The sequence below is a fragment of the Oncorhynchus gorbuscha genome, linkage group LG23, assembly GCF_021184085.1.
Source record: "Oncorhynchus gorbuscha isolate QuinsamMale2020 ecotype Even-year linkage group LG23, OgorEven_v1.0, whole genome shotgun sequence".
NCBI classification, from domain to species: Eukaryota; Metazoa; Chordata; class Actinopteri; order Salmoniformes; family Salmonidae; genus Oncorhynchus; species Oncorhynchus gorbuscha.
This window is the reverse complement of record NC_060195.1, coordinates 15421516-15493604: the sequence shown is the minus strand read 5'-3', so window position 1 is coordinate 15493604 and position 72089 is coordinate 15421516. Positions and strand designations below refer to the sequence as shown.

The window sequence follows — 72089 nt, the reverse complement described above, 5'->3', positions numbered from 1 at the left end:
ATTGAGTAAATGGTTGAGAAAGAGAGAGCTACAGAGAAAGAAAACAGAGCGGAGAGAGAAGAGAGAGAGTGAAGAGGAAGATGAGTTAGAGAGAGAGAAGAGACAGAGTGATGAGGAAGATGAGTTAGAGAGAGAGAAGAGACAGAGTGATGAGGAAGATGAGATAGAGAGAGAAGAGAGAGCATGAAGAGGAAGATGAGTTAGAGAGAGAGAAGAGACAGAGTGATGAGGAAGATGAGATAGAAGAGACAGAGAGAGGAAGCATGAGAGAAGGAAGATGAAGATGAGAGAGAGAGAGAAGAGACAGAGTGATGAGGAAGATGAGTTAGAGAGAGAGAAGAGACAGAGTGATGAGGAAGATGAGATTAGAGAGAGAGAAGAGAGAGAGTGAAGAGGAAGATGAGTTAGAGAGAGAGAAGAGACAGAGTGATGAGGAAGATGAGATAGAGAGAGAGAAGAGAGAGAGTGAAGAGGAAGATGAGTTAGAGAGAGAAGTGAGAGAGTGAAGAGGAAGATGAGTTAGAGAGAGAGAAGAGAGAGAGTGAAGAGGAAGATGAGATAGAGAGAGAAGAGAGAGCATGTAGAGGAAGATGAGATAGAGAGAGAGAAGAGAGAGCATGAGAGGACAGAGAGAGAGATAATCAGTTACATTGCCCTTCATGGTTGTGAGGTCTAGTGGCAGAATACCTGACCACTATGACTGACACAAACTGAAGCAAAGCTTTGACTATGTACAGACTCAGTGAGCATAGCCTTGCCATTGAGAAAGGCAACCGTATGCAGACCTGGCTCTCAAGAGAAGACAGGCTATGTGCACACTGCCCACAAAATGAGGTGGAAACTGAGCTGCACTTCATAACCTCCTGCCAAATGTATGACTATATTAGAGGCACAGTGTGCCATCACAGCAGCAAGATTTGTGACCTGTTGCCACAAGAAAAGGGCAACCACTGGAGAACGAACACCATTGTAAATACAACCCATATTTATGTTGATTTATTTTCGCTTTTGTACTTAAACTAGAGAGAGAGAGAGAGAGAGAGAGAGAGAGAGAGAGAGAGAGAGAGAGAGAGAGAGAGAGAGAGAGAGCTGGCCCTGTCCCATGATCATCACCAGAGTTGTGGACTCGAGTCATAAATTTGCTGACTTTAGACTCAACTTGATATAAAATAAAATAACTTGAGACTTGACTTGGACTTGGTGCCTCAGGACTCGGGACTTGACTTTGACTTGAGACCGATGACTTGAAATTATCTGACCAGGTTTCGTAACTTTTTGTGGCACAGAGTCTCGGTGGATTACACTCCACGCAGCCAGAGACAGTAACCGCAGCATGTGTTGTAAGACTCATCACTAGTTAACACACCAACCGTCATAATTATGGCTAAACCCTGCCCAATTCTACAATTCCTCCTGTTAAAATAACCTTAACCTTAACCCTAACCTTAACCACACTGCCAACCTTAACCCTAACCTTAACCACACGGCTAACCTTATGCCTAACCCTAACCTTAACCACATGGCTAACCTTATGCCTAACCCTAACCTTAACCACACGGCTAACCTTAACCCTAACCTTAACCACACGGCTAACCTTAACCCTAACCTTAACCACACGGCTAACCTTATGCCTAACCCTAACCTTAACCATACTGCTAACCTTATGCCTAACCCTAATCTTAACCACACGGCTAACCTTATGCCTAATCTTAACCACACGACTAACCTTATGCCTAACCTTAACCACACGGCTAACCTTAACCCTAACCTTAACCACACGACTAACCTTATGCCTAACCTTAACCACACTGCTAACCTTAACCACACGGCTAACCTTATGCCTAACCTTAACCACACTGCTAACCTTAACCACACTGCTAACCTTAACCACACGGCTAACCTTATGCCTAACCTTAACCACACTGCTAACCTTAACCACACTGCTAACCTTAACCACACGGCTAACCTTATGCCTAACCTTAACCACACTGCTAACCTTAACCACACGGTTAACCTTATGCCTAACCCTGACCTTAACCACACTGCCAACCTTAACCCTAACCTTAACCACACGGCTAACCTTATGCCTAACCCTAACCTTAACCACACGGCTAACCTTAACCCTAACCTTAACCACACGGCTAACCTTAACCCTAACCTTAACCACACGGCTAACCTTATGCCTAACCCTAACCTTAACCACACGGCTAACCTTATGCCTAACCCTAACCTTAACCACACGGCTAACCTTAACCCTAACCTTAACCACACGGCTAACCTTAACCCTAACCTTAACCACACGGCTATCCTTAACCCTAACCTTAACCACACTGCCAACATTAACCCTAACCTTAACCACACGGCTAACCTTAACCCTAACCTTAACCACACTGCTAACCTTAACCACACGGCTAAACTTATACCTAACCCTAACCTTAAATTAAGTTGATTTTTTCCCAAATGTTTCTGTTGCTGCCAGTTTTGATGTTGTGACCGTGGAATCTGAGTTTATTGCTGTTATCTAGTGGAAACCCTGTCCCATAGAAGTTAGTGGAGGGGGAGGAGTTTCAGTACTTCCTCAGTGGTTCGGAGTCACGCTGCCCCTGACATACACACAGTCTTCTCACAAACATACTCTGTTCTCACACACTGTCACACACTCTTTCTCACACAGTGTCACACACTCTTTCTCACACACTGTCACACACCCTTTCACAGCTGAAATCACAGCTGTCCGTTGCTCTATCCAAACACAGGAACAGGGACAGGAGCAGAGTGACTGGGCTTTAGCCTGGCGGATGGGGAAGTTTCCCTCACTGGGCAGTGAACAGACTGAAGACACACTGGGACTACTATACTGGACTACTGTACCACTACCACCCTCATGAGGAATGAAGTGACAGGAGAGAACAGACAGCAGGACAGAGGTGAGACACTTTTCTCTCTAACTATCTGTCTGTATTCACTGAGTATGTTTGAGTTCCACTTTGTCTTGAACTTATGCTGTGTGTGTGTGTTAGTCCTACTCTCTCTCAATTCAACTTAATTCAGTTCAAAGGGCTTTATTGGCACGGGAAACATGTTTACATTGCCAAGCAAGTGAAATAGGTAATAAACAGTGAGATAAATCATAAAAAATGAACAGTAAAGATTCCTAAGGAATAGAGACATTTCAAATGTCATATTATGGCTTCATACAATTACAGTGGTCTATCTTCTCTCTTCTCTCTCTCTCTCTCTCTCTCTCTCTCTCTCTCTCTCTCTCTTTCTCTCTCTGTTTTTGTCTGTCTCTCTGTCTCTCTGTCTCTCTGACTCTCTGTCTCTCTGTCTCTCTGTCTCTCTCTCTCTCTCTCTCTCTCTCTCTCTGTCTCTCTCTCTCTCTCTCTCTCTCTCTCTCTCTCTCTCTCTCTCTCTCTCTCTCTCTCTCTCTCTCTCTCTCTCTCTCTCTCTCTCTCTCTCTCTCTCTCTCTCTCTCTCTCTCTCTCTCTCTCTTTCCCATCTGAGGACATAGCAAATAAAAGAGATCCATGGATAATGTGTGATCGTTAGACTATGATTTGCAGTAGATAAGTGTGTGTGTTTCTCTGTGTTAGCTACTATACTGTAGTGAGGGGATCTCTCAGCCGTAGTTCAGTCACAGGCACACAGGCGTGTGTTGTTCCAGAGGGTTAGGCTAAACATAGAGCCCCCTGTCTGTCTCATGTTACCCCTGTCCCTCACTTATATTCATTTCACACACGCTTACCCCACAGCCTTACAGTTGAACCCATAGCCCAGCTATATAGGTTTGAGGTTTATGAAGGTTCTTAGGCTTCATATTGGCATCAAAAGTTCTGTAACAATGATATTCTATTGATCTCGAATCCCAAATAGAATAATGGTGCTAACATGGAGGGCAGTTTAAAATAAATCTGTGTCAGTTTTTCTGACTCTGCTCTTCTCCATTGCTCCTCATTGACATCCATGAACTGTTAACCTCTTGAGTAGTTTAGAATGTTTACTGTTCTGCTGGCAGCAACGTTCCATTACAGAATGCCACGGAATGAGAATGAGCTAGTGTGTCATTGTGATGTCATTAAATTGAATGTATTAGAACATTCCGCAATGTACGGAAACACCTTACATAAATTCCGAAGCATTTCTGCAAACGTATCTTTGAATGTAACAACGTCTAGCTAGATCAACAGCAGCCAAGGTGTCTGGAGGGCATTGTGACTTAGTCTTCATTAGAATCAGATGATTAATTTGTTCTATTAAAATCCCCAGCACAGCATGATCCAGTCTGTGACATGATGATGCAGATATGGGTATAAATCCTCTGTTGGACAACAGTTTGTCATTTCAACATGCTTTGCTCCAGCCTGTGTAATGAGGAGCTCAGGAGCCTGCCTTCCAGGGGCCTCTCTATTCCCTATAGTGTAGTGCACTACTTTTCGTCAGGGCCGATAGGGCTTTTGACCAGATAGAGCTCTGGTCTAAAGTAGTGCACTACATAGGGAATAGGGTACCATTTGGGAGTCAACCTGCTCTATTAGATTTCTCTGTAATGTGTCTGTCGGTGTCTGGAAACAGAGTGTTGTTTCTCCTGTAAAGAGCCTCAGGCTGTTTACAGCTGTCTGACTCACAAGACACACTGATTCAATCAGGACATGGCCTTCGTCCTAAATTGCACCTTATTCCCTATATAGTGCACTACTTTTGACCAGGACCCATAAGGCTCTGGTCAAAAGTAGTGTACTACATAGGGAATAGGGAGCTGTTTGGGACTCAACCGTGGATGCCTCAATGGAGTGACCGGTGTTGTTTCTAGAGAAGGAGCATCTTCATCCTCGTTTTCTTCACTTTAGCATGGAAATACTGGATGACAGAGAGAGGGAGAGAGAAGTAGAAAGTAGTTAATGAGGGTTTGATTAGTTATGCCCTACCTACCCCATCCCTTATCCTGCATTGTTAAAATACCATCAAAACACCATCATGATGTACTGAAACCATGAAAAGTAGTGCACCTAAGCTGTCTTTGAATGTAAACCCCAATGTGTGTTGATACATACAGTAGAATGTGGTTTAAAACAGAGTAGAAGTACTCCGAAACAGTACTGTGGCAGACATTTGAATGAATCACAAGGAACATTGGTGTTTTTAAGAGAGAGTTGCGAACTTGTGAAAACACCTTTTGAGGGTTTCGGATCATGTAAAAGGTAACATCAAATCACACAAATTCTTTTTATTTTTCTCTGTCATACATTCATTTCCAGTGACACATTTTTATAAATGTATTGAGATGAATAGACAGAGCTGTCATATTTGTCAACAGTTTGCTGAAATATGTTCAAATGTTGAAGAGGACACTGGAAATGGAAAACTTTTCCCAGGGTAGGCAATGGCAGTAATTAATACTACATCTGCCAGGCTCATTGTGAGGTTATAAATTATGTTACGTTCAAAATGTTTAGGGTTAAGTAAGGTAACATATAGCAGAGATAACATGTTCAACTTATGGCAGAGATAACATGCCCAACTTATAGCAGAGATAACATGTTCAACTTATAGCAGAGATAACATGTTCAACTTATGGCAGAGATAACATGCCCAACTTATAGCAGAGATAACATGTTCAACTTATAGCAGAGATAACATGTTCAACTTATAGCAGAGATAACATGTCCAACTTATAGCAGAGATAACATGTTCAACTTATAGCAGAGATAACATGTCCAACTTATAGCAGAGATAACATGTTCAACTTATAGCAGAGATAACATGTTCAACTTATAGCAGAGATAACATGTTCAACTTATAGCTGAGACAACATGTTCAACTTATAGCTGAGATAACACATCCAACTTCTAGCAGAGATAACATGTTCAACTTATAGCTGAGATAACACATCCAACTTCTAGCAGAGATAACATGTTCAACTTATAGCTGAGACAACACATCCAACTTCTAGCAGAGATAATACGTCCAACTTATAGCAGAGATAACATGTTCAACTTATAGCAGAGATAACATGTCCAACTTATAGCTGAGATAACATGTTCAACTTATAGCAGAGATAACATGTTCAACTTATAGCAGAGATAATACGTCCAACTTATGGCTGAGATAACATGTTCAACTTATAGCAGAGATAACATGTCCAACTTATAGCTGAGATAACATGTTCAACTTATAGCAGAGATAACATGTTCAACTTATAGCTGAGACAACATGTTCAACTTATAGCTGAGATAACATGTTCAACTTATAGCTGAGACAACATGTAGCAGAGATAACATGTTCAACTTATATAGCTGAGACAACATGTTCAACTTATAGCTGAGATAACATGTTCAACTTATAGCTGAGACAACATGTTCAAACATTTACATTTAAGTCATTTAGCAGAGACGCTCTTATCCAGAGCGACTTACAAATTGGTGCTGAGTTCACCTTATGACATCCAGTGGAACAGTCAACTTTACAATAGTGCATCTTTCTTGTTCTTGGCTAAAAGCTCAGCTGAACCCAACAGATAATTTCTATGTTCAACGGAGGATCACAGCTATAAAGTGTAAACTTATGAGTCTCTTCAGTTTAACATGTTCAACTTATAGCTGAGATAACACATCCAACTTATAGCAGAGATAACATGTTCAACTTATAGCAGAGATAACATGTTCAACTTATAGCAGAGATAACATGTCCAACTTATAGCTGAGATAACATGTCCAACTTATAGCAGAGATAACATGTTCAACTTATAGCAGAGATAACATGTTCAACTTATAGCTGAGATAACATGTTCAACTTATAGCTGAGATAACATGTTCCAACTTATAGCAGAGATAACATGTTCAACTTATAGCAGAGATAACATGTTCAACTTATAGCTGAGATTCAACATGTTCAACTTATAGCTGAGATAACATAGCAGAGATAACATGTTCAACTTATAGCTGAGATAACATGTTCAACTTATAGCTGAGATAACACATCCAACTTATAGCAGAGATAACATGTTCAACTTATAGCTGAGATAACATGTTCAACTTATAGCAGAGATAACATGTTCAACTTATAGCTGAGATAACATGTTCAACTTATAGCTGAGATAACATGTTCAACTTATAGCTGAGATAACATGTTCAACTTATAGCAGAGATAACATGTTCAACTTATAGCAGAGATAACATGTTCAACTTATAGCTGAGATAACATGTTCAACTTATAGCAGAGATAACATGCCCAACTTATAGCAGAGATAACACATCCAACTTATAGCAGAGATAACATGTTCAACTTATAGCTGAGATAACACATCCAACTTATAGCAGAGATAACATGTTCAACTTATTATAGCTGAGATAACATCCAACTTATAGCAGAGATAACATGTTCAACTTATAGCTGAGATAACATGATAACATGTCCAACTTATAGCTTATAGAGATAACATGCCCAACTATAGCTGAGATAACATGTTCAACTTATAGCAGAGATGTTCAACATAACATGTTCAACTTATAGCAGAGATAACATGTTCAACTTATAGCTGAGATAACATGTTCAACTTATAGCTGAGATAACATGTCCAACTTATAGCAGAGATAACATCCAACATAGCAGAGTCCAACTTATAGCTGAGATAACATGTTCAACTTATAGCTGAGATAACATGTCCAACTTATAGCAGAGATAACATGTTCAACTTATAGCAGAGATAACATGTCCAACTTATAGCAGAGATAACATGTGCCCAACTTATAGCAGAGATAACATGTTCAACTTATAGCAGAGATAACATGTTCAACTTATAGCTGAGATAACATGTTCAACTTATAGCTGAGACAACATGTTCAACTTATAGCTGAGATAACATGTTCAACTTATAGCTGAGACAACATGTTCAACTTATAGCTGAGATAACATGTCCAACTTATAGCAGAGATAACATGTTCAACTTATAGCTGAGACAACATGTTCAACTTATAGCAGAGATAACATGTTCAACTTATAGCTGAGACAACACATCCAACTTTCAGAGATAACATGTTCAACTTATAGCTGAGCTGAGATAACAACATAGCTGAGATAACATGTTCAACTTATAGCAGAGATAACATGTTCAACTTATAGCTGAGATAACACATCCAACTTATAGCAGAGATAACATGTTCAACTTATAGCTGAGACATAACATCCAACTTATAGCAGAGATAATATAACTTATAGCAGTCCAACTTATAGCAGATAACAGATAACATGTTCAACTTATAGCAGAGATAACATGTCATGTTCAACTTATAGCTGAGATAACATGTTCAACTTATAGCTGAGATAACATGTTCAACTTATAGCAGAGATAACATGTTCAACTTATAGCAGAGATACTTATACTGAGATCCAACTTATGGCTGAGATAACATGTTCAACTTATAGCTGAGATAACATGTCCAACTTATAGCAGAGATAACATGTTCAACTTATAGCAGAGATAACATGTTCAACTTATAGCTGAGACAACATGTTCAACTTATAACAGCTGAGATAACATGTTCAACTTAGCTGAGATAACAGTTCAACTTATAGCAGAGATAACATGTTCAACTTATAGCTGAGATAACATGTAGCAGAGATCATGTTCAACTTATAGCTGAGATAACATGTTCAACTTATAGCTGAGATAACATGTTCAACTTATAGCTGAGATAACACATCCAACTTATAGCAGAGATAACATGTTCAACTTATAGCAGAGATAACATGTTCAACTTATAGCTGAGATAACACATTCAACTTATAGCAGAGATAACATGTTCAACTTATAGCTGAGATAACATGCCCAACTTATAGCAGAGATAACACATCCAACTTATAGCAGATATAACATGTTCAACAACTTATAGCTGAGATAACACATCAACTTATAGCAGAGATAACATGTTCAACTTATAGCTGAGATAACATGTTCAACTTATAGCAGAGATAACATGTTCAACTTATAGCTGAGATAACATGTTCAACTTATAGCTGAGATAACATGTTCAACTTATAGCTGAGATAACATGTTCAACTTATAGCTGAGATAACACATCCAACTTATAGCAGAGATAACAACATCTTTCAACTTATAGCTTATAGCTGAGATAACACATCCAACACAGCTATAAAGATATAGCAGAGATAACATGTTCAACTTATAGCTGAGATAACACATCCAACTTATAGCAGAGATAACATGTTCAACTTATAGCTGAGATAACATGTCCAACTTATAGCAGAGATAACATGTCCAACTTATAGCTGAGATAACATGCCCAACTTATAGCTGAGATAACATGTTCTTATAGCAACTTATAGCCTGAGATAACATGTCCAACTTATAGCAGAGATAACATGTTCAACTTATAGAGATAACATGTTCAACTTATAGCTGAGATAACATGTCCAACTTATAGCTGAGATAACATGTTCAACTTATAGCAGAGATAACATGTCCAACTTATAGCTGAGATAACATGTTCAACTTATAGCAGAGATAACATGTGCATCAACTTATAGCAGAGATAACATGTTCAACTTATAGCAGAGATAACATATCCAACATGTTTATAGCAGAGATAACAAGCCCAACTTATAGCAGAGATAACATGTTCAACTTATAGCAGAGATAACATGTTCAACTTATAGCAGAGATAACATGTTCAACTTATAGCTGAGATAACATGTTCAACTTATAGCTGAGATAACATGTTCAACTTATAGCTGAGACAACATGTTCAACTTATAGCTGAGATAACAACATGTCCAACTTCTAGCAGAGATAACATGTTCAACTTATAGCTGAGACAACATGTTCAACTTATAGCTGAGATAACACATCCAACTTATAGCAGAGATAACATGTTCAACTTATAGCTGAGATAACACATCCAACTTCTAGCAGAGATAACATGTTCAACTTATAGCTGAGATATAACATGTTCAACTTATAGCTGAGACAACATCCAACTTCTAGCAGAGATAATAGTGCATCTTTCGCTAAAAGCTCAGCTGAACCCAACAGATAATTTCATGTTCAACTTATAGCAGAGATAACATGTTCAACTTATAGCTGAGATAACATGTCCAACTTATAGCTGAGATAACATGTTCAACTTATAGCAGAGATAACATGTTCAACTTATAGCAGAGATAATAGCTGAGTCCAACTTATAGCTGAGATAACATGTTCAACTTATAGCAGAGATAACATGTCCAACTTATAGCTGAGATAACATGTTCAACTTATAGCAGAGATAACATGTTCAACTTATAGCTGAGATAACATGTTCAACTTATAGCTGAGATAACATGTTCAACTTATAGCTGAGATAACATGTTAGCTGAGTTCAACTTATAGCTGAGACAACATGTTCAACTTATAGCTGAGATAACATGTTCAACTTATAGCTGAGACAACATGTTCAACTTCTACATTTACATTTAAGTCATTTAGCAGACGCTCTTATCCAGCTGAGACTTACAAATATGATAACATTTTCAACTTATAGCTGAGACAACATGTTCACCTTATGACATCCAGTGGAACAGTCACTTTACAATAGTGCATCTTTCTTGTTCTTCAGCTAAAAAGCTCAGCTGAACCCAACAGATAATTTCAACTTATAGCAGAGGATCACAGCTATAAAGTGTAAACTTATGAGTCTCTTCAGTTTAACATGTTCAACTTATAGCTGAGATAACATGTTCAACTTATAGCAGAGATAACATGTTCAACTTATAGCAGAGATAACATGTTCAACTTATAGCTGAGATAAACATCCAACTTATAGCAGAGATAACATGTTCAACTTATAGCTGAGATAACATGCCCAACTTATAGCAGAGATAACACATCCAACTTATAGCAGATATAACATGTTCAACTTATAGCTGAGATAACACATCCAACTTATAGCAGAGATAACATGTTCAACTTATAGCTGAGATAACATGTTCAACTTATAGCTGAGATAACATGTTCAACTTATAGCTGAGATAACATGTTCAACTTATAGCAGAGATAACATGTTCAACTTATAGCTGAGAGATCCAACTTATAGCAGAGATAACATCCAACTTATAGCAGAGATAACACATCCAAACATGCCCAACTTATAGCAGAGATAACACATCCAACTTATAGCAGAGATAACATGTTCAACTTATAGCTGAGATAACACATCCAACTTATAGCAGAGATAACATGTTCAACTTATGCAGCTGAGATAACATGTCCAACTTATAGCAGAGATAACATGTCCAACTTATAGCTGAGATAACATGCCCAACTTATAGCTGAGATAACATGTCCAACTTATAGCTGAGAGAACATGTCCAACTTATAGCAGAGATAACATGTTCAACTTATAGCTGAGATAACATGTCCAACTTATAGCTGAGATAACATGTCCAACTTATAGCAGAGATAACATGTCCAACTTATAGCTGAGATAACATGTTCAACTTATAGCTGAGATAACATGTCCAACTTATAGCAGAGATAACATGTTCAACTTATAGCAGAGATAACATGTCCAACTTATAGCAGAGATAACAAGCCCAACTTATAGCAGAGATAACATGTTCAACTTATAGCAGAGATAACATGTTCAACTTATAGCTGAGATAACATGTTCAACTTATAGCTGAGACAACATGTTCAACTTATAGCTGAGATAACATGTTCAACTTATAGCTGAGACAACATGTTCAACTTATAGCTGAGATAACACGTCCAACTTCTAGCAGAGATAACATGTTCAACTTATAGCTGAGACAACATGTTCAACTTATAGCCGAGATAACATGTTCAACTTATAGCTGAAACAACATGTTCAACTTATAGCCGAGATAACATGTCCAACTTATAGCCGAGATAACATTTACAGCATAAAGCTGGTATGTGCGTGACAATATGAATTTGAACCCGGGTCTCTTGCTTGTCAAAACACTGCCCAAAACACTGACTCAGCCAGTCTTCAGACTTAACTGTTGTGATGAACCACCCTTGTTACACTGAGCACATGGGGCCCTATTCAGACTTGTGATATACAGATTTAACATAGACTTGAGTCAATAAAACAAGGTCAGAACGTGACAACAAGAGAAGGGAATAAACAACAAGAGAAGGGAATAAACAACAAGAGAAGGGAATAAACAATAAGAGAAGGGAATAAACAACAAGAGAAGGGAATAAACAACAAGAGAAGGGAATAAACAACAAGAGAAGGGAATAAACAACAAGAGAAGGGAATAAACAACAAGAGAAGGGAATAAACAACAAGAGAAGGGAATAAACAACAAGAGAAGGGAATAAACAACAAGAGAAAGGAATAAACAACAAGAGAAGGGAATAAACAACAAAGAGAATAAACAAAGGAGGGAATAAACAATAAGAGAAGGGAATGAGAAGGAATAAAAACAAGAGAAGGGAATAAACAAGAGAAGGGAATAAACAACAAGAGAAGGGAATAAACAACAAGAGAAGGGAATAAACAACAAGAGAAGGGAATAAACAATAAGAGAAGGGAATAAACAACAAGAGAAGGGAATAAACAACAAGAAGGAATAAACAATAAAGAGAGGGAATAAACAACAAGAGAAGGGAATAAACAACAAGAGAAGGGAATAAACAACAAGAGAAGGGAATAAACAACAGGAGAAAGGAATAAACAACAAGAGAAGGGAATAAAAACAACAAGAGAAGGGAATAAACAACAAGAGAGAATAAACAACAAGGAAGGGAATAAACAACAGAGAAGAATAAACAACAAGAGAAGGGAATAAACAACAAGGGAAGGGAGGAGGGAATAAACAACAAGAGAAGGGAATAAACAACAGGAGAAGGGAATAAACAACAAGAGAAGGGAATAAACAACAGGAGAAGGGAATAAACAACAAGAGAAGGGAATAAACAACAAGGGAGAAGGGAATAAACAACAGGAGAAGGGAATAAACAATAAGAGAAGGGAATAAACAACAAGGAAGGGAATAAACAACAAGAGAAGGAATAAACAACAAGAGAAGGGAATAAACAATAAGAGAAGGGAATAAACAACAAGGAGAAGGGAATAAACAACAAGAGAAGGGAATAAACAACAAGAGAAGGGAATAAACAACAGGAGAAGGGAATAAACAACAAGAGAATAAACAACAAGAGAAGGGAATAAACAACAAGAGAAGGGAATAAACAACAAGAGAAGGGAATAAACAACAGGAGAAGGGAATAAACAACAAGAGAAGGGAATAAACAACAAGAGAAGGGAATAAACAACAAGAGAAGGGAAGAGAAGGGAATAAACAACAAGAGAAGGGAAAAACAACAAGAGAAGGGAATAAACAACAGGAGAAGGGAATAAACAATGAGAGAAGGGAATAAACAACAAGGGAAGGGAATAAACAACAGGAGAAGGGAATAAACAATAAGAGAAGGGAATAAACAACAAGGGAAGGGAATAAACAACAAGAGAAGGGAATAAACAACAGGAGAAGGGAATAAACAAACAAGGGAATAAACAACAAGAGAAGGGAATAAACAAGAGAAGGGAATAAACAACAGGAGAAGGGAATAAACAACAAGAGAAGGGAATAAACAACAAGAGAAGGGAATAAACAACAGAGAAGGGAATAAAAACAAGAGAAGGGAATAAACAACAAGAGAAGGGAATAAACAACAAGAAGGGAATAAACAACAAGAGAAGGAATAAACAACAAGAGAAGGGAATAAACAACAGAGAAGAGAAGGGAATAAACAACAAGAGAAGGGAATAAACAACAGGAGAAGGGAATAAACAACAAGAGAAGGGAATAAACAACAAGAGAAGGGAATAAACAACAGAGAGAAGAGGAATAAACAACAAGAGGGAATAAACAACAGGAGAAGGGAATAAACAACAAGAGAAGGGAATAAACAACAAGAGAAGGGAATAAACAACAGGAGAAGGGAATAAACAAAGAGAAGGGAATAAACAACAAGAGAAGAGAAGGGAATAAACAACAGAGAAGGGAATAAACAACAAGAGAAGGGAATAAACAACAAGAGAAGGGAATAAACAACAGGGAATAAACAACAAGAGAAGGGAATAAACAAAGGAGAAGGGAATAAACAACAAGAGAAGGGAATAAACAACAAGAGAAGGGAATAAACAACAAGAGAAGGGAATAAACAACAAGAGAAGGGAATAAACAACAAGAGAAGGGAATAAACAACAAGAGGAATAAAAACAGGGAATAAACAACAAGAGAAGGGAATAAACAACAAGAGAAGGGAATAAACAACAGGAATAAACAACAAGAGAAGGAATAAACAACAAGAGAAGGGAATAAACAACAAGAGAAGGGAATAAACAACAAGAGAAGGAATAAACAACAAGAGAAGGGAATAAACAACAAGAAGGGAATAAACAACAAGAGGGAAGGGAATAAACAACAAGAGAAGGGAATAAACAACAAGAGAAGGGAATAAACAACAAGAGAGGGAAGAAGGGAATAAACAACAAGAGAAGGAATAAACAACAGGAGGAATAAACAACAAGAGAAGGGAATAAACAACAGGAGAAGGGAATAAACAACAGGAGAAGGGAATAAACAACAAGAGTAGGGAATAAACAACAAGAGAAGGGAATAAACAACAAGAGAAGGGAATAAACAACAATAGAAGTGAATAAACAACAAGAGAAGGGAATAAACAACAAGGGAATAAACAACAAGAGAAGTGAATAAACAATACGAGAAGGGAATAAACAACAAGAGAAGGGAATAAACAATATGAGAAGGGAATAAACAACAAGGGAATAAACAACAAGAGAAGTGAATAAACAACAAGAGAAGGGAATAAACAACAAGAGAAGGGAATAAACAACAAGAGAAGGGAATACACAATGAGAGAAGGGAATAAACAATAAGAGAAGGGAATAAACAATAAGAGAAGGGAATAAACAACAAGAGAAGGGAATAAACAACAAGAGAAGGGAATAAACAACAAGAGAAGGGACAATGAGAGAAGGGAATAAACAACAAGAGAAGGGAATAAAAACAGGGAATAAACAAAGAGAAGGGAATAAACAACAAGAGAAGGGAATAAACAATATGAGAAGAGAAGGGAGAGAAGGGAATAAACAATATGAGAAGGGAATAAACAATGAGAGAAGGGAATAAAAAACAAGAGAAGGGAATAAACAACAGGAGAAGGGAATAAACAATGAGAGAAGGGAATAAAAAACAAGAGAAGGGAATAAACAATATGAGAAGGGAATAAACAACAAGAGAAGGGAATAAACAACAAGAGAAGGGAATAAACAACAAGAGAAGGGAATAAACAACAAGAGAAGGGAATAAACAACAAGAGAAGGGAATAAACAACAAGAGAAGGGAATAAACAACAAGAGAAGGGAATAAACAATAAGAGAAGGGAATAAACAATATGAGAAGGGAATAAACAATGAGAGAAGGGAATAAAAAACAAGAGAAGGGAATAAACAATATGAGAAGGGAATAAACAACAAGAGAAGGGAATAAACAACAAGAGAAGGGAATAAACAACAAGAGAAGGGAATAAACAACAAGAGAAGGGAATAAACAACAGGAGAAGTGAATCTCATTTACAGCAATTGGAAATACGAAACATCAAATTGTTTTTTTAAACCATTCTGTTAGTGCTCCCTGTCCCTGGCATGGTGTTGCACAACTCTTGATTAAGTAGAGTTAGAAGACACCATGTCATGTTTCAAAACATCTCAGGATGATGTTTCAATAGTCTAAGTTTGTGCCAGCTTAGTTGCCACTAGCTTTGTGTTTCAAAGTGTTTCCTTTGAACAGTGTAGCATCCTCCCACAATGTGCAGCACTCAAGCTTTCAGCCAATCAGAACTCCCCTTCTGATCCCAATCCCTGACCCTATGGGCGGGTATTCACGATGCGTCTGAGTAGTAGAGCCGATCTAGGATCAGGTTCCCCCTGTCTATAAAATCGTATTCATTATGATTTGAAAGACTAAACTGATCCCCAGTCAGCACTCCTAGATCAGCACCGCTTTGTGAATAGGAGCCCTGGTCACTATGGTGACCTTGCAGAGAGTAGGATGGTGTTTCCCCTGATCATGGGAAAGGTTTGTTTTGTGTTGTCCCCTCTACTGGTTATGAGTGGGGGAGGGTAAGCTGATCTTAGACCTGTGCCCAGTAACCTCTTGTAGAGTGACCTTGTAGCCTGCTGCACTCTGCTGGCATTCTCTTACAGTTGGTCAGCACTACTCTGTCTCAGCAGCACAAACAGTGGGGTCTCTCACACACACATTCTCTCTCAAAAACCACCCCACTCACACATGCCATCAGAAAAGAGTGCTTTGTGTATTCACAGACTGGGCAGCAGCTAGAGAGAGAGAAAGAGAGAGAGAGAGGGAGAGAGAGAGAGAGAGAGATGTGGGTACAGGAAGAAGCTCTAAAGAGAGTTAACTGGAGAGAGAACGAAAGTGACAGATCAGACATCCAACACAGGAGAGAGAGAGAAATCAGAAAAAGAGAAAGTGAGAAAGATAGATCAGAGCAGGAAAGAGAGAGGGAGAGATCAGAACGAGAGAGATAGATCAGAGCAGGAGAGAAAAAGAGAGAGCTGTCTCTGAGGACAGACAGAGCCAGACCACCAGACAGTCAGTCTGAATGCTTAGTAGCTGAGAGCCGTGCTGAGAGCTGCGGCTGTTGGCATTATTGATTTCTGGGAGCTGTAAGCTGCTGGTACACATGGCGTGGTGCTGTTGCACTCCTCTCCGGGCCTCCTCGTCCTCCTGCTGCTCTCCGCTCCTCAAACGCTGCCCTCTCTTCCCAGGTTGGTTCCACTTCACACTGCCGTCTGTACCCACAGCCTGGAGCTGAGGCTAGTAGGTCACTGACATGAGAAGACAGAGAGCAGTATCTCACTCGTTCAGACAGATACTGCTGCTGTAGGTATATCTATATGATATGGGTAACAGGCTATCCCATGAAGGTATAGTATAGTACAGGGCATGGTGTGTCAGTGTGATGCTGTGTTAGGTGGTGTTTGATTGTGCTTGTTGTGTGTACTGTAGTTGCAGTCCTGTCTGTCATATTGTTACTAAACTGTACAGTTTGTTGTGTTCTGTGTCTCAGTGCAGCATAACGGACCAGTCAATCATTGTGTATTGTATTGTCTTTATGCTTTGTCCTGTGTAGAGAGTCTCTCTGCTATGTTGGGTAATATTACCAGTGTTACGACAAGGTCAGAAAGCATGAAGACAATTTTGACATTGACTGTCAGCTGTGGCTTACCAATACGGTTTTGTATACAATACACAAAGGCTTACCACTGTTTTGTTCCATTTACAGGGCATGCTTGTCCTTGTCTGAGTGTGTTCTAGTCTGAATGTTTTCTCGTCTTGCTGAGCTGATGTCTCATGGGTAACGCTCAGTGATGTGTGGGGTTTTGGGCTGATGATGTCAGTGCAGATGTTTGTCTCTGGGTCATTGTGTGACCTCTCTGCTTCTTGCCATTGTGTTTCCCATCCCCTGTCAACCCTTACCACAGCTTTTCCCAATCCTGGTCCCTGGACCCCAGGGGGTGCACGTTTTGGATTTTACCCTAGCACCACACATCTACATCTAATAATCAACTCATCATCAAGCTTTGATTATTTGAACCAGGTGTGTAGTGCTAGTATCTGTCTCTAGATCAGGGTGATCAGGGTGGCTGGTAAGGCCATACTAGTATCTGTCTCTAGATCAGGGTGGCTGGTAAGGCCATACTAGTATCTGTCTCTAGATCAGGGTGGCTGGTAAGGCCATACTAGTATCTGTCTCTAGATCAGGGTGGCTGGTAAGGCCATACTAGTATCTGTCTCTAGATCAGGGTGGCTGGTAAGGCCATACTAGTATCTGTCTCTAGATCAGGGTGGCTGGTAAGGCCATACTAGTATCTGTCTCTAGATCAGGGTGGCTGGTAAGGCCATACTAGTATCTGTCTCTAGATCAGGGTGATCAGGGCGGCTGGTAAGGCCATACTAGTATCTGTCTCTAGATCAGGGTGGCTGGTAAGGCCATACTAGTATCTGTCTCTAGATCAGGGTGGCTGGTAAGGCCATACTAGTATCTGTCTCTAGATCAGGGTGGCTGGTAAGGCCATACTAGTATCTGTCTCTAGATCAGGGTGGCTGGTAAGGCCATAGTGCTAGTATCTGTCTCTAGATCAGGGCGGCTGGTAAGGCCATAGTGCTAGTATCTGTCTCTAGATCAGGGTGGCTGGTAAGGCCATACTAGTATCTGTCTCTAGATCAGGGTGGCTGGTAAGGCCATACTAGTATCTGTCTCTAGATCAGGGTGGCTGGTAAGGCCATACTAGTATCTGTCTCTAGATCAGGGTGGCTGGTAAGGCCATACTAGTATCTGTCTCTAGATCAGGGTGGCTGGTAAGGCCATACTAGTATCTGTCTCTAGATCAGGGTGGCTGGTAAGGCCATACTAGTATCTGTCTCTAGATCAGGGTGGCTGGTAAGGCCATACTAGTATCTGTCTCTAGATCAGGGTGGCAGGCCATACTAGTATCTGTCTCTAGATCAGGGTGGCTGGTAAGGCCATACTAGTATCTGTCTCTAGATCAGGGTGGCTGGTAAGGCCATAGTGCTAGTATCTGTCTCTAGATCAGGGCGGCTGGTAAGGCCATAGTGCTAGTATCTGTCTCTAGATCAGGGTGGCTGGTAAGGCCATAGTGCTAGTATCTGTCTCTAGATCAGGGCGGCTGGTAAGGCCATACTAGTATCTGTCTCTAGATCAGGGTGGCTGGTAAGGCCATACTAGTATCTGTCTCTAGATCAGGGTGGCTGGTAAGGCCATACTAGTATCTGTCTCTAGATCAGGGTGGCTGGTAAGGCCATACTAGTATCTGTCTCTAGATCAGGGAGGCTGGTAAGGCCATAGTGCTAGTATCTGTCTCTAGATCAGGGTGGCTGGTAAGGCCATAGTGCTAGTATCTGTCTCTAGATCAGGGAGGCTGGTAAGGCCATAGTGCTAGTATCTGTCTCTAGATCAGGGAGGCTGGTAAGGCCATAGTGCTAGTATCTGTCTCTAGATCAGGGTGGCTGGTAAGGCCATACTGCTATGGCAAAGACAAACATTTGCAACCCTTGGGCTCCCCAGGACCAGGATTGGGAAGCGTTGTCTTACGATGTCTGATGGCTAGCTGCTTTTCTTGTAAAGACGACACGTCTGTTCACTATTTGCTGTATGACCTGTTTGTGATACAACATGTTCAACAAAATTTTCCTTCAGGACTAGTAAATGTGTCCTTCCTGGTATCCTTCTCCTCATCAGACTATTGATGGAGATATACGGAGAGGAATCCACTTTAGACTATTGTTACACTATTCTCCTTCCCCCTCCCAAACATTTACAGATGTGTGTTAGACTAATCTCCTTGATAGTTATTTAATCAGCTAACCACATCATATTCTATAGCAATCTGGTGCCCGAAGGCACAGTCGATGACATGGCGTGCAACCATTGGTTGATGCATGCAACGTCTGATCAGGGAAAGCGACCATTTACTGATGTGTGTCACACTTATCTCCTTCCCCCCTCCCAGACATCTCCCCTGCTGAGCTGGATGCACTATGGAGGGAACCACCGTACACGCTAGCGGGAACCAATGGGCACTTCACAGGAAATGATGTTAGGAATCGAGGTAGAGTACAGTAAAAAAGCCTTCGATGACCTTCACAAACATCCAGCTGATTCTGTCGCAATTATGTTCCTCCTTCCCATGTCCTGCATGAGTTATATTGCCCAGACTAATTTGGAGTTTGAATGTTTCTGGATTTGTACTGTAGCAAACAATGAAACATTGTATTACACTGTAGCCTAAACAACATAACAGTGGTGATTTAAGCGTGAGGATTCTTTCAGGCTGTTTGGGAGGATTCTTTCAGGCTGTTTGGGAGGATTCTTTCAGGCTGTTTGGGAGGAATCTTTCAGGCTGTTTGGGAGGATTCTTTCAGGCTGTTTGGGAGGAATCTTTCAGGCTGTTTGGGAGGATTCTTTCAGGCTGTTTGGGAGGATTCTTTCAGGCTGTTTGGGAGGATTCTTTCAGGCTGTTTGGGAGGATTCTTTCAGGCTGTTTGGGAGGATTCTTTCAGGCTGTTTGGGAGGATTCTTTCAGGCTGTTTGGGAGGAATCTTTCAGGCTGTTTGGGAGGAATCTTTCAGGCTGTTTGGGAGGAATCTTTCAGGCTGTTTGGGAGGAATCTTTCAGGCTGTTTGGGAGGATTCTTTCAGGCTGTTTGGGAGGAATCTTTCAGGCTGTTTGGGAGGATTCTTTCAGGCTGTTTGGGAGGAATCTTTCAGGCTGTTTGGGAGGAATCTTTCAGGCTGTTTGGGAGGAATCTTTCAGGCTGTTTGGGAGGAATCTTTCAGGCTGTTGTGTCATGCCACTGGTCACCGGTCAGTCCCAGACTGAGGATGTGTTTGGGACAATGGGACAACAACATGGGGAAGCCAGCCCAGCCGCTCATAAAGCCTTTGTGTGCGTGTGTTTCTGTGTGTGTGTGTGTGTGTGTGTGTGTGTGTGTGTGTGTGTGTGTGTGTGTGTGTGTGTGTGTGTGTGTGTGTGTGTGTGTGTGTGTGTGTGTGTGTGTGTGTGTGTGTGTGTGTGTTTCTGTGTGTGTGTGTGCGTGTGTGTGTGTGTGTGTGTGTGTGTGTGTGTGTGTGTGTGTGTGTGTGTGTGTGTGTGTGTGTGTGTGTGTGTGTGTGTGTGTGTGTGTGTGTGTGTGTGTGTGTGTGTGTGTGTGTGTGTGTGTGTGTGTGAAGCCGTCACCAGTCACAAAGCCCTGTCAGGAGAACCAGAGCAGGTCATTATATTGTAACAGACCATCTGGGAGCTGCAGTACGGTAATAGATGTATGGGCTATGATAGACTCTTCATGTCCTGTTGATGTTCTGGAGGAAAAAACTCATCACTATTGAAAACCTCTTCAGCTGGATCACAGAATACACTGTACACCAGCAGATATGCAACTTTAGTGTGAATATTCTCTCATACAGTAACATAGACAAACCACCAATTCTGTCACTTTGTCTCGTTACCTTGACTGGTTTGCATTCCAGAAGGATAGACAATGAAGCAATGTGGACACTAAATGATGGTAAATGCTGGTGTTGTTTTGTAGCCATGTCCACTATTTGGTCTCCATCCCCCTTCATAGTTGTCACACAACAAAGTTGATGGATGATCTTGAACTTGCTTACAGAGCACATGTTGCTGAAACAAAAGTTTATTTTTAAAATCAACCCCCAAACAACTGTATCATCCCCTTCCTTCCTGAGGGTTCCTCTGACCTGACCTCTGTTTCCTGGTTTCTCCAGGGGAGGAGGAGGGTCCGGGGGTGGAGTCTGGGGAAGGGGAGGCGGAGCTGGACAGTTACTGGACGAGGAAGGAGGCGTTCACCAGAGGAAGCACCGTGTCACTGGCTGTGGGAGAGAGGTTCTCCTCAGGTACTGTTCTACTCACAGATACTCGGATGTGTTCCAAATGACACCCGATTAACCATAGGTGCTACTTTTGACCCATACGGTGCTATTTGGGACAGCCAGGGTGTTTCTCTCTCTATTCTTGCTATGGATGTGCTAACTGCTAATGTTGTGGTGGTGCTGGTCATGCTGACCAGCTGCTGGTCATGGTTGTGTGGTGTGATGCTTATTGTGGATCTGTTGGTGTTGATGCTATCACAGCATCTCTATTGTATCCTGTCTCTGTCTAGACAGTCATCTAGATGATCACTTTATCATTAATGTTGTCTGTATGTATGTCAACATCCTGCAAGAAAACTGCTGACTCTTCATCTTCCCTTAACGCTAATGTTGCAGTAGACACAGCTACTTAGATACTCTATGATAATATGTTACTTTCCTCCAGCAGGTTCCTGTGTAGCTCTGTCCTAAATTGACCTAATGTTTAAAGGTCCCTTTTAAACGTCCACTAAGAGTCACTCAAGGCTGTAATAGATCTGTTATTCCTAGTCTAACACTGAGACACTCAATGAGCTCACTGAGCTCTGTAATACACTCAATGAGAATGGCTCTGTAATACACTCATTGAGCTCTGTAATACATTCACTGAGCTCTATAATACACTCACTGAGCTCTGTAATACACTCACTGAGCTCTATAATACACTCACTGAGCTCTATAATACACTCACTGAGCTCTGTAATACACTCACTGAGCTCTATAATACACTCACTGAGCTCTGTAATACACTCACTGAGCTCTATAATACACTCACTGAGCTCTGTAATACACTCACTGAGCTCTATAATACACTCACTGGGCTCTGTAATACACTCACTGAGAATGGCTCTAAAATTCACTCACTTACCTTCTGTGAAATGTCATATAAACAGCTTTACCTCTGCATATTGACCTCTACATGACAATATCACAGTATCAGTCAATACGCCTAGCGGTGATGATGAGACTGACAGTGTGTGTGTGCACGTGTGAATATGTGCGTGTGTACGTGCGTTTGTTGTGTGTGTGTTTGTGTGTGTGTTTGTGTGTGTGTAGACGTGGTTCTAGTGTTCAGCGGTCGGCGGTGCTCAGGTGTAATACCTGACTCTGAACTACAGGAGGCGCTCCGTACAAGACTCAGGGTCGTCGAGAGCAACAGTCAGGACGTCATTCAGCTCTTCAAGGTTAGTCACAGGTCTTAGGTCAGTTGTTAGAAGTTATAGAGGTCAAGGCATACCAAAACTGATGACCCAACCTTGACCAAAGGTGCAGTACCAACCGTTGTCCTGCTGAAAGATATCTCAAAGTGCTGTTTTCTCCCTGATGTATGGGCCAGGAGTCGTTTAGCATAAAGGTGACCTTCTCTGCATCCTCTCTGCTCCTTCATCAATGTCTTTGGTTCTTCTGCCTCCATACAGGACCTGTCTGCCCGTCTGCTGTCTGTCCACGCTGAGAAGGACAGCTTTGTCATCACCTTCAAGACTGTAGAGGAGATCTGGAAGTTCTCTACCTACCTGGCTCTGGGTATGCTGTACTATCCTAGTCTACCTGACATGGATGAAACTCTCATTTACACAGTCTGATAGCTGATTATTATGTCCAGCCTGGTTAGAAGTTGCCAATAAGCACAGATCTAGGACCAGCGTCCCCGCACCCAATCCTAACGAATCGACCCGGAAAAAACAGGCCTTACATCAGGATGTAGGGATAACTTCCTCTTGCTTCGTTGTGTGTCTAGGCTGTGTGGCGTGGTGAACCTTATGAACAGCATATGCCATGTTATAAACACCTTATGACATGTTATGAACATATTATGTGCATTTTGTATGTCCAGGCTATGTGGCGCGGTGCCTGGAGAATTTCCTGTGTGACCAGTCATTCTGGCTGGACACTGAGCTGCTGAGGGACTTGGAGATCACTGTGACTGTAGACGAGGAACACCTGGCAACACTCTACCTGGGACTGCTGCTGCAGGAGGGTGAACGAACACCTTATAAACTCTTTATAAACACCCTATGAACAACGTATGAACACCTTATGACATGTTATAATCATATTATGAACAACACCTGGCCACACTACCTGGGACTGCTGCTGCAGGAGGGTGAACGAACGCCTTATAAACTCTTTATAAACACCCTATGAACCTTATAAACTCTTTATAAACACCCTATGAACAACTTATGAACACCTTATGACATGTTATAACCATATTATGAACAACACCTGGCCACACTACCTGGGACTGCTGCTGCAGGAGGGTGAACGAACGCCTTATAAACTCTTTATAAACACCCTATGAACAACTTATGAACACCTTATGACATGTTATAACCATATTATGAACAACACCTGGCCACACTACCTGGGACTGCAAGTTTAGAAGGTTTGGGATGGACACTTGAACTCCTTATGACAGGTTATGAACACCATATCAGCATCTTATGAAGTCTTTATAGACATCACTTCAGTGTTAATTTGCTAAATTGTAATTACTTCGCTACTTCGTTTGCACACACTGTATATAGACGTTCTTTTTTTCTATTGTGTTATTGACTTATTTATTGTTTACTCCATGTGTAACTCTGTGTTGTTGTTTGTGTTGAACTGCTTTGCTTTATCTTGGCCAGGTCGCAGTTGTAAATGAGAACTTGTTCTCAACTAGCCTACCTGGTTAAATTACATCTTATGAACAGTTTATAAACTACTAATGGACATGTTATGAAGACCTTACACACTCTACGAACTCCTTATGGACAGCTTATGTGCTCTACTTTCCTGACCTTCATCATCAACATCAGTTTACATCACACTCCCCTCAGAGAAGAACAGAAGCACAAAATGTCAACTTATTAGTATACGTTCCGGCGCCGACTGAGATGAGTCTCGCTTCGCGTTCCTAGGAAACCATGCAGTTTTTTGTTTTTTTTGTACGTGTTATTTCTTACATTAGTACCCCAGGTCATCTTAGGTTTCATTACATACAGTCGAGAAGAACTACTGAATATAAGATCAGCGTCAATTCACCATCAGTACGACCAAGAATATGTTTTCCGTGACGCGGATCCTGCGTTCTCAATTCAATGGCTCAGACACAAGAGGCATGTGGCAGGGTCTACAGTCAATCACGGACTACAAGAAGAAACCCAGCCCAGTCACGGACCAGGATGTCTTGCTCCCAGGCAGACTAAATAACTTTTTTGCCCGCTTTGAGGACAATACAGTGCCACTGACACGGCCTGCAACGAAAACATGCGGTCTCTCCTTCACTGCAGCTGAGGTGAGTAAGACATTTAAACGTGTTAACCCTCGCAAGGCTGCAGGCCCAGACGGCATCAATCCCTATACCAGTCTGCTGTTCCCACATGCTTCAAGAGGGCCACCATTGTTCCTGTTCCCAAGAAAGCTAAGGTAACTGAGCTAAACGACTACCGCCCCGTAGCACTCACTTCCGTCATCATGAAGTGCTTTGAGAGACTAGTCAAGGACCATATCACCTCCACCCTACCTGACACCCTAGACCCACTCCAATTTGCTTACCGCCCAAATAGGTCCACAGACGATGCAATCTCAACCACACTGCACACTGCCCTAACCCACCTGGACAAGAGGAATACCTATGTGAGAATGCTGTTCATCGACTACAGCTCTGCATTCAACACCATAGTACCCTCCAAGCTCGTCATCAAGCTCGAGACCCTGGGTCTCAACCCCGCCCTGTGCAACTGGGTACTGGACTTCCTGACGGGCCGCCCCCCAGGTGGTGAGGGTAGGCAACAACATCTCCTCCCCGCTGATCCTCAACACGGGGGCCCCACAAGGGTACGTTCTGAGCCCTCTCCTGTACTCCCTGTTCACCCACGACTGCGTGGCCACGCACGCCTCCAACTCAATCATCAAGTTTGCGGACGACACAACAGTGGTAGGCTTGATTACCAACAACGACGAGACGGCCTACAGGGAGGAGGTGAGGGCCCTCTGAGTGTGGTGTCAGGAAAATAACCTCACACTCAACGTCAACAAAACTAAGGAGATGATTGTGGACTTCAGGAAACAGCAGAGGGAACACCCCCCTATCCACATCGATGGAACAGTAGTGGAGAGGGTAGCTAGTTTTAAGTTCCTCGGCATACACATCACAGACAAACTGAATTGGTCCACTCACACTGACAGCGTCGTGAAGAAGGCACAGCAGCGCCTCTTCAACCTCAGGAGGCTGAAGAAATTTGGGTTGTCACCAAAAGCACTCACAAACTTCTACAGATGCACAATCGAGAGCATCCTGGCGGGCTGTATCACCGCCTGGTACGGCAACTGCTCCGCCCTCAACCGTAAGGCTCTCCAGAGGGTAGTGAGGACTGCACAACGCATCACCGGGGGCAAACTACCTGCCCTCCAGGACACCTACACCACCCGATGTTACAGGAAGGCCATAAAGATCATCAAGGACATCAACCACCCGAACCACTGCCTGTTCACCCCGCTATCATCCAGAAGGCGAGGTCAGTACAGGTGCATCAAAGCTGGGACCGAGAGACTGAAAAACAGCTTCTATCTCAAGGCCATCAGACTGTTAAACAGCCACCACTAACATTGAGTGGCTGCTGCCAACACACTGTCATTGACACTGACCCAACTCCAGCCACTTTAATAATGGGAATTGATGGGAAATTATGTAAATATATCACTAGCCACTTTAAACAATGCTACCTTATATAATGTTACTTACCCTACATTATTCATCTCATATGCATATGTATATACTGTACTCTACATCATCGACTGCATCCTTATGTAATACATGTATCACTAGCCACTTTAACTATGCTACTTTGTTTACTTTGTCTACACACTCATCTCATATGTATATACTGTACTCGATACCATCTACTGTATGCTGCTCTGTACCATCACTCATTCATATATCCTTATGTACATATTCCTTATCCCCTTACACTGTGTATAAAACAGTAGTTTTGGAATTGTTAGTTAGATTACTTGTTGGTTATCACTGCATTGTCGGAACTAGAAGCACAAGCATTTCGCTACACTCGCATTTAACATCTGCTAACCATGTGTATGTGACAAATAAAATTTGATTTGATTTGATTTGATTTATTACTCAACCACTGAACTGAAGGGACATGTTCATGATATTTCAGCAGTTGTTCCAGATACCTAGAAATTAAACACACTTTAACTGATGACGTGTTCTGAATGTTCAGAGATCAAGTAAAACAACAAAACAACCACAGTGCCCCTTTTCACTTTACAATTTGTCAGCCATTAACTCAACATACTTTAGAGAGGTATTTTCCTACACTGCATTTCCATTGTAGACATACTGTTTTAAGAGGAAGTACTGTTCTCCCTAATGGCTGAGAGGAATCAATAGCCAGTGAAGGCGTGTGTATGTTGAGAATGGATCTTTAAAACAGGACTCTGTGACGTAGGACAGAGCCTCAGTTCCATGAAAAGATCCCTTTAGTTCAGTCGAATGTTCATTCTTCACAGAAACCTGCATCTGGTGTGGTGTTCGTTGCATGTTATTTACCTGTATGTATCTCTCTCCCCCAGGTTCGTTCTTCGCCAAGGCGCTGGTGAGCAGTGGCGAGCATAGTGATGAGGAGGAGGAGCTGTGTTTCAGACGTAACGATTTGCTGATGGTTAGAGACACGGGGCAGGACAGTCACTGGGAGGGCACCCTTCTCTCCACCGGACAACACGGACTAGTGCCTGTCAACACCATGCAGCCGCTGCCATACCCCTTCTACCAGTGAGTTACCTGGTCCCTAACCTATACCCCTTCTACCAGTGAGTTACCTGGTCCCTAACCTATACCCCTTCTACCAGTGAGTTTCCTAGTCCCTAACCTATACCCCTTCTACCAGTGAGTTACCTAGTCCCTAACCTATACCCCTTCTACCAGTGAGTTACCTAGTCCCTAACCTATACCCCTTCTACCAGTAAGTCACATTACATCTTATGCTGTATGTACACCTTATAACATGACACAGTGACATACTCAGTCACCCTATAAGCTATCAACCTCTATCCTTAATTTTCACACTTGTGTTTCCTCTCGTCTTAGATTTTTTAGTGAAATATGGCAGCCATTTTGTCCCAAGCTGATGTGTTTCCTGTTTGTGTAGGTGGTTTCTGAGGAAGTACTCTGACTGTGCCGGATGCTCCCCTTCAGAGAGAGGACAATTTGACCACCCTATAGGTGAGGCCCTTACCCTAAACATAACACTAAACCTAGTCCTAAACCTAACCCTAAACCTAACCCTAACCCTAAATCTAACCCTAAACCTAACCCTTTAGAGAGAGGACAGTTTGACCACCCTATAGGTGAGGCCCTTGCCCTAAACCTAACCCTTCAGAGAGAGGACAGTTTAACCACCCTGTAGGTGAGGCCCTTACCCTAAACCTAACCCTTCAGAGAGATGACAGTTTCATCACCCTATAGGTGAGGCCCTTACCCTAAACCTAACCCTTCAGAGAGATGACAGTTTGACCACCCTATAGGTGAGGCTCTTACCCTAAACCTAACCCTTCAGAGAGATGACAGTTTCATCACCCTATAGGTGAGGCCCTTACCCTAAACCTAACCCTTCAGAGAGATGACAGTTTGACCACCCTATAGGTGAGGCTCTTACCCTAAACCTAACCCTTCAGAGAGATGACAGTTTCATCACCCTATAGGTGAGGCCCTTACCCTAAACCTAACCCTTCAGAGAGATGACAGTTTGACCACCCTATAGGTGAGGCTCTTACCCTAAACCTAACCCTTCAGAGAGATGACAGTTTCATCACCCTATAGGTGAGGGCAGGAACTTACAGGGTTCCACAGCACACTACACTCATGCCATGGCCTGTGTTCATTACACATACTAGGTATTTCCTCCAACCCCCTCTCCTCTCCCCTCCCCTTGCAGTAACCGGATCCTGTGAGGCTGTAGTGGACCACAACCCAGTAGGTTCTGATGAGCTCCAGCTGAGTCAAGGTGACCTGATTGAGATACAGGGGATGCTACTCCGAGGTCTGGACCTGTTCATAGGAACACACTGCTCTACAGGAAACACCGGCTTCGTACACAAGGCTCACGTCAAGCCACTCAACGCCAAACCCCCGTAAGAGCAATACATTTAAACGTAAAATGTTTAGTCATGTAGCAGACACTCTTATCCAGAGCGACTTGCAATTAGTGCATTCATCTTAAGATAGCTAGGTGGGACAAGCACATATCACAGGAATATTAAATACACTTTTCCTTAATAAAGTAGCTGTCAGCAAAGTCAGAGCTAGAAGTGGGGGGGTCGAGGTGAGGAGGGGGATTATTTAAGATACTCATTGAGGAGGCAGAGTTTCAGGGGTTTTTGTAAGTTGGGCAGGGAATGTTGTCCTAACTTCAGGGGGAAGCTGGTTCCACAACTATGGTGCCAGGACGGAGAAGAGCTTGGACTGGGCTGAGTGGGACCTGCCCTCCCATAGGGGTAGGAGGGCCAAGAGACCAGATGTGGCAGAACGGAGAGCTCGGGATGGGGTGTAGGGTTTAAGCATAGGGAGGGGCAGTTCCTCTTGCTGGTCTGTAGGAAAGCACCATGATCTTGTAGTGGATGTGAGCTTCGACTGGAAGGGAGTGCAGTGTCTGGAGGAGCGGGGTGACATGAGATAACCAGGTGGGCTGCAGCGTTCTGGATAAGTTGCAGGGGTTTGATGGCATAAAAGCATTACAATACCAAACCACTGTGAGGGCTATAGATAACAGCATTACAATACCAAACCACTGTGAGGGCTATAGATAACAGCATTACAATACCAAACCACTGTGAGGTCTATACATAACAGCATTACAATACCAAACCACTGTGAGGGCTATAGATAACAGCATTACAATAACAAACCACTGTGAGGGCTATAGATAACAGCATTACAATACCAAACCACTGTGAGGGCTATAGATAACAGCATTACAATACCAAACCACTGTGAGGACTATACATAACAGCATTACAATACCAAACCACTGTGAGGGCTATACATAACAGCATTACAATACCAAACCACTGTGAGGACTATACATAACAGCATTACAATACCAAACCACTGTGAGGGCTATAGATAACAGCATTACAATACCAAACCACTGTGAGGGCTATAGATAACAGCATTACAATAACAAACCACTGTGAGGGCTATACATAACAGCATTACAATACCAAACCACTGTGAGGGCTATACATAACAGCATTACAATACCAAACCACTGTGAGGGCTATAGATAACAGCATTACAATAACAAACCACTGTGAGGGCTATACATAACAGCATTACAATACCAAACCACTGTGAGGGCTATACATAACAGCATTACAATACCAAACCACTGTGAGGGCTATACATAACAACATTGGTGGATGGAGAAGTAGAGAGATGGAGGGGTGGGGGGATGGAGGAGTAGAGAGATGGAGGGGTGGGGGGTGGAGGAGTACAGAGATGGAGGGGTGGGGGGATGGAGGAGTAGAGAGATGGAGGTGTGGGGGATGGAGGAGTAGAGAGATGGAGGGGTGGGGGATGGAGGAGTAGAGAGATGGACGTGTGGGGGATGGGGGATGGAGGAGTAGAGAGATAGAGGGGTGGGGGGATGGAGGAGTAGAGAGATAGAGGGGTGGGGGATGGGGGGGTGGAGGAGTAGAGAGATAGAGGGGTGGAGGATGGAGGAGTAGAGAGATAGAGGGGTGGAGGATGGAGGAGTAGAGAGATAGAGGGGTGGGGGGATGGGGGGTGGAGGAGTAGAGATAGAGGGGTGGAGGATGGAGGAGTAGAGAGATAGAGGGGTGGGGGGATGGAGGAGTAGAGAGATAGAGGGGTGGAGGATGGAGGAGTAGAGAGATAGAGGGGTGGGGGGATGGGGGGTGGAGGAGTAGAGAGATAGAGGGGTGGAGGATGGAGGAGTAGAAAGATAGAGGGGTGGAGGATGGAGGAGTAGAGAGATAGAGGGGTGGGGGGATGGGGGTGGAGGAGTAGAGAGATAGAGGGGTGGAGGATGGAGGGTAGAGGGAGTGGTGGGGGATGGGGGATGGAGGAGTAGAGAGATAGAGGGGTGGGGGGATGGGGGATGGAGGAGTAGAGAGATAGACGGGTGGAGGATGGAGGAGTAGAGAGATAGAGGGGTGGAGGATGGAGGAGTAGAGAGATAGAGGGGTGGAGGATGGAGGAGTAGAGAGATAGAGGGGTGGAGGATGGAGGAGTAGAGATATAGAGGGGTGGGGGGATGGGGGGTGGAGGAGTAGAGAGATAGAGGGGTGGAGGATGGAGGAGTAGAGAGATAGAGGGGTGGGGGATGGGGGATGGAGGAGTAGAGAGATAGAGGGGTGGGGGGATGGGGGGGTGGAGGAGTAGAGAGATAGAGGGGTGGGGGATGGGGGGTGGAGGAGTAGAGAGATCGAGGGGTGGGGGGATGGGGGGATGGAGGAGTAGAGAGATGGAGGGGTGGGGGATGGAGGAGAAGAGAGATGGAGGGGTGGGTGGATGGAGGAGAAGAGAGATGGAGGGGTGGGGGGATGGAGGAGAAGAGAGATGGAGGGGTGGGGGATGGGGGTGGGGGGATGGAGGAGAAGAGAGATGGAGGGATGGGGGGATGGAGGAGAAGAGAGATGGAGGGGTGGGGGGATGGAGGAGAAGAGAGATGGAGGGGTGGGTGGATGGAGGAGAAGAGAGATGGAGGGGTGGGGGATGGAGGAGAAGAGAGATTGAGGGGTGGGGGGATGGGGGTGGGGGATGGAGGAGAAGAGAGATGGAGGGATGGGGGGATGGAGGAGAAGAGAGATGGAGGGGTGGGGGATGGAGGAGAAGAGAGATGGAGGGGTGGCGGGATGGAGGAGAAGAGAGATGGAGGGGTGGGGGGATGGAGAAGTAGAGAGATGGAGGGGTGGGGGGATGGGGGTGGGGGATGGGGGATGGAGGAGAAGAGAGATGGAGGGGTGGGGGGATGGAGAAGTAGAGAGATGGAGGGGTGGGAGGATGGAGGAGTAGAGAGATGGAGGGGTGGAGGATGGAGGAGTAGAGAGATGGAGAGGTGGGGGATGGGGGGATGGAGGAGAAGAGAGATGGAGAGGGCAGGGATGGAAGGATACATGGTTGCAGAGGGGTGTAGGGGTAAAGGGAGGGAGGTGTAGAGAGATGGAGGTGTGGGGGTGGTGGGATGGAAGGATGAAGGTATGTAGGGTTGGATGGAGGAATGGAGGGATAGAGAGATGGAAGGGGGGAGGGATGGAGGGGTGGTTGAGAGCAGTCATGTGGGTGATAATGCTTTCTTTGTCTCTCTTCACTCCCTCTCTCTGCCCTCTCACTTTCGCTCTCTCTCCCTCCTTGTCAGAGACAGACAACTGGTGTTTCTGAGTGAGGAGGAACGTGCGTCAATGGCCCAGATTAACCCCTGCAGTAGTGAACCCAGAGACAGCGGCCTCCTAGAAAGACTCTTCTCCTCTGACATCAGTACTGTCTACAGACTAGGTAGGAGAGGATCCCTCAGTCTATACAGTATAGGGAATTACTGAGTGCTGTCAGACTACTGTAGGTAGGGAACCACTGTGTTTTACTGAGTGCTGTCAGACTACTGTAAGTAGGGAACCACTGTGTTTTACTGAGTGCTGTCAGACTACTGTAAGTAGGGAACCACTGTGTTTTTAATGAGTACTGTCAGACTACTGTAGGTAGGGAACCACTGTGTTATACTGAGTACTGTCAGACTACTGTAGGTAGGGAACCACTGTGTTATACTGAGTACTGTCAGACGACTGTAGGTAGGGAAACACTGTGTTATACTGAGTACTATCAGACTACTGTAGGTAGGGAACCACTGTGTTATACTGAGTACTATCAGACTACTGTAGGTAGGGAACCACTGTGTTATACTGAGTACTATCAGACCACTGTAGGTAGGGAACCACTGTGTTATACTGAGTACTGTCAGACCACTGTAGCTAGGGACCACTGTGTTATACTGAATGCTGCTTGACTGTATTTAAAGACCTGTACTGTATGCTTTATCAATAGGTAAGTTATGCTAAAACAGCTGCAGTACAGAGGACCCTTAGGCCTACAGCCCCATTTCATTTCAATAACTTAGCTTCTCAAAGAAGCCCTCTGGTGGTCAAACTAGCATTAACTAGCATAAATGGCAACAATGGCTGACAGTTAAATAATGTGCCATAGAATTCTGCGTGAGCCCGCAGTCTGTGCTACATTACATTAACGTAAGAACCACTGTATGTGAAACACCAGTTAAATATATATTTCTTCCTGCAGATAGACTGGATCAGTCTGACTTTACGTACATCAGAAACCAACCAAAACAAGGTTAGTAATACGTTATCTATTAACAAGGTAATAAGATATTTATGAAAGTTAATACGTTGTTTATCAGATTGTTAATACAACCTCAGCTGAATGGTAGAAGATTGTTTAGAGGTCGATATATCCTTCTGTCTCAGTCAAAGCCAAGAACATTTTCTCCCTGACTGTCCCATTTTACATGGGACAGGGAAGTAACTTTCACTGGGGACGCCCATTCAGAAATGGCAATTTTATCATTGGAATGTGATACAAAATGAGGCAACAGTGTGCTTTAGGACCATGCAGACTCCTCCGAGTGGTCGGGTAGACTGTTTGGAGTGTTAATCCGACTGGATAAAATAAAAAAACATATAAAACCAAAGTTGCGCCCATGACAAGGGAGATAATATTTTATTAATTTGTTGAACAGGCACATATTGCAGCACCAAGCTGAACTGCTAGGAGAGTCAAGGAAGTTTCATAGCTGCATTTCTAATGTACAGTACATGGATTTTCATATACAGTGTACCGAAACCTTTACATTCAGTGTTCATATCTTTCTCTCTCAGAGCATAAGGCCCCCGCCAGCGCCCGGCAGTCCATCATCTCAGAGAAGAGTGACGCTACACCCCCCTACCACTCCTCCCCCCGCCCCTCTCTCTCTCACTCCTCGCCCCGCCCCTCCTTCTACGCCTCCCAGAATGCTTTGGGGCGTGGCGGTGACGGGGAGTTGCTGTCCTTCAGTCTGGACGACACCTTCAGAGAGATGAATGAGTTCCAGGAAGACCCACCCCTTTTCCTGGAGGAGGGGAGCTGGGAGGGGGTGGAGTCAGAGGTCTGTGACCCAACCCTGACTCTGCTCAACATGCATCACTTCCAGGTGAGAGGTCATTGAAATTGAAGAGATTTAGGGTTTTTTGTCTGGTTTGTATAGTTGTTTAATTCACTGTTGATTGTCAATAAAGTAATCTATTACATTAATTTTCCATCCTCTCCTCTCCTCCTCTTCCCTCTCCTCTCCTCTCCTCTCCTCTCCTCTCCTCTCCTCTCCCTCCTCTCCTCTCCTCTCCTCTCCCTCCTCTCCTCTCCTCTCCTCTCCTCTCCTTCCTCTCCTCTCTCCTCTCATCTCATCTCATCTCATCTCCTCTCCTCTCATCTCATCTCATCTCATCTCCTCTCTCTCTCTCCTCTCCTCTCCTCTCCTCTCCTCTCCTCTCCTCTCCTCTCCTCTCCTCTCCTCTCCTCCCTCCCCTCCCCTCCCCTTCCCTCCCCTCTCCTCCAGGAGGACTTCCTGCCCCTCTATGACCTAAACCACTCCTTCCTGTGGCTGACGTTCTCAGGACAGAGTGAGGATGAGTTACTGGGCCATCTGGAGATTGTCAGGGAGGGGGCTAAGAGAACGGGCATGGCCTGGGCACACCGACGGGCATGCTTCCTACTGGGGAGGCTCTGCGCCAAGAAGCTCAAGTACTCCCAGGTAGGGCAGAAGAGAGGAACACTGGAGTATGTACACATGCACACACACATTTATGCATACACACACAAACACACATACATAATAATAATATGTTAATTTAAGAGCACTAAAAGTTAAATTAAGAGCACACATATGAGTGTGCTCTTAAATGAACTTAAATGTTAATCTCCCATCCCTCTCTCCCAGGCCCGTGTGTATTACGAGGAAGCCCTTGGCATCTCTGTTGATGGTTTCTCTGACCTCCCTCTCCTCATCGCCCTCTACACCAACCTCACAGCCATCTACCTCAAACAGAAGATGGCCGACAAGCTGCCCCCGACCCTGGAGAAGGCCAGTGCTCTGCTCCTCTGCCTCCCCAGCCACACCTTCACCTCCCTGGATGAGTTTGAGCTGCTGAAGCTTGTGCTGCAGAGGTCTGTGGTGGAAGGGGACAAACACCTGGAGGCACGGGTCTGTTACCTCACCGCCAGCCTCTTCCTCCTCCTTAGGTTGGTGTTGTCTGTGTTGTCAATGCTTCCAAATGGCATCCAATTCCCTATATAGTGCAATTCTTTTGACCAGGTCCCATAGTGCTCTGGTCAAAAATAGTGCACTATATAGTGAATAGGGTGCCATGTTGGACACACTCTATGTCCTTTGTTTCGATATATCTGTGAAAAGTTTGTTATAAATCAAATATATAGTCATTATTTGTACGATTATTAATACAGAAAGATAGATGACGCCCTGCCCTTCGTGGAGCGCCTCCAGTTCCTCACCGTTACCCTGTCTGCTGAGGAGGGGCGCCGCATCGCCCCCCTGGACCTCAACTGGCTCCTGTCCCGGCTCTACCACCGTAAATACATGCCCTACCTGGCCCTGGCATCACTCAGCCTTGACTCTGGACAGGAGCACTCACTACAGGACGCCTTCCACAGGATAGAACTGTTCAGCAGGAACTCGGTAGGCTATGGTTTGTTTGTTAGGTCATCACATTCTAATATTCCAAAAACAAATGACACATTGATACAAAGTATACAACAGAAACATTGGAAAAATCCGACACACATACCAAAAAAATCAACATTTTCCATAGGTGCGTCTGAATCCGCGATGGAAAGAGGGGACGTCTCTCCTCCCCGCCCAGATCGTGGTGTATCTTCAGCAGGCTCTAGCCATTGCGGAGCGGGGTGAGGACCTTAAGACACAGAGGGACCTGTGTCTGGGATTGGCCTGTGTGTACCAGCAACACGGCGCCCTGGTGAAGGCCCTGCCCTGTGCCCAGCAGGCTGTACAGACCGGGGGAGGTATCAACGAGGAGGAGGGGTTCGAGGCTTCAGTACTGCTGGGATGGTTGTTAGTCCTGACGGGAGAGGCTGAGAGTGCACAGCACACCCTGCAGCCACTACTGCAGTCTCTACAGGTAACTACAGTCTCTACAGGTAACTGCAGTCTCTACAGGTAACTACGGTCTCTACAGGTAAATACAGTCTCTACAGGTAACTACAGTCTCTACAGGTAACTACTGTCTCTACAGGTAACTACAGTCTCTACAGGTAACTACAGTCTCTACAGATAACTACAGTCTCTACAGGTAACTACAGTCTCTACAGGTAACTACGGTCTCTACAGGTAACTACAGTCTCTACAGGTAACTGCAGTCTCTACAGGTAACTACAGTCTCTACAGGTAACTACAGTCTCGACAGGTAACTACAGTTGCTACAGGTAACTACGGTCTCTACAGGTAACTACAGTCTCTACAGGTAACTACAGCCTCTACAGGTAACTACAGTTGCTACAGGTAACTACAGTCTCAACAGGTAACTACAGTCTCTACAGATAACTACAGTGTCTAAAGGTACCTACAGTCTCTACAGGTAACTGCAGTCTCTACAGGTAACTACAGTCTCTACAGGTAACTGCAGTCTCTACAGGTAACTACAGTCTCGACAGGTAAACTACAGTACAGGTAACTACAGTCTCTACAGGTAACTACGGTCTCTACAGGTAACTACAGTCTCTACAGGTAACTACGGTCTCTACAGGTAAATACAGTGTCTACAGGTAACTACAGTCTCAACAGGTAACTACAGTCTCTACAGGTAACTACAGTCTCTACAGGTAACTACAGTCTCTACAGGTAACTACAGTCTCTACAGATAACTACAGTCTCTACAGGTAACTACAGTCTCTACAGGTAACTACGGTCTCTACAGGTAACTACAGTCTCTACAGGTAACTGCAGTCTCTACAGGTAACTACAGTCTCTGCAGATAACTACAGTCTCTACAGATAACTACAGTGTCTAAAGGTACCTACAGTCTCTACAGGTAACTGCAGTCTCTACAGGTAACTACAGTCTCTACAGGTAACTGCAGTCTCTACAGGTAACTACAGTCTCGACAGGTAACTACAGTTGCTACAGGTAACTACGGTCTCTACAGGTAACTACAGTCTCTACAGGTAACTACAGCCTCTACAGGTAACTACAGTTGCTACAGGTAACTACAGTCTCTACAGGTAACTACGGTCTCTTCAGGTAACTACAGTCTCTACAGCTGATTGCAGTCTCTAAAGGTAACTACAGTCTCTACAGGTAACTACAGTCTCTACAGGTAACTACAGTCTCTACAGGTAACTACAGTTGCTACAGGTATCTACAGTCTCTACAGGTAACTACGGTCTCTTCAGGTAACTACAGTCTCTACAGCTAACTACAGTTGCTACAGGTAACTACAGTCTCTACAGGTTACTACAGTCTCTACAGGTAACTACAGTCTCTACAGGTAACTACAGTTGCTACAGGTAACTACAGTCTCTACAGGTAACTCCGGTCTCTTCAGGTAACTGCCATCTCTACAGCTAACTGCCATCTCTACAGGTAACTACACTCTCTACAGCTAACTGCAGTGTCTACAGGTAACTACGGTCTCTACAGGTAACTACAGTCTCTACAGGTAACTACAGTCGCTACAGGTAACTACAGTCTCTACAGGTAACTACGGTCCCTGCAGGTAACTACAGTCTCTACAGGTAACTACAGTCTCTACAGGTAACTACAGTCTCTACAGATAACTACAGTCTCTACAGGTAACTACAGTCTCTACAGATAACTACAGTATCTACAGGTAACTACAGTATCTACAGGTAACTACAGTTGCTACAGGTAACTACGGTCTCTACAGGTAACTACAGTCTCTACAGGTAACTACAGTCTCTACAGGTAACTACAGTCTGTACAGTTAACTGAAGTCTCTACAGGTAACTACAGTCTCTACAGTTAACTACAGTCTCTACAGGTAACTACAGTCTCTGCAGATAACTACAGTCTCTACAGATAACTACAGTGTCTACAGGTAACTACAGTCTCTACAGGTAAATACAGTGTCTACAGGTAACTACAGTCTCTACAGATAACTACAGTGTCTAAAGGTACCTACAGTCTCTACAGGTAAACACAGTGTCTACAGGTAACTACAGTCTCTACAGGTAAACACAGTGTCTACAGGTAACTACAGTCTCTACAGGTAAACACAGTGTCTACAGGTACCTACAGTCTCTACAGGTAACTGAAGTCTCTACAGGTAAATACAGTGTCTACAGGTAAACACAGTGTCTACAGGTAACTACAGTCTCTACAGATAACTACAGTGTCTAAAGGTACCTACAGTCTCTACAGGTAAACACAGTGTCTACAGGTAACTACAGTCTCTACAGGTAAATACAATGTCTACAGGTAACTACAGTCTCTACAGGTAAATACAGTGTCTGCAGGTAACTACAGTCTCTACAGCTAACTACAGTCTCTACAGGTAACTGCAGTCTTTACAGGTAGCAGGAACAAGGTAGCAGCTCTGCCTTGCCACCTGCTCGTGTTAGAGTAGTTTTTAACAGGACTTGTAAAGATCTTGTAATCAATTAATCAATCATACCTCTATCTCCTCTCCTTTCTTTCAGGGAACCGACAGCCCGACCCAGAGGGGAGTGGTCCACAACCTGCTCGCTCTGTGTCTGCGGAGACAGGGTCGCATCGCAGAGGCCGGAAGCCACCTCCACCACGCCCTCACCATCTCCAAGGAGAGTGGCAACCAGAGGAACCAGGCCCTGGCCCTCGCCAACCTGGGCTGCCTGGCACTGGGCGTGGGGGCACCCACACTGGCAGAACGATTCCTATTCAGGTCAGCAAGGAGGCACGGTGTGTGGGGCAGATGGGGCAGTGGGTCAGTTGTGTGTGTGTGAACAGTAGGTGGATGCTTACATCCATGAGTGTTACGTTTGAAATATTATTACTTCTTTACAGTTCATGTTAGAATGTTAGTGTCTGTTTCTACATGGTTATAACCTGCTGAGTGAGACTGGTCTGTATCTCTACATGGTTATAACCTGCTGAGTGAGACTGGTCTGTATATCTACATGGTTATAACCTGCTGAGTGAGACTGGTCTGTATCTCTACATGGTTATAACCTGCTGAGTGAGACTGGTCTGTATCTCTACATGGTTATAACCTGCTGAGTGAGACTGGTCTGTATATCTACATGGTTATAACCTGCTGAGTGAGACTGGTCTGTATATCTACATGGTTATAACCTGCTGAGTGAGACTGGTCTGTATCTCTACATGGTTATAACCTGCTGAGTGAGACTGGTCTGTATATCTACATGGTTATAACCTGCTGAGTGAGACTGGTCTGTATCTCTACATGGTTATAACCTGCTGAGTGAGACTGGTCTGTATCTCTACATGGTTATAACCTGCTGAGTGAGACTGGTCTGTATCTCTACATGGTTATAACCTGCTGAGTGAGACTGGTCTGTATCTCTACATGGTTATAACCTGCTGAGTGAGACTGGTCTGTATATCTACATGGTTATAACCTGCTGAGTGAGACTGGTCTGTATATCTACATGGTTGTAACCTGCTGAGTGAGACTGGTCTGTATCTCTACATGGTTATAACCTGCTGAGTGAGACTGGTCTGTATCTCTACATGGTTGTAACCTGCTGAGTGAGACTGGTCTGTATCTCTACATGGTTATAACCTGCTGAGTGAGACTGGTCTGTATCTCTACATGGTTATAACCTGCTGAGTGAGACTGGTCTGTATCTCTACATGGTTATAACCTGCTGAGTGAGACTGGTCTGTATATCTACATGGTTGTAACCTGCTGAGTGAGACTGGTCTGTATCTCTACATGGTTGTAACCTGCTGAGTGAGACTGGTCTGTATCTCTACATGGTTGTAACCTGCTGAGTGAGACTGGTCTGTATATCTACATGGTTGTAACCTGCTGAGTGAGACTGGTCTGTATATCTACATGGCTGTAACCTGCTGAGTGAGTGGAACTGTTTCCTACTGTATTTCCCTCAGGTCTCTGTGGTTGTTCCTGGAGATCTGGGAGAGTCCCGTTGACGAGGAGCACGTCCAGACCTACCTATGGCTGGGGCGGAGCTACAAGGACAGGGGGAGGAGCCAGGACGTCAGGCTGTGTTTTGAGATGGGCCTCCTCATATCCCTCCAGGCCAGGAACCTCCATAGTGAGTTACCTTAACCCTAACCCTCCAGGCCAGGAACCTCCATAGTGAGTTACCTTAACCCTAACCCTCCAGGCCAGGAACCTCCATAGTGAGTTACCTTAACCCTAACCCTCCAGGCCAGGAACCTCCATAGTGAGTTACCTTAACCCTAACCCTCCAGGCCAGGAACCTCCATAGTGAGTTACCTTAACCCTAACCCTCCAGGCCAGGAACCTCCATAGTGAGTTACCTTAACCCTAACCCTCCAGGCCAGGAACCTCCATAGTGAGTTACCTTAACCCTAACCCTCCAGGCCAGGAACCTTCATAGTGAGTTACCTTAACCCTAACCCTCCAGGCCAGGAACCTCCATAGTGAGTTACCTTAACCCTAACCCTCCAGGCCAGGAACCTCCTTACCTTAACCCTAACCCTCCAGGCCAGGAACCTCCTTACCTTAACCCTAACCCTCCAGGCCAGGAACCTCTACCTAATCCAAAACCTAACATAACTAACCCTAATCCAAAACCTAACATAACTAACCCTAATCCAAAACCTAACATAACTATCCCTAATCCAAAACCTGGCATTAATGCTCGTTCAACCAAACAATGAAAGACAACAACCGATGATGATTATTGCATGTTAATCAAAAGTAGCCACTATCAGTCCTCTGTCCTCTCTCTCTCTCTAGGTCAGATGGTGGTGGCTAAAGTCCTGAGTCTTCACTACGCCGACTTGCTGCTGTATGGACAGAGTATCCTCTACTATGAGCACTGTGTGTCTGTGTCCAGGGACCTGAAGGACAAGAGACTAGAGGGAGAATATCTAGAGATCCTCAGTAGCCTCTACCTGTCCCTCAATACTGAGAAGTAGGTTTATATATCTGTCTGTCTGTCTCTACCTCTCCCTCAATACTGAGAAGTAGGTTAATATATCTGTCTTTCTCTACCTCTCCCTCAATACTGAGAAGTAGGTTTGTATATCACTGTCTCTCTACCTCTCCCTCAATACTGAGAAGTAGGTTTACATGTCTGTCTCAATTCTGATCTCTCTCTCTGCCTTTCTCTACCTCTCCCTCAATACTGAGAAGTAGTACATCTCTGTCTCAATTCTGATCTCTCTCTGTCTTTCACGCTGTGTCTCTATCTCCCTCTCTCTCCCTATCAACACTGCAAAATCACTTATTTGGAGGTGAATTACTGTTTTGCTATTCTCAGGTCTACGAGGTAGTCACTGGACTACACTAAGCAGTGTCTGAGGATTAATAAAGTTATTCATTTCAAACAGATCATCAAGGAAGTCACTGGACTACACTAAGCAGTGTCTGAGGATTAATAAAGTTATTCATTTCAAACAGATCATCAAGGAAGTCACTGGACTACACTAAGCAGTGTCTGAGGATTAATAAAGTTATTCATTTCAAACAGATCATCAAGGAAGTCTGAACTACAGTAAGCAGAGTCTGAGCATTAATAAAGTTATTCATTTCAAACAGATCATCAAGGAAGTCTGAACTACAGTAAGCAGAGTCTGAGGATTAATAAAGTTATTCATTTCAAACAGATCATCAAGGAAGTCTGAACTACAGTAAGCAGAGTCTGAGGATTAATAAAGTTATTCATTTCAAACAGATCATCAAGGAAGTCTGAACTACAGTAAGCAGAGTCTGAGGATTAATAAAGTTATTCATTTCAAACAGATCATCAAGGAAGTCTCTGGACTACAGTAAGCAGAGTCTGAGGATTAATAAAGTTATTCATTTCAAACAGATCATCAAGGAAGTCTCTGGACTACAGTAAGCAGAGTCTGCGTATCTCCATTGACTTGGGGAGGAGAGAGGAAGAGTCAGAGACCTGGCTTCAGGTGGGACGCATCTACTACCTCATCCATGAAGACGAACTGACGGACATGTACCTACAGGTGAGTCCAGAGAGAAAGGGAGAATAGAGAAAGGGGGAATAGAGAAAGGGGGAAGAGAGAAAGGGGGAATAGAGAAAGGGGGAAGAGAGAAAGGGGGAAGAGAGAAAGGGGGAAGAGAGAAAAGGGGGAATAGAGGAAGGGGGAAGAGAGAAAGGGGGAAGAGAGAAAGGGGGAATAGAGAAAGGGGGAATAGAGAAAGGGGGAATAGAGAAAGGGGGAATAGAGAAAGGGGGAAGAGAGAAAGGGGAAGAGAGAAAGGGGGAGAGAGAAAAGGGGGAATAGAGGAAGGGGGAAGAGAGAAAGGGGGAAGAGAGAAAGGGGGAATAGAGAAAGGGGGAATAGAGAAAGGGGAAGAGAGAAAGGGAGAATAGAGAAAGGGGAAGAGAGAAAGGGGGAATAGAGAAAGGGGGAATAGAGAAAGGGGGAAGAGAGAAAGGGGGAAGAAAGGGGGAAGAGAGAAAGGGACAGAGAGAGATCTATTACCTCATCCACAAAGATGAACTGGTTCACCTGTACCACCATGAGAGAGGGGGAGGGACGGAGGAGAAGAAGTAGAGAAGGCAAAGAGGAGAGTGAAAGATAGAAGAGGAGAGAAAGAGGGAAGTAAATTAGTCTCTCTATGTGTGTCTGCATGAACATGAACATTATGGACTCTTATCAGTCAACAACCACAGTGATAACCATCTTCTCCCCATACCTGACCTATAATCACACTGGATCATATCATCTTCATAGCACGTTTTATCACATGATGTCGCAATATCTGTCTCTCAATATCTGTCTCTCTATCTGCGTTGCATGATCCAAATGCCAAACAACAAGGTAAGAGTTTAATGAAGTATATTGCACATGTTATAGTACTGGTACTTTGGCATTTTCCAAAATGTAAATACCATACGAGATGTTCCCTCAGAGCATTGGATTAATATGGTGGTGTATTGATTATGGATTGATTCTGATTGACTTGCAGGCAGCGGTGAAGACAGCCCTGAGGATGAATGACCCTCGCTTCGCCATGAGTATCTACGAGGAGGCAGGAGATATCTTCTTCAAAGGCCACAGGAACAGACTGGCGTCACTGCCCTTCTACAGGGTGTGGATGAGGGGATGTTATTGAATTGAACTTTATTGTACACCAGAGGAGGAGATTAGGTTTTGGAGGGTCCATCTCCTCCATGAGATTACAGATTATTATGACTTATTAGTAACATGTATTTCAAAGTTACTGTATAATAGTTTCAATTCAATTGGAAAATGAGTGACTAGTGTGCCATTTTAAACACATTTATAACAGGCTTTATACCATGGCCTGAGCCTGTTAAAAGCAACACATTATAACATTATTTGGGGCGGCAGGGTAGCCTAGTGTTTAGAGTGTTGGACTAGTAACCGGAAGGTTGCAAGTTCAAACCCCCGAGCTGACATGGTACAAATCTGTCGTTCTGCCCCTGAACAGGCAGTTAACCCACTGTTCCTAGGCCGTCATTGAAAATAAGAATTTGTTCTTAATTAACTGACTTGCCTAGTTAAATAAAGGTTAAAAAAATAACACCAATGGTTCTCTGCGCTTGTTTTAGGACGGCAGTCTCCCGTTTGCTCGGAGCATCCATGACGTCCACTCAGAGTTCAGACTGCTGAGTAAACTGACTGAACTGCTGATGACCCAGGGAGAGTATGAAGAGGCTCTACAGTACGCCATTCTGGCTGTACAGATCAGTACCAAAACAGGTACTGTAAGGAGGGATGTAGGGAGGGAGGTAGGGAGGGATGTAGGGAGGGAGGTAGGGAGGGAGGTAGGGAGGGAGGTAGGGAGGGAGGTGGGGAGGGAGGTGGGGAGGGATGTAGGGAGGGATGTGGGGAGGGATGTAGGGAGGGATGTAGGGAGGGAAGTGGGGAGAGAGGTGGGGAGGTAGGGAGGGAGGTAGGGAGGGAGGTGGGGAGGGAGGTGGGGAGGGAGGTGGGGAGGGAGGTAGGGAGGGAGGTGGGGAGGGAGGTGGGGAGGGAGGTGGGGAGGGAGGTAGGGAGGGAGGTGGGGAGGGAGGTGGGGAGGGATGTAGGGAGGGAGGTGGGGAGGGAGGTGGGGAGGTGGGGAGGGATGTAAGGAGGGATGTAGGGAGGGAGGTGGGGAGGGATGTAAGGAGGGATGTAGGGAGGGATGTAGGGAGGGATGTAGGGAGGGAGGTAGGGAGGGAGGTGGGGAGGGATGTAGGGAGGGATGTAGGGAGGGATGTAGGGGAGGGAGGTGGGGAGGGATGTAGGGAGGGAGGTAGGGAGGGAGGTGGGGAGGGAGGTGGGGAGGGATGTAGGGAGGGATGTAGGGAGGGAGGTAGGGAGGGAGGTAGGGAGGGAGGTGGGGAGGGATGTAGGGAGGGATGTAGGGAGGGATGTAGGGAGGGAGGTGGGGAGGGATGTAGGGAGGGAGGTAGGGAGGGAGGTAGGGAGGGAGGTGGGGAGGGAATGGCACTTTTATTACCTGGACTGGGATTTGAAGCAGCAACCCTTCAGCTTCCAGCTACTGGTCTGCTTCCTATAACCAGGACTACCAATCTTGGTTTGAATCTGTTCATTCCATTCATGTAGATAACCATCCTGCGATGTTATTGTCCTCCAGGTGTGTGTGTGAACGAGCGCGCAGCGTACCACCGTCTGGCTACAGTGTACTACTGTCTGGAGCAGTATGAGATGACAGAGAACTACTACCTCAAGTCTCTGTCTCTCAGCCCTGCTGTACTGCAGCACCCCCTGGAGGCTAGATACTACACCAAGCTCTACTGCAGGCTGGGGGACCTGACCCTGCACAAACTAAAGGTAAAGGCTCCGGCTCTGGAGGGCAGAAGTACTGCTGATTGTCTTTACTATCGGGTAGTTCATTAATCTGTATAGGCTTTCCAGTTTAATAGCACTACAGCATGTGTGAGAGAGGGGGACAGAGAGCGAGGAGAGAGAGATAGCAGTGGTTGAAAAAATACCCAATTGTCATTCTTGAGTAAAAGTAGAGATACCTTAACAGAGAATGACTCAAGTAAAAGTGAAAGTCACCCAGTAAAATACTACTTGAGTGAAAATTTAATGATTTTCTTGTTTTTTTATTTACAGATAGTCAGGAGGGGCACACTACAACACTCAGACATAATTTACAAATTAAGCATTTATGTTTAGTGAGTCCTCCAAATCAAAGTCAGTAGGGATAAGCATATCAAGGCACAAGGCGAGACCCACATGCAGACACAGGAGGCAGATGGTTGGAGTCTTACAATGTTTATTAATCCAAAGGGGTAGGCAAGAGAAGGGTCGTGGACAGGCAAAAAGGTCAAAACCAGATCAGAGTCCAGGAGGTATAGAGTGGCAGACAGGCTCATGGTCAAGGCAGGCCTAAACAGGCAAGGGTCAAAACCAGGAGGACTAGGAAAAGGAGAATGCAAAAAGCAGGAGAACAGGGAAAAACGCTGGTTGACTTGGAAACATACAAGACGAACTGGTAGAGAGAGACAGGAAACACATGGATAAATACACTGGTACAGAGAGACAGGAAACACAGGGATAAATACACTGGTACAGAGAGACAGGAAACAGGGATAAATACACTGGTACAGAGAGACAGGAAACACAGGGATGAATACACTGGTACAGAGAGACAGGAAACACAGGGATAAATACACTGGTACAGAGAGACAGGAAACAGGGATAAATACACTGGTACAGAGAGACAGGAAACACAGGGATGAATACACTGGTACAGAGAGACAGGAAACACAGGGATAAATACACTGGTACAGAGAGACAGGAAACACAGGGATAAATACACTGGTACAGAGAGACAGGAAACACATGGATAAATACACTGGTACAGAGAGACAGGAAACACAGGGATAAATACACTGGGGAAAATAAGCGACACCAGGAGGGGGTGGAGACAATCACGAGGACAGGTGGAACAGATCAGGGCGTGACAAAGCAGGGATGTTCTCTTGATAACTGCTTGAATTATACCATTTTCCTGTCCTGCTAAGCATTCAAAATATAACGAGTACTTTTGGGTGTCAGGGAAAATGTATGGAGTAAAAAGATTTTCTTTAGGAATGTAGTGAAGTAAAAGTAAAAGTTGTCAAAAATATAAATAGTAAAGTACAGATACTCCAAAAAACGACTTATGTAGGACATTAAAGTATTTTTACTTAAGTACTTTACACCACTGATAGATAGTAACAAACCCTTTAAAGCTATTAATGAATACATTACCTAAAAGGCCAATTATTCCCAACACCTCTGTCCTCCTCCTCTCCCCCCATATCTCCACCCCCCCCCCCTCCCTCCTCTCCTCCACCCTCCTTCTCCCCAGGATGCCTATGACTCGGTGGGCTACTTCCAGCTGGCTCTAGCTGCTGCCCTGGAGGACCGTGCCAACCCACAGGCGCTGTATGTGGTCTACATGAAGCTGGCAGAGATCCATGCCAACCATATGCCAGACCCACTGCTCTGCCAGGCTTACAGGGAAAGAGCACAGAGCCTGAGGAGGGAAATCTCTGGGCTGGAAGAGATGGATGGGAGGGAAGGAGAGACAGAGGAGTGGAGAGGAGAGATGGAGGGCAAAGGAGAGACAGAGACAGAGGGAAGAGAAGAGACAGAGGGAAGAGAAGAGACGGAGGGCAGAGGAGAGATGGAGGGGAGAGGAGAGACAGAGACAGAGGGAAGAGAAGAGACAGAGGGAAGAGAAGAGACAGAGACAGAGGGAAGAGAAGAGACAGAGGGGAGAGCAGAGACAGAGACAAGAGAAGAGACGGAGGGGAGAGGAGAGACAGAGGGGAGAGGAGTAGTAACATGTGATACAGACCTGGATACGAGAAACACAGTCATGGAGGAGACCGAGTCAGAGACTGGATGCAGTGAGCATACAGATACTATCCCCAAAGAGGCTATTGACATGGACAGTGCACAGAGCCTGAGTTTGGAGCCTGCTGGACTACAGGACATGGAGGGGAGAGACACAGAGGGACAACACACAGGACTTGGAGACATGGAGAGGGGAGACACAGAGGGACAACACACAGGACTTGGAGACATGGAGGGGAGAGACACAGAGGGACAACACACAGGACTTGGAGACATGGAGGGGAGAGACACAGAGGGACAACACACAGGACTTGGAGACATGGAGGGGAGAGACACAGAGGGACAACACACACGACTTGGAGACATGGAGAGGGGAGACACAGAGGGACAACACACAGTACTTGGAGACACGGAGAGGGGAGAGACAGAGGGACAACACACAGGACTTGGAGACATGGAGAGGGGAGACACAGAGGGACAACACACAGGACTTGGAGACATGGAGAGGGGAGACACAGAGGGACAACACACAGTACTTGGAGACACAGAGAGGGGAGAGACAGAGACAGGATTCCCAGACACTACAGAGAAACGGCATCCAGTTACCAAAAAGAGAGAAGCAGAGACAGAGACTGGAAGTGGTGACTCTATCGTTGCAGAAGCAAATTCCAAAGATGCTAACTGTAAGGATAGCAGTCACACAAATGCAGATAGCCATGAAGCCGATTCTGATGTGTTTAAAGTAGACAGAGACACCAGTAACTCAAATCCAGACAAGATCCTCCCATGGGCTACTCACATAGACCAAGACACTGACACTACAGACACAAGCCCTTGTCAAGCAGACGTTGAACACACACAGAACGACTATACAACAACAAGCAGTGCATTTGTAGACACTACAATAACAGAGGACACTGGCAGTATAGACAGAATACCTTGTGACTCTAACAACACTGAGACTTTGCCAACAGAAACATGCATCAAACAATGTGACTCAACGGCCACAGACACAGATACAGACACACCCTACAAAGACAGCCCTACAGACAGCAGTCACACAGACACAGATACAGACATAGACTCATTTCAAAGACAGACACAGAGGTAACCCACAAAGAGAGCAGACACGAACATGTTGTTGATGTTGATTGTGCGAACAGTAACGTTAGAAAGACAGACAGACGCTGTTCAGCCACAGACTGAGCTGGATGATGATAGATCTGGTCACACCCTCACAGACACTCTCCATAAAGATAGTATCAGTCCTACAGACATCACACAGACAAAGATGTCGGCCATCTTTACTATGGTCTACTGTAGCAATGACAGTGTGTTTTTTTAACATTAATATCATGTCTGTATGTAATTAGGTGAATGCACCAATTTGTAAGTCGCTCTGGATAAGAGCGTCTGCTAAATGACTTAAATGTAATGTAAATGTAAATGTAAATGTAAATGTAAATGAATGCATAACTTTTCTGTAGTTTACATACTCTGTATATTACAGAGGTTTATCAAGCTTTTGTAAATATGTAGTTTTTATAACTGAATTAAAGTTATGTATGACTTGAGCTTAGTGTTTGTTTTGTATTATTCAGTTGTAAGGTTTTGGCAACGAACACTGACATACTGTACAAACTCAAAATAACAAACAGATCATTTCATCTATTCAATATTTCTAAATAGTTTGTTTTTCACTGGCCAATACATAGTACACTTCAGCATATCAGGCCATGTTGTCACATAAATATTAAATGAATAAAGATATTAGGAAAATAGCCTCCATTTCTTTTATGGAACATTCCAAATACTGTTTGGCCACACCTGCTGGATAGTGCTCCTCCTATAAGTCCACAAACTATCCACGGTGGTGGAGAGTAGGCAGGCAGCGATCATTTGGACATTTTAAATCTAAAAACCAATGGATCATTTGCAACCAACAGGCGGACTTAACGCACAGCACTGGGATTCCTTAAAACAATACTACCGGGAGATTACATGCACCAGTGTGTTAAAACAATACTAACAGCAGATTACATGCACCAGTGTGTTAAAACAATACTACCGGGAGATTACATGCACCAGTGTGTTAAAACAATACTAACAGGAGATGACATGCATCAGTGTGTTAAAACAATACTACTGGGAGATTACATGCATCAGTGTGTTAAAACAATACTACTGGGAGATTACATGCACCAGTGTGTTAAAACAATACTAACAGGAGATTACATGCACCAGTGTGTTAAAACAATACTAACAGGAGAGTACATGCACCAGTGTGTTAAAACAATACTAACAGCAGATTACATGCACCAGTATGTTAAAACAATACTACCAGGAGATTACATGCACCAGTGTGTTAAAACAATACTACCAGGAGATTACATGCACCAGTGTGTTAAAACAATACTAACAGCAGATTACATGCACCAGTGTGTTAAAACAATACTGCTGGGAGATTACATGCACCAGTGTGTTAAAACAATACTAACAGGAGATTACATGCAGCAGTGTGTTAAAACAATACTGCTGGGAGATTACATGCACCAGTGTGTTAAAACAATACTAACAGGAGATTACATGCACCAGTGTGTTAAAACAATACTAACAGGAGATTACATGCAGCAGTGTGTTAAAACAATACTAACAGGAGATTACATGCAGCAGTGTGTTAAAACAATACTACCAGGAGATTACATGCACCAGTGTGTTAAAACAATACTAACAGGAGATTACATGCACCAGTGTGTTAAAACAATACTAACAGGAGATTACATGCAGCAGTGTGTTAAAACTATACTACCGGGAGATTACATGCACCAGTGTGTTAAAACAATACTACCAGGAGATTACATGCACCAGTGTGTTAAAACTATACTACCGGGAGATTACATGCACCAGTGTGTTAAAACAATACTACCGGGAGATTACATGCACCCTTTTGTTAAAACAATACTAACAGGAGATTACATTTACATTACATTTAAGTCATTTAGCAGACGCACTTATCCAGAGCGACTTACAAATTGGTGCAATCACCTTATGACATCCAGTGGGACAGTCACTTAACAATAGTGCATCTAAAACTTAGGGGGGTTAAAACAAGGTATTCCTTAAAGAGGTGGGGTTTCAGGTGTCTCCGGAAGGTGGTGATTGACTCCGCTGTCCTGGCGTCGGAGGGAGTTTGTTCCACCATTGGGGGCCAGGGCAGCGAACAGTTTTGACTGGGCTGAGCGGGAGCTGTACTTCCTCAGTGGTAGGGAAGCAGGCCAGAGGTGGAGAACGCAGTGCCCTTGTTTGGGTGTAGGGCCTGATCAGAGCCTGGAGGTACTGAGGTGCCGTTCCCCTCACAGCTCCGTAGGCAAAATGGTCAATCAACTGGAAGCCAGTGGAGAGAACGGAGGATTAGAACTTGGGAAGGTTGAACACCCGGGCTGCGGCGTTCTGGATGAGTTGAAGGGGTTTAATAAAACAGTAATCCAGACGGGAGATGACAAGTGCCTGGATTAGGACCTGCGCCGCTTCCTGTGTGAGGCAGGGTCGACTCTGCGGATGTTGTAGCATGAACCTACAGGAACAGATGTTAGTTAAAAGGGTGTTGTCCAGGATCACGCCAAGGTTCTTGGCGCTCTGGGAGGAGGACACAATGGAGTTGTCAACCGTGATGGCGAGATCATGGAACGGGCAGTCCTTCCCGGGAGGAAGTTAAAGCTCCGTCTTGCCGAGGTTCAGCTTGAGGTGGTGATCCGTCATCCACACTGATATGTCTGCCAGACATGCAGAGATGCGATTCGCCACCTGGTCATCAGAAGGGGGAAAGGAGAAGATTAATTGTGTGTCGTCTGCATAGCAATGATAAGAGAGACCATGTGAGGTTTGACAGAGCCAAGTGACTTGGTGTAAGGGCCAAGAACAGAGCCCTGGGGGACACCAGTGGTGAGAGCGCGTGGTGAGGAGACAGATTCTCGCCAGATTACATGCACCCGTGTGTTAAAACAATACTACCGGGAGATTACATGCACCCGTGTGCTAAAACAAACTTCCTTGCTTCAAAAACACACAAGAATAAACAGATCAGATCAGTTGATCTCCAGATGTTACCGTGTCAAACGAGTTTCTCTACGTTAGGTTCTCTACGCCCGCCCCCAATGAAATCTTGACCTATCAGGAAAATGGAAATTAGCAAGGTTTGAAAGTAATAAAAAATATTTATTGTAAGAATATAGACCCAGTGAATCGTAAGGAACTCGAGAACAGTACAACTTGGGTAGAGTATAGTTCAGTTCAGTACAGTGTAGTACAGTCCAGTAGACAAATTACACTATAAATTAATGTAAACATTTTAGATTAACAATCATAATTGGCTTTATTTTGTTACTAATTTTAGATGTGGACAGTTCAGGAACACTTTATTTTCCACTTGGCCATTGTGTTTTAGACTAGCTATTAATGGATGACATACTGTATTAGACTAGTTATTAATGGATGACATACTGTATTAGACTAGTTATTAATGGATGACATACTGTATTAGACTAGTTAATAATGGATGACATACTGTATTAGACTAGTTATTAATGGATGACATACTGTATTAGACTAGTTATTAATGGATGACATACTGTATTAGACTAGTTATTAATGGATGACATACTGTATTAGACTAGTTATTAATGGATGACATACTGTATTAGACTAGTTATTAATGGATGACATACTGTATTAGACTAGTTAATAATGGATGACATACTGTATTAGACTAGTTATTAATGGATGACATACTGTATTAGACTAGTTAATAATGGATGACATATTGTATTAAACTAGTTATTAATGGATGACATACTGTATTAGACTAGTTAATAATGGATGACATATTGTATTAGACTAGTTATTAATGGATGACATACTGTATTAGACTAGTTATTAATGGATGACATACTGTATTAGACTAGTTATTAATGGATGACATACTGTATTAGACTAGTTATTAATGGATGACATACTGTATTAGACTAGTTATTAATGGATGACATACTGTATTAGACTAGTTAATAATGGATGACATACTGTATTAGACTAGTTATTAATGGATGACATACTGTATTAGACTAGTTAATAATGGATGACATATTGTATTAAACTAGTTATTAATGGATGACATACTGTATTAGACTAGTTAATAATGGATGACATATTGTATTAGACTAGTTATTAATGGATGACATACTGTATTAGACTAGTTATTAATGGATGACATACTGTATTAGACTAGTTATTAATGGATGACATACTGTATTAGACTAGGTATTAATGGATGATATATTGTATTACGACTACTTAATAATAGTTATTAATGGATGTCATACTCTATTAGACTAGTTATTAATGGATGACATGCTGTATTAGACTAGTTATTAATGGATGACATACTGTATTAGACTAGTTATTAATGGATGACATACTCTATTACGACTAGTTAATAATAGTTATTAATGGATGACATACTGTATTAGACTAGTTATTAATGGATGACATACTGTATTAGACTAGTTATTAATGGATGACATACTGTATTAGACTAGTTATTAATGGATGACATACTGTATTATGACTAGTTATTAATGGATGACATACTGTATTATGACTAGTTATTAATGGATGACATATATTGTATTAGACAGGTTATTAATGGATGACATACTGTATTAGACTAGGTATTAATGGATGACATACTGTATTACGACTAGTTAATAATAGTTATTAATGGATGACATACTCTATTAGACTTGCTATTAATGGATGACATACTGTATTACGACTAGTTAATAATGGATGACATACTGTATTAGACTAGTTATTAATGGATGAAATACTGTATTACCACTAGTTATTGATGGATGACATACTGTATTAGACTAGTTATTAATGGATGACATATTGTATTAGACTAGTTATTAATGGATGACATACTGTATTAGACTAGTTATTAATGGATGACATACTGTATTAGACTAGTTATTAATGGGTGACATACTTTATTAGACTAGTTATTAATGGATGACATACTGTATTACCACTAGTTATTGATGGATGACATACTGTATTAGACTAGTTATTAATGGATGAAATACTGTATTACCACTAGTTATTGATGGATGACATACTGTATTAGACTAGTTATTAATGGATGACATATTGTATTAGACTAGTTATTAATGGATGACATACTGTATTAGACTAGTTATTAATGGATGACATACTGTATTAGACTAGTTATTAATGGGTGACATACTGTATTAGACTAGTTATTAATGGATGACATACTGTATTAGACTAGTTATTAATGGTTGACATACTGTATTATGACTAGTTATTAATGGATGACATACTGTATTAGACCAGTTATTAATGGATGACATACTCTATTACGACTAGTTAATAATAGTTATTAATGGATGACATACTGTATTAGACTAGTTATTAATGGATGACATACTGTATTAGACTAGTTATTAATGGGTGACATACTGTATTAGACTAGTTATTAATGGATGACATACTGTATTAGACTAGTTATTAATGGATGACATACTGTATTAGACTAGTTATTAATGGATGACATACTGTATTAGACTAGTTATTAATGGATGACATACTGTATTAGACTAGTTATTAATGGATGACATACTGTATTAGACTAGTTATTAATGGATGACATACTGTATTATGACTAGTTAATAATGGATGACATACTGTATAACACTAGTTATTAATGAATGAAATACTGTATTACGACTAGTTATTGATGGATGACATACTGTATTAAGACTAGTTAATAATGGATTACATTGTATAAGACTAGTTATTAATGGATGACATACTGTATTAAGACTAGTCAATAATGGATGACATACTGTATTAGCCTAGTTATTAACGGATGACATACTGTATTAGACTAGTTATTAATGGGTGACATACTGTATTAGACTAGTTATTAATGGATGACATACTGTATTATGACTAGTTATTAATGGATGACATACTGTATTAGACTAGTTATTAATGGATGACATACTGTATTAAGACTAGTTAATAATGGATGACATTGTATAAGACTAGTTATTAATGGATGACATACTGTATTAGACATCAATGGGTTCCCAAATATGAATGGATAGATGGCACCCACATCACCATAAAAGCACGGCCCACAAACAAGTTGTCAGGATTTGGCCAGGGTTGTTCCGGTTTTTGGTCACTAGATGCCCCCATTGTGCCTTTTGACCTTTTCTTTTCCCTTGATCCCCATTATTATTTGCACCTGTGCCTCGTTTCCCCTGATTGTATTTAAACCCTTTGTTTTACTCAGTTCTTTGCTCTGTGTTTGTATGTTAGCACCCAGCCCTAGTACTCTTGTTGATCCCGTTGGACTCTCTTGTGGAATTCTGTTTTTTTGTTCTTGTTTGTTTGTTTTTAAGTATCTTTTGAGGCTTTTTTGTGCTATACCTTCCACCTTGTGGATTTACCTTTTTGTCTTGGAGGATTACCTTTGTTCTTGTGGAATTCCTTTTGAGGTTGTGGAGTTACATGTTTTCCTGAAGAACTTCACTTTTTACTTTATTAAATACACCGTCTCAAGTACTGCTGTGTCTGCCTCATCTTCTGGGTTCTGCTGACTATTCGTGCTGCCTATTCTGATGACTATTCGTGGCTCAGTTGGTTTAGTGACAGAAAAGGCTTCCACTCTTATTGTGGAGATGCTAGGTTGTGATGAGTAAAAGACACTGCTGAATGGTGGCAAGTTGGCCAGATGGAACACAGCACTCGCATCATTATACTGAATATTAATCTTTATCAAAAGTTCTCGGTAATTGTTATTACGTGATTAATCTAACTTAATCATGTAACTGTAATTAACTAGGAAGTCGGGGAACCAAGGAAAATATTCAGATTACAAGGTTATAATTTTCCTAATATAACTTTCAGATATTTTAATAGGGCCTTTAATAGGGCCTTTAAGGAGGATTAATATGAGCTTTGCTCAACTCCTGCATCTTCTGGCCTCTCTGGTCTAAAAGGCTTTCGAGGAGAGGCGGCAAGGAGAAGGAAAGTCGATCAAAAAATGTGCTTGTTTAAATGAAACTCTCTCCTTTTCTATTCACTCTTCATCAGGGAAATTACGTTTACAGGATGGAATCCCAGAACAAATGAATAAAGTGATAACAACAAATGTAGGTAGTTGTGCAAGATATTTTATAGATAAAAGTAGCATATTGTTTTTAAATGTTTGCAAGCTTTTCTCCTTTTCTCTTCCATGATGGACTAATGGTGCTTTCAAGACAACTGAGAATTCTGGAAAAAAAAACAGGGTCAAAATTGATGTCATTGATCTTCACGTCGGAAAGTCGGAGCTCTAGAACGATGCCAGTGTCCGACTTGGAATTCCGAGTTGATGAACATTCCAAACTATTTCTTCCAGCTGGTGCACTAAAGTCGGAAGTCGGAGATTTCAGAGTACCCAGTTGTGTTGAATGCACTAAAGTCGGAAGTCGGAGATTTCAGAGTACCCAGTTGTGTTGAATGCACTAAAGTCGGAAGTCGGAGATTTCAGAGTACCCAGTTGTGTTGAATGCACTACAGTTGGAAGTCGGAGATTTCAGAGTACCCAGTTGTGTTGAATGCACTAAAGTTGGAAGTCGGAGATTTCAGAGTTCCTAGTTGTTTTGAACGTGCTTCCTCACCAAAAGGAGTCTATCGAGGATGGGAGGACAGTCTTCCATTTTCCTACAGACAAATTGACATGCTCCTCCACCACTTACTGGTTTCTGGTCAAGGAGGAGAGAAAATGGAGGAGAGAGGGCGGAGGACAGATTTTTGCTCATATGAGGCCATAGTGGCCAATAGTTGTTGCCCAATGAGATCAGCTGTTCGTGTGATCTTAGCGTGTATTGATGGTTTACCGAGAGATCACCTCTTCATATGGTTCTCAATATTGGTTGCAACTGACGCAATGTTAACATTTCTAATTGAGTGTGATGTTTTATATACAAATATGCGACATGTCAGCCTTATGGGACAATGCTTGCCAATGCTTGAAACACTACAACATGAAAAAACATTAACAAACATTTGCGGTCTGGCTTCAAATGAGTAGGCAGGAAAGGAGTGTGTGCTCTCCAGCGATTATCGTTATTGGTTTCTCCATCTATTTATTCATTCGAGGAAAAATCTTGTGTTAAAAGCCCCTAGAAGAGTCTACACTGTCACGATCAAATGTACACATTGTTGTGTAGTACTGTGTAGTACTTCAACCAGTAGAGATGGTTGTTGTGCTGCTTGATTTCACTAAGCCGGTATGTAACCTATTGTTTCACCACCTGATGGCAGTATACTATAATGTACTGTATGTCAAGTTCTGGTTGCAGCACCTCTCTATTGGCAAGAGCTTCTGGGGAAAGAGACAGAGGGATGGGGGGGGGGGGGTCTCATTAAATAGAAAATAGTGACTTGAATCACTTGAAGACTGTTTTGCATGCAGAGACCTAAAGGTACTGTCTGAGCTTTAGTGATCAGGACTGTGCATGTTTGTAAGGAAGAAATCAATACTATTGAGTCAGTACCATATTTGGAGAGGGTCACAAATATTGCTGCACACTGTGGTCTCTCTCTCTCTCTCTCTCTCTCTCTCTCTCTCTCTCTCTCTCTCTCTCTCTCATTGTTGTGTTACTCTCTCTCTCTCTCTCTCTCTCTCTCTCTCTCTCTCATTGTTGTGTTACTATATGCACAGACTTGACTGGCGTCTCTATAAGCCAGGTCAAACAGTGTTTGCATGCAGGGCTGCAGTGACATCCCTCTTTTCTATCCTAGAACTGTTGTACTGCTAACTTGTGTCATCATTCACCAGAGGAAAATGTTCAGAGAACAGTTCCCTTGGGCCTGCCATATTCCCTGTCTTAGGAGATGTGAGGAGACACGTGGTATTAGCAGTGGGCTGTTTTGTTCCAGTGAAAATAAAATATTTGACACACTCCCCTTGTTACAAAACTGCCAACTCCAGACAACTCCATACAACAGCATCTAAACAGTATGTGGGAGATGTGTGCTGGACATGAGCACATCACATGAGGTGCAGACTGAGTGTGCTGTTTCATCTCTCTCTCGCTCCCCACTCCCCCCTGTCCTTCTCCCCCCTCTCTCCTTCTCTCTCATTTTTCATTGTGCTGATACCAGGAAGGCAGTGGGTTGTGTGAGTGACAGCAGAGTGGAGGAGTTTTGGAGAATAGTGATGACTGGTGCTGAGAGAGGTGGAATTGACCCCCACACTCTTTCTCTCTACATACAACACACACACACACCTTTTACAAAGGTGCACAATGTGCTGTTCTTTGGAATGCTATTGTGTGACAACTTAAAGACATGCTCCAGCACTTTGTTAACTAGTAATTAGGTTTTAAACAAACCTCCCACTTTGGGCTGGACGTGTCAATGTGTAGTTCATCCATGCAAAACCTATGAGCAGAATTCGAGTTCTAGCCAATGAAGCCTCAACCCCTGACGCACACACACACACACACACACACACACACACACACACACACACACACACACACACACACACACACACACACACACACACACACACACACACACACACACACACACACACACACACACACACACACACACACACACACACACACACAAGCTCTGAATTTCATTTGGGGTAGATTGACAATGAGATATGGATCCCCTATGAGGGAAAGAAAGCTCTGACCTCTCTCTGTGAACTTACTGTAGCCAAGGCAAATACACGTACAACCTCTTAATTGGCTAAACATCAGCGCTTCATTATGACACTTCCATGGTCTCTTGCTATGTTCCACCCTTCCCTCTGCTACGATGTCTTCCAGACTGTCGTTTTTGTGTTTGACCATTTTCATAACAATAAGGACAAGTTTGTTGTCGGACAATAGAATGTTCATGACTTAATGTGTACCAAAGATGGTTCAATGAAAGGCAATTTTTTCACAGAGGAGTAGGAGGAATCTGGTCTGAAACAAGTGGCGGAGAATGCGGGAATTTGACAACGTGGTCAGATTAGGGTTGACATTTACGCAGCATCAGCATCAGTTTGTCCTGGCCCAACAACCACAACTGGCAGTTCAGGATGAATGCTGGAGGAACAGTGCCTACAAAATGTCTGCCTGGTTGAGGAAATCAGGAATCAAAGAGGAGGAACGCCTACCGAATCGCATCCAAACCAGTTTTTAAAAAAGCTAACAGAGGATGTCGACATGAAAACCAGTCATTAATAGAGCTAACGGAGGATGTCGACATGGAAACCAGTCATTAATAGAGCTAACGGAAACCAGAAACCAGTCATTAATAGAGCTAACGGAGGATGTCGACATGGAAACCAGTCATTAATAGAGCTAACGGAGGATGTCGACATGGAAACCAGTCATTAATAGAGCTAACGGAGGATGTCGACATGGAAACCAGTCATTAATAGAGCTAACAGAGGATGTTGACATGGAAACCAGTCATTAATAGAGCTAATGGAGGATGTCGACATGGAAACCACTTTTTAATAAAGCTAACGGAGGATGTTGACATGGTCCCCCCGAGCCCAGATGACCTACTGCACATCATCAGGGTATGGCTCCTAACCGACGGATATACCCTCTCCATCGTAAACAAAGTGGTCATGGATCGCTTCTTAAGTGCGCTACCCCACAACATGAAGAGGGCTGTGAGTCTATGCAAGCCCCAGACCTTGGAGGACCCCCTGGAAGCAATGGAGGCTCATCAGAACACTGAGGTCCTGCTGAAGGGTAGCCGGGTTGACTCGGGGAACCGTGTAAGGGGACGGCCCACAGCTGATGACCGCAGGGGGATAGAGACTAAAGGAGGTGTTTAATGTTTGATATTCCCTGGAGTGTGTAAACCTGTATTTTTTATTAGCATAGCATTTCTGTATGTTTTCTATAGTTATGTTCTTGAAAATCTTTCAATTTACCAATTCGGCCACTCGGAGGCCACTTGGGTACATTTCGGCAAATGAAGGACACCTCGGTGACTTCATACTAAATGTCATGTAGCTTGCTCATTCTTCAAGTTACCATTCTGAAACTTTGCACACACACTGGTGCTCTCTTGTGGACACCATCGGAATTACAATCAGAGTCATGGGACCTTTCTGTTGCATTTCAAATGTGGTGGTAGAAAAAAACAGTTGTTTTGATTTGTATTTTATTCTACCAGATCTATGGTGTTATATTCTCCTACATTGAACAGGCAATGGCTCGGGTGGTTGTTGTCTTTAATTATCTTTTTGCCTTCCTGTGACGTCAGGTGCTATAAATCAAATCAAATCAAATCAAATCAAATTTATTTATATAGCCCTTCGTACATCAGCTGATATCTCAAAGTGCTGTACAGAAACCCAGCCTAAAACCCCAAACAGCAAACAATGCAGGTGTAAAAGCACGGTGGCTAGGAAAAACTCCCTAGAAAGGCCAAAACCTAGGAAGAAACCTAGAGAGGAACCGGGCTATGTGGGGTGGCCAGTCCTCTTCTGGCTGTGCCGGGTAGAGATTATAACAGAAAATGACCAAGATGTTCAAATGTTCATAAATGACCAGCATGGTCAAATAATAATAAGGCAGAACAGTTGAAACTGGAGCAGCAGCACAGTCAGGTGGACTGGGGACAGCAAGGAGCCATCATGTCAGGTAGTCCTGGGGCACGGTCCTAGGGCTCAGGTCCAGCATGGTTGAATAATAGTAAGGCAGAACAGTTGAAACTGGAGCAGGAGCATGGCCAGGTGGACTGGGGACAGCAAGGAGTCCTCATGTCAGGTAGTCCTGGGACATGGTCCTAGGGCCCAGGCCAGTTGAAACTGGAGCAGCAGCATGGCCAGGTGGACTGGGGACAGCAAGGAGTCATCATGTCAGGTAGTCCTGGGGCATGGTTCTAGGGCTCAAGTCCTCCGAGAGAGAGAAAGAAGGAGAGAAGAGAGAATTAGAGAACGCACACTTAGATTTACACAGGACACCGAATAGGACAGGAGAAGTACTCCAGATAAACAAACTGACCCTAGCCCCCCGACACATAAACTACTGCAGCATAAATACTGGAGGCTGAGACAGGAGGGGTCAGGAGACACTGTGGCCCCATCCGAGGACACCCCGGACAGGGCCAAACAGGAAGGATATAACCCCACCCACTTTGCCAAAGCACAGCCCCCACACCACTAGGGGAAATCTACAACCACCAACTTACCATCCTGAGACAAGGCCGAGTATAGCCCACAAAGATCTCCGACACGGTACAACCCAAAGGGGGGGGAAACCCAGACAGGCCGACCACAACAGTGAATCAACCCACCCAGGTGACGCACCCCCCAGGGACGGCACGAGAGAGCCCCAGCAAGCCAGTGACTCAGCCCCCGTAACAGGGTTAGAGGCAGAGAATCCCAGTGGAAAAAGGGGAACCGGCCAGGCAGAGACAGCAAGGGCGGTTCGTTGCTCCAGAGCCTTTCCGTTCACCTTCCCACTCCTGGGCCAGACTACACTCAATCATATGACCCACTGAAGAGATGAGTCTTCAGTAAAGACTTAAAGGTTGAGACCGAGTTTGCGTCTCTGACATGGGTAGGCAGACCGTTCCATAAAAATGGAGCTCTATAGGAGAAAGCCCTGCCTCCAGCTGTTTGCTTAGAAATCCTAGGGACAATTAGGAGGCCTCGTCTTGTGACCGTAGCACGTATAGGTATGTACGGCAGGACCAAATCAGAGAGGTAGGTAGGAGCAAGCCCATGTAATGCTTTGTAGGTTAGCAGTAAAACCTTGAAATCAGCCCTTGCTTTGACAGGAAGCCAGTGTAGAGAGGCTAGCACTGGAGTAATATGATCAAATTTTTTGGTTCTAGTCAGGATTCTAGCAGCCGTATTTAGCACTAACTGAAGTTTATTTAGTGCTTTATCCGGGTAGCCGGAAAATAGAGCATTGCAGTAGTCTAACCTAGAAGTGACAAAAGCATGGATTAATTTTTCTGCATCATTTTTGGACAGAAAGTTTCTGATTTTTGCAATGTTACGTAGATGGAAAAAAGCTGTCCTCGAAATGGTCTTGATATGTTCTTCAAAAGAGAGATCAGGGTCCAGAGTAACGCCGAGGTCCTTCACAGTTTTATTTGAGACGACTGTACAACCATTAAGATTAATTGTCAGATTCAACAGAAGATCTCTTTGTTTCTTGGGACCTAGAACAAGCATCTCTGTTTTGTCCGAGTTTAATAGTAGAAAGTTTGCAGCCATCCACTTCCTTATGTCTGAAACACATGCTTCTAGCGAGGGCAATTTTGGTGCTTCACCGTGTTTCATTGAAATGTACAGCTGTGTGTCATCCGCATAGCAGTGAAAGTTTACATTATGTTTTCGAATAACATCCCCAAGAGGTAAAATATATAGTGAAAACAATAGTGGTCCTAAAACAGAACCTTGAGGAACACCGAAATGTACAGTTGATTTGTCAGAGGACAAACCATTCACAGAGACAAACTGATATCTTTCCGACAGATAAGACCTAAACCAGGCCAGAACATGTCCGTGTAGACCAATTTGGGTTTCCAATCTCTCCAAAAGAATGTGGTGATCGATGGTATCAAAAGCAGCACTAAGGTCTAGGAGCACGAGGACAGATGCAGAGCCTCGGTCCGATGCCATCAAAATGTCATTTACCACCTTCACAAGTGCCGTCTCAGTGCTATGATGGGGTCTAAAACCAGGTGTCATGGAGGGCAAGTAGTTTGCCCCCGATGATGCATTGTGCAGACCCCACCGACCTCTGGAGAGCCTTGCGGTTGAGTGCGGAGCAGTTGCCACACCAGGCTGTGATACAGCCCAACAAGATGCTCTCGATTGTGGATCTGTAAAGGTTAGTCAGGGTTTTGGGTGACAAGACACATTTCTTCAGCCTCCTGAGGTTGAAGAAGACACCATCTTGGTGTCTGCTTGAGGGGGAATGTACACAGCTGTGACGATAACTGACGAGAATTCTCTTAGAAAGTAATACGGCCGGCATTTCATTGTGAGGAATTCTAGGTCGGGTGAGCAGAAGGACTTGAGTTCCTGTATGTTGTTATGATTACACCATGAGTCAGTAATCACGAAGCATACACCCCCGCCATTCCTCTTCCCAAAGAGTTGTGTTTATTCTTGTAGGCACCATTCCGACAAACATATCCCGAGAGAGCCATGTTTCTGTGAAATAGAGAATGTTTCAATCTCTGGTGTCTCTCTCAAATTTTGTCTACCTTGTTGTCAAGAGACTGGGCATTGGCGGGTAGTATACTGGGGAGCGGTGGGAAAAGTGAACATCTACAGAGCCTGACCAGGAGGCCGCTCCATCAGCCCCTTCTGCGACGCTGCTGTCTTGAGTCGGCTTCTGGAATTAGATCCATTGTCCTGGGTGGTAGTCCAAACAGAGGACGTCGCTCTTTTATCCAATAGTTCTTCCTGGCTGTATGTAATAAGACTTAAGATTTCCTGGCGTAGAAAAACTGCAGATTCCTAAGGACTAAAAACGAGGCGACCGTCTCTGTCTGCACCATCATGATACATCACATCCACTCTCCACCAACTTCACTGCTCACCTACAAATCTCTCCATGTCCTGGCTCTTTCTTACCTATCTGACATGCTGCACATCTCAATCCCCTGTCACTCACTCTACTCATCTGACTCCGGCTTCCATATCACCCCCAACACTAGACTCCTGGCCACTGGGGACCTTTTCTTCAGTGCCTTCAGCTCAGCTGCACTTCTCTGAAACTCCTGAAACTCCTGGAACATCATCACTCAGACAACACCTATATGTCTATTCATGATTTCAAGGTTTTAATATTAACCTACAAGACATTGCATGGACTTTCTCCCACAGCCGTACATGATGTAACCTACACATATGCTACAGTCACAAGACGCAGGCCTCCTTATTGTCCCTAGAATTTCAAAGGAACAGCTAGAGGCAGGGCTTTCTCCTATAGACCTCATTTATGGAATGGTCTGCCGATCAATTTGAGATATGTAGTCTCGGTCTCAACCTATAAGTCTCCTCAATAGGTCCTATGATTGTGGCTCTATAGTGTGAATGTGAACGGCAAGGCACTTGCTGTCTCTGCCTGGCCGGCTTTCTACTCACCCCTGGGATTCTGTGCCTCTGACCCTATTCTGGAGGCTATGCTTGGGCTTGTCTCATGGTAGTAAGTTAGGGGTCTGTTGATTTCCCTTGAGTGGTTTGGGGGTGTGCTTTGGCAAAATGGGTGATGTTTATCCTGCCTGATTGGCCTTGTCCGGGAGTCATTTTGAATGGGGCCACAGTTTCCCAATCCCCCTGTCTCAGTCCCCAGTAACTACGCTGAAATAGCCTATTTATCGGGGGCTAGGGTCAGTCTGTCCTATCTGGTGTACAGTTGAGGCCAAAAGTTTTGAGAATGACACAAATATAAATTTTCACAAAGTTTGCTACTTCAGTGTATTTAGATAATTTTGTCAGATGTTACTATGGAATACTGAAGTATAATTATAAGCATTTCAAAAGTGTCAAAGGCTTTTATTGACAATTAGATGAAGTTGATGCAAAAGAGTCAATATTTGCAGTGTTGACCCTTCTTTTTCAAGACCTCTGCAATCCGCCCTGGCATGCTGTCAATTAATTTCTGGGCCATATTGTGACTGATGGCAGCCCATTCTTGCATAATCAATGCTTGGAGTTTGTCAGAATTTGTGGGGTTTTGTTTGTCCACCTGCCACTTGAGGATTGACCACAAGTTCTCAATGGGATTAAGGTCTGGGGAGTTTCCTGGCCATGGACCCAAAATATCAATGTTTTGTTCCCTTAGCCACTTAGTTACAGTGGGGAGAACAAGTATTTGATACACTGCCGATTTTGCAGGTTTTCCTACTTACAAAGCATGTAGAGGTCTGTCATTTTTATTATAGGTATACTTCAACTGCGAGAGACGGAATCTAAAACAAAAATCCTGAAAATCACATTGTATGATTTTTAAGTAAATAATTTGCATTTTATTACATGACATAAGTATTTTATATTCTGTCTCTCACAGTTGAAGTGTAACCATAAAAAAAACGTATTTGAAGGACAATACAGTGCCACCGACGCGATCCGCTACCGAAGACCGTGGGCTCTCCTTCTCCGTGGCCGACATGAGTAAAACATTTAAACATGTTAACCCTCGCAAGGCTGCTGACCCAGACGGCATCCCTAGCCGCGTCCTCATAGCATGGGCAGACCAGCTGGCTGGTGTGTTTACGGACATATTCAATCAATCCCTATCCCAGTCCACTGTCCCCACATGTTTGAAGATGGCCACCATTGTTCCTGTTCCCAAGAAAGCTAAGGTAACTGAACTAAATGACTATGGCCCCGTAGCACTCACTTCTGTCATCATGAAGTTCTTTGAGAGACTAGTCAAGGATCATATCACCTCCACCCTACCTGTCACCCTAGACCCACTTCAATTTGCTTAACGGCCCAATAGGTCCACAGACGATGCAATCGCCATAACACTGTACACTGCCCTAACCCATCTGGACAAGAGGAATACCTATGTAAGAATGCTGTTCATTGACTACAACTCAGCATTCAACACCACAGTACCCTCCAACTCATCATTAAGCTTGAAACCTTGGGTCTCGACCCTACCCTGTAACTGGGTCCTGGACGTCCAGACGGGCCGCCCCCGGGTGGTGAACGTATCGCTGACCCTCAACACAGGGGCCCCACAATCATGTGTTCTCATTCTCCTGTACTCCCTGTTCACCCACGACTGCGTGTTGCCATACACGCCTCCAACTCAATCATCAAGTTTGCAGACGACACAACAGTGGTAGGCTTGATTACCAACAATGACGAGAACAGGGAGGAGGTGAGGGCCCTCGGAGTGTGGTGTCAGGAAAATAACCTCACACTCAACGTCAACAAAACAAAGGAGATGATTGTGGACTTCAGGAACCAGCAGAGGGAACACCCCCCTATCCACATCGATGGGACAGTAGTGGAGAGGCTAGTAAGTTTTAAGTTCCTCGGCGTACACATCACAGACAAACTGAATTGGTCCACCCACACAGACAGCATCGTGAAGAAGGCGCAGCAGCGCCTCTTCAAACTCAGGAGGCTGAAGAAATTCGGCTTGTCACCAAAAGCACTCACAAACTTCTACAGATTTACTTTCTGAAGACACTGTATATTTAAAAACAAATGGTTGTTTCTCTGTAATACTACTAGCTAGCAAACCATTCTATGAAGTTGTCTTTAGCTAGCTAGGTCCCCATCTCCCGACCTCATAACGAGCTCCCGACCTCATAATAAGCCATTTCAGGCTATTTATCAAGTTCGAGTAGCTTGTCTAACTATCTTAGCTGGCATTCCTGCAGGCAAGATTGGTAGACTTTAGAAAAGCAAGCAATTACTAAATTTACTGAAAAAGACACAGTTTTCTTTCAAACGTTTATCCAGATTTTAGCAGTGAAGCATATTTTGTTTCCTGAATAAAGAAATAACCACCAGTCAGCAGGATTCAGACAGCACAAGAGGTATGCTTAGATATGCAGGAAAATAGACATATTTTTGAAATAGAGTTAAGCATAATAACTATGGTTCTAGATCGCAGGAAATAGCTGTTTCAGGTGTTTGAAAAATGCAACATTCTCCAATTTATGGACTGGGGGCACCCCCCAGCCACCCTCACTCACTTTGTGCCCCCTCAGATTTTTGGGGTGCATGACGCCCCTGTGTGTGTGTGTACCAGCTGTGACTGTGACACACCCTCAGTGTTTCTGCTCTGTATTGCTCTGCTTGTTTGAGCAGAGAGCTGATTATTACAACAACACATTTTCACAAACACTGGATAGCTTTAGTTTTACAGATGATCTATTCTGGTTGATAAAAATATGATGTATACTGTAGTGTAGTCAAAACATATAAAGATGTCTGTTGAAAACTTCCCATAAGCAACAGTGAGTCATGTTCTGTATTTATCCTATTGGGTACTGAACATTGAAAAGACCTCAAAGTCTTTCAGTGTTGACTTTCTTCATTGAAATATTTCAAAGAAAATTATAAAAAGTATATAATTGGATATGTTTGACTGTTGGAAATGTTACTTAAGTATTACTTTGGATTTTTTTCTCAAATTCAGTGAAACAGAAAGCCAGCCATAAACTAAAAACAGAAGTTCTAGAACTCCTGTGGTGAAGACCTGGGGAGGTAATGGAGGCTTTGCTGACTTGCCAGGAGCATCAGTAATGACACACACACAAACAGAGAGTGATGAGCAGTCAGAGGTCCTCATCAGCAGGTTAAATAATGAATGAGTTACATTAACTTCACTCTACTGTCATCACATCTCAAAAGGAGCCATTTCCCTCCTCTCTGATTCACCGAACTGGCTTGAGAGTAGTAAAGAATACGGTAGGAAGGACAAACTCAACATAGACACTTGGGGCCAGTTTCCTGTTTAAATAATTATCAGACCCTTTTTTCCATTTTCGCCCAAATCTAACTGCCTGTAGCTCAGGACCTAAAGCAAGGATATGCATATTCTTGGTATCATTTGAAAGGAAACACTTTGAAGTTTGTGGAAATCTGAAATGAATGTTTGAGAATATAACACATTAGATCTGGTAAAAGATAATACAAAGAAAAAAACATGTCTGGGAAGTAAACATTGAACCAATTTACTGACTAAATAATAATAATTTGTTGAACGGGGAGGCAGTGTAGCCTAGTGGTTAGAGAGTTGGACTAGTAACCAAAAGGTTGCAAGTTCAAATCCCCGAAGTGACAAGATACAAATCTGTTGTTTTGCCCCTGAACAGGCAGTTAACCCACTTTTCCTAGGCCGTCATTGAAAATAAGAATGAGTTCTTAACTGACTTGCCTAGTTAAATAAAGGAAAATAAAAATAAAAACTTCTATAGTGCTTTTCATTCCAGAAATTATCTGAAACCACTTGAAAAAGAAAAACAAACAAGAATTTAAAAAATCAGCTGTACTGTATGACAGAGTCTCCCCTACGGTCTGATTTGAGTGTTTCAGACCTGAGATGGAGCGACAGTCTTGATAGTTATATTTGAACTCTGTTTATACCGTCGCTGTTTGGACGTACTCTTTGCAGCATTGTCTGACAGGGTACAACAATCTAAATCATGCTACAGTAAACAACAGTTTAATATTGTGCTGTAGATAGGACTCAGCGACAAAGGGGTGTGAGGGGGAGCTGAGGAGAGAGAGACAGACAAGAAGAGAGAGAGAGCGTGTGTGTGTGTGTGTGTGTGTGTGTGTGTGTGTGTGTGTGTGTGTGTGTGTGTGTGTGTGTGTGTGTGTGTGTGTGTGTGTGTGTGTGTGTGTGTGTGTGTGTGTGTGTGTGTGTGTGTGTGTGTGTGTGTGTGTGTGTGTGTGTGTGTGTGTGTGTGGTTATTCCAGCACTAAACCCTGGGAGAGATGGGATATTTAATTGACGATATATTCAACTTGAAACCGTGTCATTGCTCTTTGCTTAGCGTCAGTCTCTTCTAGGAGGCAGTTTAGAGTTTAGCATTAGTGTCTGCTAGGGGAGTTTAGAGTTTAGCATTAGTGTCTGCTAGGGGAGTTTAGAGTTTAGCATTAGTGTCTGCTAGGGGAGTTTAGAGTTTAGCATTAGTGTCTGCTAGGGGAGTTTAGAGTTTAGCATTAGTGTCTGCTAGGGGAGTTTAGAGTTTAGCATCAGTCTCTGCTAGGAGGGAGTTTAGAGTTTAGCATTAGTGTCTGCTAGGAGGGAGTTTAGAGTTTAGCATTCGTGTCTGCTAGGGGAGTTTAGAGTTTAGCATTAGTGTCTGCTAGGGTAGTTTAGAGTTTAGCATCAGTCTCTGCTAGGAGGGAGTTTAGAGTTTAGCCTTGTTGTCTGCTAGGGGAGTTTAGAGTTTAGCATTAGTGTCTGCTAGGGGAGTTTAGAGTTTAGCATTAGTCTGCTAGGGAAGTTTAGAGTGTAGCATTAGTGTCTGCTAGGGAAGTTTAGAGTTTAGCATCAGTCTCTGCTAGGAGGGAGTTTAGAGTTTAGCATTAGTGTCTGCTAGGAGGGAGTTTAGAGTTTAGCATTAGTGTCTGCTAGGGGAGTTTAGAGTTTAGCATTAGTGTCTGCTAGGGGAGTTTAGAGTTTAGCATTAGTCTGCTAGGGGAGTTTAGAGTTTAGCATTAGTCTGCTAGAAGGGAGTTTAGAGTTTAGCATTAGTGTCTGCTAGGGAAGTTTAGAGCATCAGTCTCTGTTAGGGAAGTTTAGAGTTTAGCATTAGTGTCTGCTGTTTAGAGTTTAGCATTAGTCTGCTAGGGAAGTTTAGAGTTTAGCATTAGTGTCTGCTAGGGAAGTTTAGAGTTTAGCTTGTGAAATGCCAAACTAAAGGAAACACTTGAGTAAATGAGGCATACAAGCACACTCTAAGGCCAAAAGTATGTGGACAGCTACTCGTCGAACATCTCATTCCAAAATCATGGGGATTAATATTGAGGGTATTCCACCCTTTGCAGCTACAACAGCCTCCACTCTTCTGGGAAATCTTACCACTAGATGTTGGAACATTGCTGCGGGTACATGCTTCCATTCAGCCACAAGAGCATTAGTGAGGTCAGGCACTGATATTGGGCGATTAGGCCTAGCTAGCAATCGGCGATCCAATTCATCCCAAAGGTGTTTGGTGGGGTTGAGGTCAGGGCACTCTGCGGGGCAGTCAAGTTCTTCCACACCAATCTCAACAAACTATTTCAGTATGGACCTTGCTTTGTGCACGGAGGCATTGTCATGCTGAAACAGGAAAGGGCCTTCCCCAAACTGTTGCCACAAAGTTGGAAGCACAAAATTGTCTAGAATGGAACTAAGGGACCCAGCCCAAACCATGAAAAACAGCCCCAGACCATAATTCCTACTCCACCAAACTTAGTTGGTACTATTCGGCGGTCCCGTTCTTGGAGTTTGTGTGGCCAACCACTTTGCGGCTGATCCATTGTTACTCCTAGACGTTCTCTCTTCAAAATAACAGTTGACCGGGGCAGCTCTAGCAGGGCAGAAATTTGACAAACTGACCTGTTGTAAAGCTGGCATCCTATGACGGTGCCACATTAAAAGTCACTGAGCTTTTCAGTGCGGGTTATTTTTTGTCTATGACGATTGCATGGTTATGTGGTTGATTTTATACAGCTGTCAGCAATGGGTGTGGCTGAAATAGTTGGATCCACTCATGTGAAGGAGTTGTCCACGTACCTTTGGCCATGTAGTGTATTTTAAAAGCAGGTGCTTCCATACAGGTATGGTTTCTGAGTTAATATAATAATATATGCCATTTAGCAGACGCTTTTATCCAAAGCGACTTACAGTCATGTGTGCATACATTCTACGTATGGGTGGTCCCAGGAATCGAACCCACTACCCTGGCGTTACAAGCGCCATGCTATACCAACTGAGCTACAGAAGGACCAGTTAATTAAGCATCAAACATTCCATTATACTTATGGTCACGTATAAAATGCCCAGTTGCCCATGGCTAGAAGAAAACATTACAGTGACTTTGAAAGAGGGGTTGGAAAATAGCATGGAAGGTTTAAAGTGTGTGTGTTTCTACATCAGTCACCAGATCTCAACCCAACTGAACACTTATGGGAGATTCTGGAGTGGCTCCTGAGACAGTGTTTCTCATTGGAGAATGGTCGCATCACTCCAATAGAGTTCCAGACTCTTGTAGAATCTATGCCAAGGTGCATTAAAGCTGTTCTGGCTCGTGGAGGCCCAGCACCCTATTAAGACACTTTATGTTGGTGTTTTGTTTATTTTGGCAGCTACCTGTATGCATTGTATATTATACATCTCAGGCCAGTAGTAAAAGCTTTGTCCTGGGTAATGCAATTCAGTGTTCCTGCTTCCAAGCCAGAGAACACGGTATTTATCTGCTGTTTCATCTGGTTAAATATGGCCACTGGACACATTCCAGTGAATATCTAACATTCACAAAGAATCATCTGGCAGAGAATAGGAAAATAATGTCCCCAAAATAGACTAAAAGAATGGAAAATGTAAATAGACAAATACAAACTTCCTTCAGATCTATTTTCAGTGGTTTTCAAGGTAATTTTGATGACGTTCACGTGTCAGAGCCTCAAACCATTCCACATTTGAATGGCTCTGTACAGTATATATGACAACACTGATTTCTTTGCCACACTGCAAAGAGTGACAAAGGTTACATTTGCATAGTGACACATGAGAGGAGAGAGAAAGTCAGAGACAGAAAAGACACCAGAGATAGACACAGCTAAAAATCAAAGTTGACAAAGTGCATTACTTATACTGTGGCAGACCAGGGGGTTTGATGAAGACGTTTACATTGATCAGACATGGCACCCACCACCATCTGGCAGCTCCCTTGTGGTGTAACGATGTTGGCCTGCCCTGTCGGATACCGCTTTGTGTCGCCGTGGACACAGGAGATGGACATCTCTGGGCCAGCAGGCGTGTGTTTACAAGCGTATCCATACTCCCAACTGAGCTTTTTTTTTGGGGGGGGGGGTGCAGGTGATGATAAATGTGGGTAAATTAACGTGAGATCGACAGTTATTTGTTTGACATCCATCGACTGCCAAAATGTTGTGACCGCCACAGCCCTACCTCTCCATAGCCTTGGTTGGTTACTTCTCCATAGCCTTGGTTCCGGCCAACAACAGAGGGTAGATGCAGCCGTGCAGAGGCGCAGTCCCTGCAAGCAGTTTAATGGCACAGTCCCAGGTGTAACGAGGAGGTAGACAAGTGGAGCGAGTCTTGTAAAAAAAAAAAACTAAGATCTTGTTATACCTCCGGAATGTTGCGCTGAAGGGCAACCACAGGATTCTCAACAGACGTAGAATCACAAGGAAAGGGTAAGCAGGTTTTCTGGCATTCGGGTGCCCAGTCAGTGATTTTCATCCTCGGCCATGAGATGGTGGGGTTATGACATTGAAGCCATGGGAGACTGAGGATGATCTTATGTACAGGTGCACTGATAATGAGGAAGGGAAGGCTTTCTTGATGTATGGATCCCACAGTGAGTGTGAGTGGTGCTGTTATGCGTGTGATTGTCCCGGATCTTAGTGGTTTACGATCCAGTGCTTGAACCGGACATGGAGTGAAGACCAGGTATGAGGGGATGTTAACCTCTGTGGGATATGTAGGATGGTAGCGTCCCACCTGGCCAACATCCAGTGAAAATGCAGAGCACCAAATTCAAATAAATTGCTATAAAAATGTAGTTTTGATGAAATCACACATTCAATATACCAAATTAAAGCTACACTTGTTGTGAATCCAGCCAACATGTCAGATTTACAAAAATGCTTTACGGCGAAAGCAAGCAATTCTATTATCTGAGGATAGCACCCCAGTAAACAAAGAGAGAAAAGCATATTTCAACCCTGCAGGTGCGACACAAACGCAGAAATAAAAATATAATTCATGCCTTACCTTTGATGAGCTTCTTCTGTTGGCACTCCAATATGTCCCATAAACATCACAAATAGTCCTTTTGTTTAATTAATTCCGTTGATATATATCCAAAATGTCCATTTATTTGACACGTTTGATCCAGGAAAAAACGGTTCCATCTTGCACAACGTGACTACAAAATATCTCAAAAGTTACCTGTAAGCATTGTCCAAACTACTTTTGTAATACAACTTTAGGTACCTTTTAACGTAAATAATCGATAAAATTGAAGCCAGGATAAACAGCGTTCAACACAGGATGATAACGTTTCTGGTCACGCGCCTCTATCTAACAGTACACTTCGAGTTACCCTCGTTCTGGATGGCCGTACTTCTTCATCACACAAAGGAAAAAACTCAACCAATTTCTAAAGACTGACATCCAGTGGAAGCGATGGGAACTGTAAGCCCTGGAATTCTAGATTCCCAATGAAAACCCATTGAAAAGACTGACCTAAAAAAAAAACATTTCCTGGATGGTTTGTCCTCGGGTTTTCACCTGCCAAATCACTTCTGTTATACTCACAGACATGATTCAAACAGTTTTAGAAGCTTCAGAGTGTTTTCTATCCAGCTCTACTAATGATATGCATATCCTGGCTTCTGAGCCAGAGTAGCAGGCCGTTTACGTTGGACACGATTTAAAAAAAACTTTGGACGTGAAAATACTGCCCCCTATCCCAAGGAAAGATTTGGCGGAAAGGGATTTTTCCAACTTAATTGAGGAAAATAAGAACAATCCGAAATGTCTTTTTGATACTGTCGCAAAGCTAACTAAAAAGCAGCATTCCCCAAGAGAGGATAGCTTTCACTTCAGCAGCAATAAATTCATGAACTTCTTTGAGGAAAAGATCATGATCATTAGAAAACAAATTACGGACTCCTCTTTAAATCTGCCTATTCCTCAAAAGCTCAGTTGTTCTGAA

The 72089-nt window shown here is 43.3% G+C and overlaps 1 protein-coding gene across 1 annotated transcript; it reads left to right on the top strand.

Moving 5' to 3' along the window:
- Nucleotides 1-15487: 15487 nt before the first annotated feature.
- On the top strand, nt 15488-50750 carry LOC124010622 (SH3 domain and tetratricopeptide repeat-containing protein 2-like). Its single transcript, XM_046323293.1, has 26 exons — nt 15488-16844; nt 19611-19709; nt 21385-21513; nt 22585-22712; nt 22947-23052; nt 23363-23506; nt 27106-27304; nt 27681-27754; nt 28467-28662; nt 31911-32047; nt 32843-32893; nt 33439-33749; nt 34152-34346; nt 34533-34834; nt 35057-35288; nt 35422-35748; nt 38285-38505; nt 39696-39862; nt 40534-40711; nt 41612-41762; nt 42733-42855; nt 43340-43490; nt 44374-44570; nt 46102-46467; nt 46564-46989; nt 50727-50750. Exons 1-26 carry the CDS (start codon nt 16760-16762, stop codon nt 50748-50750), a joined length of 4719 nt encoding a protein of 1572 aa, XP_046179249.1. The 5' UTR covers nt 15488-16759.
- The last annotated feature ends 21339 nt before the right edge of the window (nt 50751-72089 follow it).

Coding starts and splice junctions, on each gene's coding strand:
- LOC124010622 (XM_046323293.1), top strand. CDS start 16,760: ATGGCGTGGTGCTGTTGCACTCCTCTCCGGGCCTCCTCGTCCTCCTGC. Junction 27,305..27,680: donor CTGCCATACCCCTTCTACCA/GTGAGTTACCTG, acceptor CTGTTTGTGTAG/GTGGTTTCTGAGGAAGTACT. Junction 44,571..46,101: donor TGACCCTGCACAAACTAAAG/GTAAAGGCTCCG, acceptor CCTTCTCCCCAG/GATGCCTATGACTCGGTGGG.